General features: G+C 47.2%; 2 protein-coding genes across 5 annotated transcripts in view; one reads left to right on the forward strand and one right to left on the reverse strand.

The window, feature by feature from the left end:
- Positions 1 to 49,457: 49,457 nt before the first annotated feature.
- MUL1 (mitochondrial E3 ubiquitin protein ligase 1) lies at positions 49,458 to 58,392 on the reverse strand. Of its 4 annotated transcripts, none has more exons than XR_008848232.1 (6): positions 56,110 to 56,422; positions 55,148 to 55,269; positions 54,986 to 55,073; positions 54,458 to 54,578; positions 49,766 to 50,693; positions 49,458 to 49,639 (listed from the first exon to the last, which is right to left on the reverse strand). XR_008848232.1 is itself a non-coding variant. In XM_056542307.1 (5 exons), the coding sequence occupies exons 2-5, from the start codon at positions 55,265 to 55,267 to the stop codon at positions 49,970 to 49,972; spliced, it is 1,053 nt and encodes a 350-aa protein (XP_056398282.1). In that variant the 5' UTR covers positions 55,268 to 55,269; positions 56,430 to 58,392; the 3' UTR covers positions 49,458 to 49,969. The 4 variants fall into 4 exon arrangements, 2 of the variants coding, with proteins under 2 accessions (XP_056398282.1, XP_056398281.1); XR_008848231.1 differs by having other exon boundaries at positions 49,750 to 50,693; XM_056542307.1 differs by lacking the exon at positions 56,110 to 56,422 and adding an exon at positions 56,430 to 58,392 and having other exon boundaries at positions 49,458 to 50,693.
- Positions 58,393 to 68,204: 9,812 nt separating this feature from the next.
- FAM43B (family with sequence similarity 43 member B) overlaps positions 68,205 to 72,089 on the forward strand; it is a 5,414-nt gene continuing 1,529 nt past the window's right edge. The window contains exon 1 of the mRNA XM_056542309.1: positions 68,205 to 72,089. This exon is cut by the window's right edge and continues 1,529 nt beyond it. Coding sequence (XP_056398284.1) covers positions 68,298 to 69,200 — 903 coding nt within the window. The 5' untranslated portion in view covers positions 68,205 to 68,297 and the 3' untranslated portion in view covers positions 69,201 to 72,089.

Below are 72,089 nucleotides of genomic sequence, written 5' to 3' on the forward strand. Positions count from 1 at the left end.
ATGCTGGGGTCCACCTACCAAAAATAAGGGGGTGCAGAGGGGGCACTAGTGATACCCGAGGCCATAGCCGGATGTTCAGGGGGCACTGATAGGACTGGATGGGCCCCTGCAGCAGTAGAGGGGGCACCTGTTGAATAAGGTCCTCCGGGTGGTGAGGGGCACTAAGGGGGTCCCTGTAGGGCAAAATGGGGACCCTGCAAAGCTGGATTTATCATTGGAGGGGATGGGAGGACTGGAAAACACATGAGGAAGAAGGGGAGGGACCCCAAAAAAGCAGCAGCCTGTATATAGGGGCCCTGTACTGAAAATAACCCCCCTAACATGGGGGGTAACAGGTGAGATGATCTGCAGGAGGAGCAGACTGAGGTGAAGCATGGAGGGGGTTACAGGTGAGATGATCTGCAGATGGAGCAGACTGAGGTGAAGCATGGAGGGGGTTACAGGTGAGATGATCTGCAGAGGGAGCAGACTGAGGTGAAGCATGGGGGGGTTACAGGTGAGATGATCTGCAGGTGGAGCAGACTAAGGTGAAGCATGGAGGGGGTTACAGGTGAGATGATCTGCAGGTGGAGCAGACTGAGGTGAAGCATGGGGGGGTAACAGGCGAGATGATCTGCAGGAGGAGCAGACTGAGGTGAAGATTGGAGGGGGTTACAGGTGAGATGATCTGCAGGAGGAGCAGATTGAGGTGAAGCATGGAGGGGTAACAGGCGAGATGATCTGCAGGAGGAGCAGACTGAGGTGAAGATTGGAGGGGGTTACAGGTGAGATGATCTGCAGGAGGAGCAGATTGAGGTGAAGCATGGAGGGGTTACAGGTGAGATGATCTGCAGGAGGAGCAGATTGAGGTGAAGCATGGGGCAGGGGGTGTAACAGGTGAGATGATCTGCAGGAGGAGCAGACTGAGGTGAAGCATGGGGGGGTTACAGGTGAGATGATCTGCAGGAGGAGCAGACTGAGGTAAAGCATGGGGCAGGGGGTGTAACAGGTGAGATGATCTGCAGGAGGAGCAGACTGAGGTGAAGCATGGAGGGGTAACAGGTGAGATGATCTGCAGATGGAGCAGACTGAGGTGAAGCATGGGGGGGGGGTAACAGGTGAGATGATCTGCAGGAGGAGCAGACTGAGGTGAAGCATGGAGGGGTAACAGGTGAGATGATCTGCAGGAGGAGCAGACTGAGGTGATTGACAGATGGTTACAGCAGGTGGGGGGGGCAGCTCTGTGACAGGTGCTGGGGGTCTGGGGGGTCTCCCGGGGGTCGCACCGGCTGCAGGTGGAGAAGCGGAGGTGCTGCATGAAGGGGGCAGGAAGGGGGTCACGGGGGAGATATTGGGGGAGAAGGAGAGAGAACCTACCGGAGGGAGAGCGGAGAGGAGACGGCGGATCTACTGCTGGAGGAGGAGGAGGAGGAGGAGGAGGAGGAGGAGAGGAGGAGGAAAGGACCGGGCGCTGCTCTACATATCATCCTCCATCATCATCATCATCACCAGAGAGGGGTCACCTCCACACACTGCACAATACACAATACATAATACATAATACACAATACACAATACACAATACACAATACACAATACACAGCACAATACACAATACAATACACACAGCACAATACATAATACACAATACACAATACACAATACACAATACACAGCACAATACACAATACAATACACACAGCACAATACATAATACACAATACACAATACATAATACACAATACATAATACATAATACACAATACACTGCACAATACATAATACACAATACACTGCACAATACATAATACACAATACACTGCACAATATATAATACATAATACATAATACAATACACACAGCACAATACACTGCACAATACACAATACAATACACACAGCACAATACATAATACAATACACACAGCACAATACATAATACACAATACATAATACAATACACAATACAATACACACAGCACAATACATAATACATAATACAATACACACAGCACAATACATAATACACTACACACTGCACAATACATAATACAATACACACAGCACAATACATAATACACTACACACAGCACAATACATAATACACAATACATAATACAATACACACAGCACAATACATAATACACTACACACAGCACAATACATAATACACAATACATAATACAATACACAATACAATACACACAGCACAATACATAATACATAATACAATACACACAGCACAATACATAATACACTACACACTGCACAATACACAATACATAATACATAATACATAATACACAATACATAATACATAATACACAATACATAATACACAATACACTACACACAGCACAATACACAACATAATACACAATACACTACACACAGCACAATACATAATACATAATACACAATACATAATACATAATACACAACATAATACACAATACACTACACACAGCACAATACATAATACAATACACACAGCACAATACATAATACATAATACACAATACACTGCACAATACACAATACAATACACACAGCACAATACATAATACATAATACACAATACACTGCACAATACATAATACAATACACACAGCACAATACATAATACACAATACATAATACACAATACACTGCACAATACATAATACACAATACATAATACACAATACACTGCACAATACATAATACAATACACACAGCACAATACATAATACACAATACATAATACACAATACACTGCACAATACATAATACACAATACATAATACACAATACACTGCACAATACACAATACAATACACACAGCACAATACATAATACAATGCACAATACACAATACATAATACACAATACATTACACACTGCACAATACATAATACACAATACACTGCACAATACATAATACACAATACACTACACACTACACTGCACAATATTTAATACACAATACACTGCACAATATATAATACATAATACACAATACACTACACACAGCACAATACATAATACACAATACATAATACACAATACATAATACACAATACACTGCACAATACATAATACACAATACATAATACACAATACACTGCACAATACATAATACATAATACACTACACACTACACACTGCACAATATATAATACACAATACATAATACACAATACACAGCACAATACATAATACAATACACACAGCACAATACATAATACACAATACACTGCACAATACATAATACACAATACATAATACACAATACACTGCACAATACATAATACACAATACATAATACACAATACACTGCACAATACATAATACACAATACATAATACACTACACACAGCACAATACACAATACATAATACACTACACACAGCACAATACATAATACACAATACACTGCACAATACATAATACATAATACACTACACACTACACAATATATAATACACAATACACTGCACAATACATAATACATAATACACTACACACTACACACTGCACAATATATAATACACAATACATAATACACAATACATAATACACTACACACAGCACAATACACAATACATAATACACAGCACAATACATAATACACAATACACAATACATAATACACAATACACTGCACAATACATAATACACAATACATAATACACAATACATAATACACAATACACAGCACAATACATAATACACAATACATAATACACTGCACAATACACCATACATAATACACTGCACAATACACAATACATAATACAATACACACAGCACAATACATAATACACAATACATAATACACAATACACTGCACAATACATAATACATAATACACTACACACTGCACAATATATAATACACAATACACTGCACAATATATAATACATAATACACAATACACTGCACAATACATAATACACAATACATAATACATAATACACAATACACTGCACAATACATAATACAATACACTACACAATACATAATACACAATACATAATACACTACACACAGCACAATACATAATACAATACACACAGCACAATACATAATACACTACACACAGCACAATACATAATACACAATACATAATACAATACACTACACAATACATAATACACAATACACAATACACAACACACTGCACAATACATAATACAATACACTACACACAGCACAATACATAATACACTACACACAGCACAATACATAATACACAATACATAATACAATACACTACACAATACATAATACACTACACACAGCACAATACACAATACAATACACTACACAATACATAATACACTACACACAGCACAATACACAATACATAATACACAATACACAATACACTGCACAATACACAATACATAATACACTACACAATACACAACACAATACATAATACACTACACACTGCACAATACATAATACACTACACAATACACAATACACAATACACTGCACAATATAATACACACTGCACAATACACTGCACAATACACAATATAATACACACTGCACAATACACAATATAATACACACTGCAAAATACACTGCACACTGTACAATACACTGCACAATACATAATACACTGCACAATACACTACACAATATACTGCACAATACATAATACACTACACACTGCACAATACATAATACACTGCACAATACACTACACAATATACTGCACAATACATAATACACTACACACTGCACAATACACTACACAATACACAATACATAATACACTGCACAATACATAATACACTGCACAACACACTGCATAATACATAATACACTGCACAATACACTACACAATACACTGCACAATACACTACACAATACACTGCACAATACATAATACACTACACACTGCACAATACACAATACACTACACAATACACTGCACAATACACTACACAATACATAATACACTACACACTGCACAATACATAATACACTGCACAATACATAATACACTGCACAATACACTACACAATACACTACACAATACATAATACACTACACACTGCACAATACATAATACACTGCACAATACACTACACAATACACTACACAATACATAATACACTACACACTGCACAATACATAATACACAACACAATACACTACACACTGCACAATACACTGCACAATACACTGCACAATACACTCCTCACTGCACAATACACCCCTCACTGCACAATACACTGCACAATACACCCCTCACTGCACAATACACCTCTCACTGCACAATACACTGCACAATACACTCCTCACTGCACAATACACTCCTCACTGCACAATACACCCCTCACTGCACAATACACCCCTCACTGCACAATACACTCCTCACTGCACAATACACCCCTCACTGCACAATACACCCCTCACTGCACAATACACCCCTCACTGCACAATACACCCCTCACTGCACAATACACTCCTCACTGCACAATACACTCCTCACTGCACAATACACTCCTCACTGCACAATACACTGCACAATACACCCCTCACTGCACAATACACCCCTCACTGCACAATACACTCCTCACTGCACAATACACTCCTCCCTGCACAATACACTCCTCACTGCACAATACACTCCTCACTGCACAATACACCCTTCACTACACAATACACTCCTCACTGCACAATACACTCCTCACTGCACAATACACTCCTCACTGCACAATACACCCCTCACTGCACAATACACCCCTCACTGCACAATACACTCCTCACTGCACAATACACTGCACAATACACTCCTCACTGCACAATACACCCCTCACTGCACAATACACTCCTCACTGCACAATACACCCCTCACTGCACAATACACCCCTCACTGCACAATACACTCCACACTGCACAATACACCCCTCACTGCACAATACACCCCTCACTGCACAATACACTCCTCACTGGACAATACACCCCTCACTGCACAATACACTGCACAATACACTCCTCACTGCACAATACACCCCTCACTGCACAATACACTCCTCACTGCACAATACACTCCTCACTGCAGAATACACTGCACAATACACTCCTCACTGCACAATACACCCCTCACTGCACAATACACTCCTCACTGCACAATACACCCCTCACTGCACAATACACTGCACAATACACTCCTCACTGCACAATACACCCCTCACTGCACAATACACTCCTCACTGCATAATACACCCCTCATTGCACAATACACCCCTCACTGCACAATACACTCCTCACTGCACAATACACTCCTCACTGCACAAAACACCCCTCACTGCACAATACACTCCTCACTGCACAATACACCCCTCACTGCACAATACACTCCTCACTGCACAATACACTGCACAATACACTCCTCACTGCACAATACACCCCTCACTGCACAATACACTCCTCACTGCACAATACACCCCTCACTGCACAATACACTGCACAATACACTCCTCACTGCACAATACACCCCTCACTGCACAATACACTCCTCACTGCATAATACACCCCTCATTGCACAATACACCCCTCACTGCACAATACACCCCTCACTGCACAATACACTGCACAATACACTCCTCACTGCACAATACACCCCTCACTGCACAATACACCCCTCACTGCACAATACACTCCTCACTGGACAATACACCCCTCACTGCACAATACACTGCACAATACACTCCTCACTGCACAATACACCCCTCACTGCACAATACACTCCTCACTGCACAATACACCCCTCACTGCACAATACACCCCTCAATGCACAATACACTCCTCACTGCACAATACACCCCTCACTGCACAATACACTCCTCACTGCACAATACACCCCTCACTGCACAATACACTGCACAATACACTCCTCACTGCACAATACACCCCTCACTGCACAATACACTCCTCACTGCACAATACACCCCTCACTGCACAATACACTGCACAATACACCCCTCACTGCACAATACACTGCACAATACACCCTTCACTGCACAATACACTCCTCACTGCACAATACACCCCTCACTGCACAATACACCCCTCACTGCACAATACACTCCTCACTGCACAATACACCCCTCACTGCACAATACACTGCACAATACACCCTCACTGCACAATACACCCCTCACTGCACAATACACTCCTCACTGCACAATACACCCCTCACTGCACAATACACTGCACAATACACTCCTCACTGCACAATACACCCCTCACTGCACAATACACTGCACAATACACTCCTCACTGCACAATACACCCCTCACTGCACAATACACTCCTCACTGCATAATACACCCCTCATTGCACAATACACCCCTCACTGCACAATACACTCCTCACTGCACAATACACTCCTCACTGCACAAAACACCCCTCACTGCACAATACACTCCTCACTGCACAATACACCCCTCACTGCACAATACACTCCTCACTGCACAATACACTGCACAATACACTCCTCACTGCACAATACACCCCTCACTGCACAATACACTCCTCACTGCACAATACACCCCTCACTGCACAATACACTGCACAATACACTCCTCACTGCACAATACACCCCTCACTGCACAATACACTCCTCACTGCATAATACACCCCTCATTGCACAATACACCCCTCACTGCACAATACACCCCTCACTGCACAATACACTGCACAATACACTCCTCACTGCACAATACACCCCTCACTGCACAATACACCCCTCACTGCACAATACACTCCTCACTGGACAATACACCCCTCACTGCACAATACACTGCACAATACACTCCTCACTGCACAATACACCCCTCACTGCACAATACACTCCTCACTGCACAATACACCCCTCACTGCACAATACACCCCTCACTGCACAATACACTCCTCACTGCACAATACACCCCTCACTGCACAATACACTGCACAATACACTCCTCACTGCACAATACACCCCTCACTGCACAATACACCCCTCACTGCACAATACACTCCTCACTGGACAATACACCCCTCACTGCACAATACACTGCACAATACACTCCTCACTGCACAATACACCCCTCACTGCACAATACACTCCTCACTGCACAATACACCCCTCACTGCACAATACACCCCTCACTGCACAATACACTCCTCACTGCACAATACACCCCTCACTGCACAATACACTCCTCACTGCACAATACACCCCTCACTGCACAATACACTCCTCACTGCACAATACACTCCTCACTGCACAATACACTCCTCACTGCACAATACACCCCTCACTGCACAATACACCCCTCACTGCACAATACACTGCACAATACACTCCTCACTGCACAATACACCCCTCACTGCACAATACACTCCTCACTGCATAATACACCCCTCATTGCACAATACACCCCTCACTGCACAATACACCCCTCACTGCACAATACACTCCTCACTGCACAATACACCCCTCACTGCACAATACACTCCTCACTGCACAATACACCCCTCACTGCACAATACACTGCACAATACACTCCTCACTGCACAATACACCCCTCACTGCACAATACACCCCTCACTGCACAATACACTCCTCACTGCACAATACACCCCTCACTGCACAATACACTCCTCACTGCACAATACACCCCTCACTGCACAATACACTCCTCACTGCACAATACACTCCTCACTGCAGAATACACTGCACAATACACTCCTCACTGCACAATACACCCCTCACTGCACAATACACTCCTCACTGCACAATACACCCCTCACTGCACAATACACTGCACAATACACTCCTCACTGCACAATACACCCCTCACTGCACAATACACTCCTCACTGCATAATACACCCCTCATTGCACAATACACCCCTCACTGCACAATACACTCCTCACTGCACAATACACCCCTCACTGCACAATACACTCCTCACTGCACAATACACCCCTCACTGCAGAATACACTGCACAATACACTCCTCACTGCACAATACACCCCTCACTGCACAATACACTCCTCACTGCACAATACACCCCTCACTGCACAATACACTGCACAATACACTCCTCACTGCACAATACACCCCTCACTGCACAATACACTCCTCACTGCATAATACACCCCTCATTGCACAATACACTCCTCACTGCACAATACACTCCTCACTGCACAAAACACCCCTCACTGCACAATACACTCCTCACTGCACAATACACCCCTCACTGCACAATACACTCCTCACTGCACAATACACTGCACAATACACCCCTCACTGCACAATACACTCCTCACTGCACAATACACCCCTCACTGCACAATACACTGCACAATACACTCCTCACTGCACAATACACCCCTCACTGCACAATACACTCCTCACTGCATAATACACCCCTCATTGCACAATACACCCCTCACTGCACAATACACCCCTCACTGCACAATACACTGCACAATACACTCCTCACTGCACAATACACCCCTCACTGCACAATACACTCCTCACTGCACAATACACTTCACAATACACCCCTCACTGCACAATACACTCCACACTGCACAATACACTGCACAATACATTCCTCACTGCACAATACACTGCACAATACACTCCTCACTGCACAATACACTCCTCACTGCACAATACACCCCTCACTGCACAATACACCCCTCACTGCACAATACACTCCTCACTGCACAATACACCCCTCACTGCACAATACACTGCACAATACACAATACACCCCTCACTGCACAATACACTGCACAATACACCCTTCACTGCACAATACACTCCTCACTGCACAATACACCCCTCACTGCACAATACACCCCTCACTGCACAATACACTGCACAATACACTCCTCACTGCACAATACACCCCTCACTGCACAATACACCCCTCACTGCACAATACACTCCTCACTGGACAATACACCCCTCACTGCACAATACACTGCACAATACACTCCTCACTGCACAATACACCCCTCACTGCACAATACACTCCTCACTGCACAATACACCCCTCACTGCACAATACACCCCTCACTGCACAATACACTCCTCACTGCACAATACACCCCTCACTGCACAATACACTCCTCACTGCACAATACACCCCTCACTGCACAATACACCCCTCACTGCACAATACACTCCTCACTGGACAATACACCCCTCACTGCACAATACACTGCACAATACACTCCTCACTGCACAATACACCCCTCACTGCACAATACACTCCTCACTGCACAATACACCCCTCACTGCACAATACACCCCTCACTGCACAATACACTCCTCACTGCACAATACACCCCTCACTGCACAATACACTCCTCACTGCACAATACACCCCTCACTGCACAATACACTCCTCACTGCACAATACACTCCTCACTGCACAATACACTCCTCACTGCACAATACACCCCTCACTGCACAATACACTGCACAATACACTCCTCACTGCACAATACACCCCTCACTGCACAATACACTCCTCACTGCATAATACACCCCTCATTGCACAATACACCCCTCACTGCACAATACACCCCTCACTGCACAATACACTCCTCACTGCACAATACACCCCTCACTGCACAATACACTCCTCACTGCACAATACACCCCTCACTGCACAATACACTGCACAATACACTCCTCACTGCACAATACACCCCTCACTGCACAATACACCCCTCACTGCACAATACACTCCTCACTGCACAATACACCCCTCACTGCACAATACACTCCTCACTGCACAATACACCCCTCACTGCACAATACACTCCTCACTGCACAATACACTCCTCACTGCAGAATACACTGCACAATACACTCCTCACTGCACAATACACCCCTCACTGCACAATACACTCCTCACTGCACAATACACCCCTCACTACACAATACACTGCACAATACACTCCTCACTGCACAATACACCCCTCACTGCACAATACACTCCTCACTGCATAATACACCCCTCATTGCACAATACACCCCTCACTGCACAATACACTCCTCACTGCACAATACACTCCTCACTGCACAAAACACCCCTCACTGCACAATACACTCCTCACTGCACAATACACCCCTCACTGCACAATACACTCCTCACTGCACAATACACTGCACAATACACTCCTCACTGCACAATACACCCCTCACTGCACAATACACTCCTCACTGCACAATACACCCCTCACTGCACAATACACTGCACAATACACTCCTCACTGCACAATACACCCCTCACTGCACAATACACTCCTCACTGCATAATACACCCCTCATTGCACAATACACCCCTCACTGCACAATACACCCCTCACTGCACAATACACTGCACAATACACTCCTCACTGCACAATACACCCCTCACTGCACAATACACTCCTCACTGCACAATACACTTCACAATACACCCCTCACTGCACAATACACTCCACCCTGCACAATACACTGCACAATACATTCCTCACTGCACAATACACTGCACAATACACTCCTCACTGCACAATACACTCCTCACTGCACAATACACCCCTCACTGCACAATACACCCCTCACTGCACAATACACTCCTCACTGCACAATACACTGCACAATACACAATACACCCCTCACTGCACAATACACTGCACAATACACCCTTCACTGCACAATACACTCCGCACTACACAATACACCCCTCACTGCACAATACACCCCTCACTGCACAATACACCCCTCACTGCACAATACACTCCTCACTGCACAATACACCCCTCACTGCACAATACACCCCTCACTGCACAATACACCCCTCACTGCACAATACACTCCTCACTGCACAATACACTACACAATACACCCCTCACTGCACAATACACTGCACAATACACCCTTCACTACACAATACACTCCTCACTACACAATACACCCCTCACTGCACAATACACCCCTCACTGCACAATACACCCCTCACTGCACAATACACTCCTCACTGCACAATACACCCCTCACTGCACAATACACTCCTCACTGCACAATACACCCCTCACTGCACAATACACTCCTCACTGCACAATACACCCCTCACTGCACAATACACTCCTCACTGCACAATACACCCCTCACTGCACAATACACTCCTCACTGCAAAATACACTCCTCACTGCACAATACACTGCACAATACACCCCTCACTGCACAATACACTCCTCACTGCACAATACACTGCACAATACACCCCTCACTGCACAATACACCCCTCACTGCACAATGCACTGCACAATACACCCCTCACTGCACAATACACTCCTCACTGCACAATACACTGCACAATACACTCCTCACTGCACAATACACCCCTCACTGCACAATACACTCCTCACTGCACAATACACCCCTCACTGCACAATACACTGCACAATACACAATACACCCCTCACTGCACAATACACTGCACAATACACCCTTCACTGCACAATACACTCCTCACTGCACAATACACCCCTCACTGCACAATACACCCCTCACTGCACAATACACCCCTCACTACACAATACACCCCTCACTGCTCAATACACTCCTCACTGCACAATACACCCCTCACTGCACAATACACCCCTCACTACACAATACACCCCTCACTGCACAATACACCCCTCACTGCACAATACACCCCTCACTACACAATACACCCCTCACTACACCTGCTGCTACGTATCCAGGAGCTACGCGCTGCATCTGCAGTAAACAATAACACAGGGACCTGCAGCTCAGTGCCCGGGTGTACAGTGAGGAGGTGGGCGCCACTGGTTGGTGTGCAACAGGGTGTGAGTGGTCTCCTACAATGTAGGTGGCAGCATCTGTGTACTAGGATGTTTGTGTTGTTGTTTTTTTTTTTTTTACAATTAAAGAGGCCGTGATATATTGTGTGTCCGAGTGTGAGTGTGTACCTGAGTGTGTGAATACCTGAGGGTGAATGTGTGTACCTGAGTGTGTGAATACCTGAGTGTGAATGTGTGTACCTGAGTGTGTGAATACCTGAGGGTGAATGTGTGTACCTGAGTGTGTGAATACCTGAGGGTGAATGTGTGTACTTGATTGTGTGTGTACTTGAGGGTGAATGTGTGTACCTTAGGTTGAATGTGTGTACCTGAGTTTGTGTGTACCTGAGTGTGTGTGTACCTGACTGTGTGTGAGTACCTGAGTTTGTGTGTACCTGAGTGTGTGTGTACCTGACTGTGTGTGTGTACCTGACTGTGTGTGAGTACCTGAGTGTGTGTGTACCTGAGTGTGTGTGTACCTGAGTGTGTGTGTACCTGAGTGTGTGTGAGTACCTGAGTGTGTGTGTACCTGAGTGTGTGTGTACCTGACTGTGTGTGAGTACCTGAGTGTGTGTGTACCTGAGTGTGTGTGTGCCTGAGTGTGTGTGTGTACCTGAGGGTGAATGTGTGTACCTGAGTGTGTGTGTACCTGACTGTGTGTGAGTACCTGAGTGTGTGTGTACCTGAGTGTGTGTGTACCTGAGTGTGTGTGTACCTGACTGTGTGTGTACCTGAGGGTGAATGTGTGTACCTGACTGTGTGTGTACCTGACTGTGTGTGTACCTGAGGGCGAATGCGTGTACCTGAGTGTGTGTGTACCTGAGTGTGTGAGTACCTGAGTGTGTGTGTACCTGAGTGTGTGTGTACCTGAGGGTGAATGTACCTGTGTCAGTGTCTTGTGTGTATCTTTCTGTTACAATGTTGTGTATGATCTTCCTGTATATTTATAGATCTGTTCACACTTCATGTGTATTTGTTACATTGTTTCCATTTCTCCTGTATGACAGGGAACACAACATAAATCCTTGGTTGCTCCATCTTGTGTCATTCTGCTGTTTTATAACCCTGCAAAATCCTTCCCTCCTGACACCGGCCCTGCTGTACAACTCTACACAATGTGCAGGCGCTATACATACAAGATGCTGTGTACCCCCAATAGATGAGGGACCCGAAAGGTCAATGCTCCATGTGACACTTGGGGTACAGGATGATGACACTTGGGGTACAGGATGATGACACTTGGGGTACAGGATGATGACACTTGGGGTACAGGATGATGACACTTGGGGTACAGGATGATAACACTCGGGGTACAGGATGATAACACTCGGGGTACAGGATGATAACACTTGGGGTACAGGATGATAACACTTGGGGTACAGGATGATAACACTTGGGGTACAGAATGATAACACTCGGGGTACAGGATGATGACACTTGGGGTACAGGATGATGACACTTGGGGTACAGGATGATGACACTTGGGGTACAGGATGATAACACTCGGGGTACAGGATGATAACACTTGGGGTACAGGATGATAACACTCGGGGTACAGGATGATGACACTCGGGGTACAGGATGATGACACTCGGGGTACAGGATGATGACACTCGGGGTACAGGATAATAACACTCGGGGTACAGGATGATGACACTTGGGGTACAGGATGATGACACTCGGGGTACAGGATGATAACACTCGGGGTACAGGATGATGACACTCGGGGTACAGGATGATAACACTCGGGGTACAGGATAATAACACTTGGGGTACAGGATGATGACACTTGGGGTACAGGATAATAACACTTGGGGTACAGGATGATAACACTTGGGGTACAGGATGATAACACTTGGGGAACAGGATGATGACACTTGGGGAACAGGATGATGACACTTGGGGTACAGGATAATAACACTTGGGGTACAGGATGATAACACTTGGGGAACAGGATGATGACACTTGGGGTACAGGATAATAACACTTGGGGTACAGGATGATAACACTTGGGGTAAAGGAGGATAACACGCGGGGTACAGAATGATAACACTCGGGGTACAGGATGATGACACTCGGGGTACAGGATGATGACACTCGGGGTACAGAATAATGACACTCGGGGTACAGGATGATGACACTTGGGGTACAGGATGATAACACTCGGGGTACAGGATGATAAGACTTGGGGTACAGGATGATAACACTTGGGGTACAGGATGATAACATTTGGGGTACAGAATGATAACACTCGGGGTACAGGATGATGACACTTGGGGTACAGGATGATAACACTTGGGGTACAGGATGACAACACTTGGCGTACAGGATGATGACACTTGGGGTACAGGATGATAACACTCGGGGTACAGGATGATGACACTCGGGGTACAGGATGATAACACTCGGGGTACAGGATGATAACACTTGGGGTACAGGATGATAACACTTGGGGTACAGGATGATAACAATCGGGGTACAGGATGATAACACTTGGGGTACAGGATGACAACACTTGGGGTACAGGATAATAACACTTGGAGTACAGGATGATAACACTCGGGGTACAGTATGATGACACTCGGGGTACAGGATGATAACACTCGGGGTACAGGATGATAACACTTGGGGTACAGGATGATAACACTTGGGGTACAGGATGATAACAATCGGGGTACAGGATGATAACACTTGGGGTACAGGATGACAACACTTGGGGTACAGGATAATAACACTTGGAGTACAGGATGATAACACTCGGGGTACAGTATGATGACACTCGGGGTACAGGATAATAACACTTGGGGTACAGGATGATAACACTTGGGGTACAGGATGATAACACTCGGGGTACAGGATGATGACACTCGGGGTACAGGATGATGACACTCGGGGTACAGGATAATAACACTCGGGGTACAGGATGATGACACTCGGGGTACAGGATGATGACACTCGGGGTACAGGATGATGACACTTGGGGTACAGGATGATAACACTTGGGGTACAGGATGATGACACTTGGGGTACAGGATGATAACACTCGGGGTACAGGATAATAACACTTGGGGTACAGGATGATGACACTTGGGGTACAGGATAATAACACTTGGGGAACAGGATGATGACACTTGGGGTACAGGATAATAACACTTGGGGTACAGGATGATAACACTTGGGGAACAGGATGATGACACTTGGGGTACAGGATGATAACACTTGGGGTACAGGATGATAACACTCGGGGTACAGGATGATAACACTTGGGGAACAGGATGATGACACTTGGGGTACAGGATAATAACACTTGGGGTACAGGATAATAACACTTGGGGTACAGGATGATGAGACTTGGGGGTACAGGATGATAACACTTGGGGTACAGGATGATGACACTTGGGGTACAGGATGATAACACTTGGGGTACAGGATGATAACACTTGGGGAACAGGATGATAACACTTGGGGAACAGGATAATAACACTTGGGGTACAGGATAATAACACTTGGGGTACAGGATGATAACACTTGGGGTAAAGGAGTATAACACTTGGGGTACAGGATGATAACACTCGGGGTACAGGATGATAACACTCGGGGTACAGGATGATAACACTCGGGGTACAGGATGATGACACTCGGGGTACAGGATGATGACACTCGGGGTACAGAATGATGACACTCGGGGTACAGAATGATGACACTTGGGGTACAGGATGATGACACTCGGGGTACAGGATGATGACACTCGGGGTACAGGATGATGACACTCGGGGTACAGGATGATGACACTCGGGGTACAGGATGATGACACTTGGGGTACAGGATGATAACACTTGGGGTACAGGATGATAAAACTTGGAGTACAGGATAATAACACTTGGGGTACAGGATGATAACACTTGGGGTACAGGATAATAACACTTGGGGTACCTTGGGAGACCTCACTACATTCTCCTCTCTGCTGTACTGTAGACCTCACTACACTCTCCTCTCTGCTGTACTGTAGACCTCACTACACTCTCCTCTCTGCTGTACTGTAGACCTCACTACATTCTCCTCTCTGCTGTACTGTAGACCTCACTACATTCTCCTCTCTGCTGTACTGTAGATCTCACTACATTCTCCTCTCTGCTGTACTGTAGACCTCACTACATTCTCCTCTCTGCTGTACTGTAGACCTCACTACATTCTCCTCTCTGCTGTACTGTAGACCTCACTACATTCTCCTCTCTGCTGTACTGTAGACCTCACTACACTCTCCTCTCTGCTGTACTGTAGACCTCACTACATTCTCCTCTCTGCTGTACTGTAGACCTCACTACACTCTCCTCTCTGCTGTACTGTAGACCTCACTACATTCTCCTCTCTGCTGTACTGTAGACCTCACTACATTCTCCTCTCTGCTGTACTGTAGATCTCACTACATTCTCCTCTCTGCTGTACTGTAGACCTCACTACACTCTCCTCTCTGCTGTACTGTAGACCTCACTACATTCTCCTCTCTGCTGTGCTGTAGACCTCACTACATTCTCCTCTCTGCTGTACTGTAGACCTCACTACATTCTCCTCTCTGCTGTACTGTAGACCTCACTACACTCTCCTCTCTGCTGTACTGTAGACCTCACTACACTCTCCTCTCTGCTGTACTGTAGACCTCACTACACTCTCCTCTCTGCTGTACTGTAGACCTCACTACACTCTCCTCTCTGCTGTACTGTAGACCTCACTACACTCTCCTCTCTGCTGTGCTGTAGACCTCACTACACTCTCCTCTCTGCTGTACTGTAGACCTCACTACATTCTCCTCTCTGCTGTACTGGAGACCTCACTACATTCTCCTCTCTGCTGTGCTATAGACCTCACTACATTCTCCTCTCTGCTGTACTGTAGACCTCACTACATTCTCCTCTCTGCTGTACTGTAGACCTCACTACATTCTCCTCTCTGCTGTACTGTAGACCTCACTACATTCTCCTCTCTGCTGTACTGGAGACCTCACTACATTCTCCTCTCTGCTGTACTGGAGACCTCACTACATTCTCCTCTCTGCTGTACTGTAGACCTCACTACACTCTCCTCTCTGCTGTACTGTAGACCTCACTACATTCTCCTCTCTGCTGTACTGTAGACCTCACTACACTCTCCTCTCTGCTGTACTGTAGACCTCACTACATTCTCCTCTCTGCTGTACTGTAGACCTCACTACATTCTCCTCTCTGCTGTACTGTAGATCTCACTACATTCTCCTCTCTGCTGTACTGTAGACCTCACTACACTCTCCTCTCTGCTGTACTGTAGACCTCACTACATTCTCCTCTCTGCTGTGCTGTAGACCTCACTACATTCTCCTCTCTGCTGTACTGTAGACCTCACTACATTCTCCTCTCTGCTGTACTGTAGACCTCACTACACTCTCCTCTCTGCTGTACTGTAGACCTCACTACACTCTCCTCTCTGCTGTACTGTAGACCTCACTACACTCTCCTCTCTGCTGTACTGTAGACCTCACTACACTCTCCTCTCTGCTGTACTGTAGACCTCACTACACTCTCCTCTCTGCTGTGCTGTAGACCTCACTACACTCTCCTCTCTGCTGTACTGTAGACCTCACTACATTCTCCTCTCTGCTGTACTGGAGACCTCACTACATTCTCCTCTCTGCTGTGCTATAGACCTCACTACATTCTCCTCTCTGCTGTACTGTAGACCTCAATACATTCTCCTCTCTGCTGTACTGTAGACCTCACTACATTCTCCTCTCTGCTGTACTGTAGACCTCACTACATTCTCCTCTCTGCTGTACTGTAGACCTCACTACATTCTCCTCTCTGCTGTACTGTAGACCTCACTACATTCTCCTCTCTGCTGTACTGTAGACCTCACTACATTCTCCTCTCTGCTGTACTGTAGACCTCACTACATTCTCCTCTCTGCTGTGCTATAGACCTCAATACATTCTCCTCTCTGCTGTACTGTAGACCTCAATACATTCTCCTCTCTGCTGTACTGTAGACCTCACTACATTCTCCTCTCTGCTGTACTGTAGACCTCACTACATTCTCCTCTCTGCTGTACTGTAGACCTCACTACACTCTCCTCTCTGCTGTACTGTAGACCTCACTACATTCTCCTCTCTGCTGTACTGGAGACCTCACTACATTCTCCTCTCTGCTGTACTGTAGACCTCATTACATTCTCCTCTCTGCTGTACTGTAGACCTCACTACATTCTCCTCTCTGCAGTACTGTAGACCTCACTACATTCTCCTCTCTGCTGTACTGTAGACCTCACTACATTCTCCTCTCTGCTGTACTGGAGACCTCACTACATTCTCCTCTCTGCTGTACTGTAGACCTCACTACATTCTCCTCTCTGCTGTACTGGAGACCTCACTACATTCTCCTCTCTACTGTACTGTAGACCTCACTACTTTCTCCTCTCTGCTGTACTGTAGACCTCACTACATTCTCCTCTCTGCTGTACTGGAGACCTCACTACATTCTCCTCTCTGCTGTACTGGAGACCTCACTACATTCTCCTCTCTGCTGTACTGTAGACCTCACTACATTCTCCTCTCTGCTGTACTGGAGACCTCACTACATTCTCCTCTCTGCTGTACTGGAGACCTCACTACATTCTCCTCTCTGCTGTACTGTAGACCTCAATACATTCTCCTCTCTGCTGTACTGTAGACCTCACTACATTCTCCTCTCTGCTGTACTGTAGACCTCACTACATTCTCCTCTCTGCTGTACTGTAGACCTCACTACATTCTCCTCTCTGCTGTACTGTAGATCTCACTACATTCTCCTCTCTGCTGTACTGGAGACCTCACTACATTCTCCTCTCTGCTGTGCTATAGACCTCACTACATTCTCCTCTCTGCTGTACTGTAGACCTCAATACATTCTCCTCTCTGCTGTACTGTAGACCTCACTACATTCTCCTCTCTGCTGTACTGTAGACCTCACTACATTCTCCTCTCTGCTGTACTGTAGACCTCACTACATTCTCCTCTCTGCTGTACTGTAGACCTCACTACATTCTCCTCTCTGCTGTACTGTAGACCTCACTACATTCTCCTCTCTGCTGTACTGTAGACCTCACTACATTCTCCTCTCTGCTGTACTGTAGACCTCACTACATTCTCCTCTCTGCTGTGCTATAGACCTCAATACATTCTCCTCTCTGCTGTACTGTAGACCTCAATACATTCTCCTCTCTGCTGTACTGTAGACCTCACTACATTCTCCTCTCTGCTGTACTGTAGACCTCACTACATTCTCCTCTCTGCTGTACTGTAGACCTCACTACATTCTCCTCTCTGCTGTACTGTAGACCTCACTACATTCTCCTCTCTTCTGTACTGGAGACCTCACTACATTCTCCTCTCTGCTGTACTGTAGACCTCACTACATTCTCCTCTCTGCTGTACTGTAGACCTCACTACATTCTCCTCTCTGCTGTACTGGAGACCTCACTACATTCTCCTCTCTGCTGTACTGTAGACCTCACTACATTCTCCTCTCTGCTGTACTGTAGACCTCACTACATTCTCCTCTCTGCAGTACTGTAGACCTCACTACATTCTCCTCTCTGCTGTACTGGAGACCTCACTACATTCTCCTCTCTGCTGTACTGGAGACCTCACTACATTCTCCTCTCTGCTGTACTGTAGACCTCACTACATTCTCCTCTCTGCTGTACTGTAGACCTCACTACATTCTCCTCTCTGCTGTGCTGTAGACCTCACTACATTCTCCTCTCTGCTGTACTGTAGACCTCACTACATTCTCCTCTCTGCTGTACTGGAGACCTCACTACATTCTCCTCTCTGCTGTACTGTAGACCTCACTACTTTCTCCTCTCTGCTGTGCTGTAGACCTCACTACATTCTCCTCTCTGCTGTACTGGAGACCTCACTACATTCTCCTCTCTGCTGTACTGGAGACCTCACTACATTCTCCTCTCTGCTGTACTGTAGACCTCACTACATTCTCCTCTCTGCTGTACTGGAGACCTCACTACATTCTCCTCTCTGCTGTACTGGAGACCTCACTACATTCTCCTCTCTGCTGTACTGTAGACCTCAATACATTCTCCTCTCTGCTGTACTGTAGACCTCACTACATTCTCCTCTCTGCTGTACTGTAGACCTCACTACATTCTCCTCTCTGCTGTACTGTAGATCTCACTACATTCTCCTCTCTGCTGTACTGTAGACCTCACTACATTCTCCTCTCTGCTGTACTGTAGACCTCACTACATTCTCCTCTCTGCTGTACTGTAGACCTCACTACACTCTCCTCTCTGCTGTACTGTAGACCTCACTACATTCTCCTCTCTGCTGCACTGTAGACCTCACTACATTCTCCTCTCTGCGGTCATCTCTTATATGTCTCCCCATCAGGAGAAGAGCAGCGCAGACAACTGGACGCGGCCAACACGATTATATCACTGGATAAAGCCGGGTAATTCTCTCCCTAATCCCCCGTCCTGTTATTCCTGCACTTGGTGGGGGGGGGGGACAGGAGTCCCAGAGTCAGCAGTATCACAAACCGGAAGAGATCGGAGTGTATGTATAGTCATAATACACAACCTAAAATATTGTACAAGACTATATACAGGAATATAACTACTATAATACTGCTCCCATATACAAGAATATAACTACTATAATACTGCTCCTATATACAAGAATATAACTACTATAATACTGCCCCTATATACAAGAATATAACTACTATAATACTGCCCCTATATACAAGAATATAACTACTATAATACTGCTCCTATATACAAGAATATAACTACTATAATACTGCCCCCTATATACAAGAATATAACTACTATAATACTGCCCCTATATACAAGAATATAACTACTATAATACTGCCCCTATATACAGGAATATAACTACTATAATACTGCTCCCATATACAAGAAAATAACTACTATAATACTGCTCCTGTATACAAGAATATAACTACTATAATACTGCTCCTATATACAAGAATATAACTACTATAATACTGCTCCTATATACAAGAATATAACTACTATAATACTGCCCCCTATATACAAGAATATAACTACTATAATACTGCCCCTATATACAAGAATATAACTACTATAATACTGCCCCCTATATATAAGAATATAACTACTATAATACTGCTCCTATATACAAGAATATAACTACTATAATACTGCCCCCTATATACAAGAATATAACTACTATAATACTGCTCCTATATACAAGAATATAACTACTATAATACTGCTCCTATATACAGGAATATAACTACTATAATACTGCTCCTATATACAAGAATATAACTACTATAATACTGCCCCCTATATAAAAGAATATGACTACTATAATACTGCTCCTATATACAAGAATATAACTACTATAATACTGCCCCCTATATACAAGAATATAACTACTATAATACTGCTCCTATATACAAGAATATAACTACTATAATACTGCTCCTATATACAGGAATATAACTACTATACTACTGCTCCTATATACAAGAATATAACTACTATAATACTGCTCCTATATACAAGAATATAACTACTATAATACTGCCCCTATATACAGGAATATTACTACTATAATACTGCTCCCTATATACAAGAATATATATACTATAATACTGCTCCTATATACAAGAATATAACTACTATAATACTGCTCCTATATACAAGAATATAACTACTATAATACTGCCTCCTATATACAAGAATATAACTACTATAATACTGCCTCCTATATACAAGAATATAACTACTATAATACTGCCTCCTATATACAAGAATATAACTGCTATAATACTGCTCCTAGATACAAGAATATAACTACTATAATACTGCTCCTATATACAAGAATATAACTACTATAATACTGCTCCTATATACAAGAATATAACTACTATAATACTGCTCCTATATACAAGAATATAACTACTATAATACTGCTCCTATATACAAGAATATAACTACTATAATACTGCTCCCTATATACAAGAATATAACTACTATAATACTGCTCCTAGATACAAGAATATAACTACTATAATACTGCTCCTATATACAAGAATATAACTACTATAATACTGTCTCCTATATACAAGAATATAACTACTATAATACTGCTCCTATATACAGGAATATAACTACTATAATACTGCCTCCTATATACAAGAATATAACTACTATAATACTGCTCCTATATACAAGAATATAACTACTATAATACTGCTCCTATATACAAGAATATAACTACTATAATACTGCTCCTATATACAAGAATATAACTACTATAATACTGCTCCTATACACAAGAATATAACTACTATAATACTGCTCCTATATACAAGAATATAACTACTATAATACTGCTCCTATACACAAGAATATAACTACTATAATACTGCCTCCTAGCTGAGAGGTTGTGTCTGTGTTGCTCTCCTGATGTCTGGAGAAAGCCCGGGGCGGGGCCACCCTGGGTGGGGAAGCTCCCCAAGCAAGGCCCAGGCTTCTCGGCCTATTCTGGGAATTAATCCCCAGACACCACAAACCATGGATGAAAATCCTAAAGTTTCTATGGATGTGAGAAATGTTCAGAATGTTGTCAGTTCTGGTGCAGCAAGAAGCACAGATGAGAAGAAAGCTGTGGAACTAAAGAAGGAATCATCAAGTCAGGTAATGGCTGCAGGTACAATCCACCCCTCCTGCAGTCAGACAGAGGAGAACATCCCTGGAGAAGCAGACCATGCAGGAGAATCTGCAGCAGCCTGTCCTGATACGTTCTGACCGCACACGATACGGGAGCGGGAGCAGCGCAAAAGTTACAAGCACGCCAGATGAGACCAGAGGGAATACACCAGGAAGGCTTCAGGGGGCCACAAGTGCGGTCACTGGGAAGAACCAGGGGCCCAGTCCCCAGTCTGGAGATTGTGACCCTGCAGCAGTGACCACAGCACCGAGACAGATCCCACCTCAGAAGCAGAGTCCTGTGAGTACCCCACCAGCGCGGCCCCCCAATACTCAGCGGGCGCCTGAACTATGTCTGGCCGAGCAGATCCCAGCTCTGGTAAAGAGACTTGAGACTTTAAAAAAGACTAAGTTACAGCTGCAGAAACAGATAGACTGTATATACAAGCTAAAGGCAGCAAACCCCAATAACCAGGCTGTACATGATAAGAAGCTGAGCTCCCTCGCTGTGCAGCTCGCTGACACTGTGCAGGACATGGAGGACGTATTGGAGCGGATGGGACCAGTCGCTGAGACCTTCAGAAATCAGCAGCGATTTGAGGGATATAAGGAAAGACCAGCGCCAAAGTCATCTACTGCTGCACCTAAGTCTTCAGCCTCACCAGGGGACACCCAGCAGTCCTGTACAAGACAAGAGGACATCCAGCAGTCCTGTGCAAGACCACTCCTCAGACCAGCCAGCTTCCCTTTTGAAAAAGGAAATTTGTACAGACAAGCAGAAGCAAGCGTCCAGCAACATCAGAGACCTGCAGAGACTCCTCCAGAGGTACCACAAGTCCCAGCAGTCAGCACGGTGAAGCAGGACTATGGACTCCTACCAGAAGGTAACTCTGTAACCGTTGTGCAGTCACCACAAGCCCCTGGGGGCAGTAGAGAGCAGCAGGACTGTGGACTCTTACCTGAAGGCAGCAGTGCAGCAGAGAGTTCACAGGACATGGCTCTGCAGGGCTTGCTGGGCTCTGTAGTGCAGGATCATACTGCCAGTGACTGCACTGATATGACTGTATGTGATATTACTGATAATGTGTCTGCAGAGGGGGGCGCTTCACAGTCTGTGTGGGATCTGGGGTCATCTCTGGGGTCAGGTCCACCATTAGTTCAGCCTCCAGAGGCTTGTGACCCCCAGAGTATAGAGGTTGATGGTGGGGAGGGGGCTGTACAGTCTGATGCACAACACTTCCCCCCTTTAGTCACACAAGTGTCAGACCCCCCTAGTACGGCTGGTCAGCAGCCATCACAGCGCCCCCAAGTACAGCAGGAGGGTAGAAGTAGTGGCGCCTCCTCTGGTAATGCCTGGAGTCGTGGATCACCATTCATGTCCAATGTAAACTACACGGGTCAGGCTTTCAAGAGGAGGAACGTGGTCAGGTTCAGACATAGAGGGGCCAAGGAGGAGCTGCCTGACAGGAGGTTTGTGGTCCGTGAACTTCTGTGCCACCAAATGGGCTTCCTGCCATCTAACATCCTGGCAGTGATAAACCTTCCTGACAGGCAGGGCTATGACGTCAGCTTCAAACTCATGTCTGACCTGGACCGCTTCTGGGCCCATGTCACCCGGGTGAGAGATGCTGATGGCTGGAATAAGTTCAGCTTTGTCCCCATCTCCAGACCGGACACAGCGAATGTCACCATTATATTCTGGAACGAGTCTGTCCCCCCCCAGGATATTGTTGTATGGTTAAAAAGACACTGTGACCTAATGTCAGACCTGACTAAGACCAGGGATGAGGACGGCATATGGACGGGAGGGTGGAAGGTCCTGGTGAAGTTACGGCAGATAAACAACATAACCCAACATCTGCCCAATTCTTTCTTCATTGGTCGGGAGAAAGGGGTTTGCTTCTATGCAGGTCAGCCCAGAAAATGCTTCAAGTGTGGGAAGACCGGTCATATCGCGAGTGTCTGCACCCTGGTAAAATGTAATTTATGTGGGGAGATCGGCCATGTCAGCGCCACCTGCCAGAACATCCGCTGCAACCTCTGTGGTAAGACCGGTCACTCCCACAGGGACTGTCCTGACGCCTGGCATAACATCTGTAAGGACTTCCCTGATGAGGACCTGCTGGAGGGGGCAGAGGACCTGGAGGAGGAGACGTTGGTGTCAGGGTCAGCAGTGACACAACCTGAGCCTCAGCATAACATGGGTGACACTAGAGGTGACGATATGGGTGACAATATTGGTGACACTAGCGGTGACAATATGGGTGACAATATTGGTGACATAGTGCCCGACCAGTCCCAGCCAGGAGCCACTGAGGGGAACAGGGAGGTCACTGAGCAGGTTGTGGCCATGTCTTCTTCTGCCCCGGCATCAATAAATCCGCAGAAGAGACGGAAGAAAGACAAAACCAGCCGTAAGCCTGAGGAGGGATGGACCACTGTCCAAAAACCTTCCAAAAAGAAAGTAGACCCCGAGTCAGGTGTCATGTCCATCACAAATAGGTACAGTGTCCTATCAGAGTCAGACGTTGAGGAAGAGATGGAGAGGGAGCTAAAGAGAGTGATAGATGAATTTAATGAAGACCAAGAGGGTGATCCCCCCACAAAAAAGAGACCCCCACGAGCAAAACGTCTGTCCGAATCGGACATGGAAACAGGTGGTCAGCAGGAGGGCTCGGACTCAGATCTGTGATGATGGGGGTGACATCTCTGCACTTTCTTCTTTCCTTTGTTATGATGGCCGACTTTACCCTTAAAGTGTTCTCCAGTAATGTGAACAGTGTCAGAGTGAGGAGGACCGGACACGTCGTATATGACCATCTAAAGTCTATTGATGCTGACATCTTCTTCTTACAGGAGACACGTTTAAATACTCAAGGACTGTTACGTGAGGCAGAGCGGGAATGGCGGTCTGGTCCATCCTTTTGGTCACTGGGTGTGGAACCAAGTGCCGGGGTCTCTATCCTGTTTACCACCAATGATGTAACTGTACATAGGCTGACAGAGGTATTGATGGGAAGGTGCCTAATGCTAGAAGTTACTATTCGGGGTAGAAGGCTCCGACTCATTAATATCTATGGTTCACAGACAGTGACTGAAAGGGTTAACCTTTATAATGAAGTGAAGCCATATCTCTTCACGTCTGTCCCCGTCATCTTGGCTGGAGATTTTAATGCCTCCAGAACATCTAGTGACAGATCCTCTAATAGACCTCTAACACGAGACTCCAAGGTCTTAAACAACATCATTCTACAGGCCGGGTTGTCAGATGTGTTTGTGCAGGGTGGTCGGAAACCAAAATTTACCTATTTCTGTGGTGGAAGAAGTAGTCGTATAGATTTAGCTCTGGTTAGTCCCACAGAGACCATTGGTGAGAAGGATGAGAAGATCGTCCCTTATTCTGACCATCTGGCCTTATATTTTTGTCTGGGTGTCACACAGGGTCCTGAGACAGGTAGAGGGTTGTGGAGACTGAATTCCAGTCTATTAGAGGATCCTTCTGTGCAGAGACAGGTTCACTCTCTTATACAGGGTCAACTAGAGAGGGTGGACTTCTATGATGATATGGCCGCCTGGTGGGAGGATGTCAAGGATGAGATCAGAACCCTCTTAAAGAGACTGTCAGTTATAAAGGGGAAGAGTAAGTATGGCCAGTATCTCAAGCTGCGGAAAGAATTGGAGTCACTGTATTCGGCGGGTGGGGACCAACAAAGGATAGACCGGCTGAAATCTGAGATAAGGCAGTATCAGTACAGCAGGTATACCTCCCTGGTTCTTGAAAGGGATTATGGGTCCTTAGGGTCTCCTGATCCCTTTGAGAATTGCCGGGAGCGGGTGGCAAATAAATCTGTCACCGGTCTCACTGACTCCCAGGGTGTTTTGCAGGAATCTCGGGAGGGTATCCTGGGGGTGGTGAGATCGTACTATGCTGACTTGTTTCAGAGGAAGGTTTTGGATAGAGACAAGATGACCCAATTCTTGGAGACAACTCCGCTCCCTGATACTAATGATTTGGACTTTTCTCCTTTGACAGCAGAATTGACGGTGGCAGAGGTCAAAGAGGCCATTGATGAGTTACATGTGAAGAAGGCACCAGGTCCAGATGGGATAACAGCAGAATTCTATAAGACATTCAGAGACCTCTTGGCCCCAATCCTCGTGGATGTTTATACAAATTGTCTAGAAAGTCACCTGATGCCTCCATCCATGAGAGTGTCCTCGCTGATTCTGCTGTCTAAAGGTAAAGAGCCGAGTGACATCAAGAACTGGAGGCCAATTGCCCTCTTGAATGTCGACAGGAAGATTCTGGCAAAAATCCTGTTTTCTAGGTTAGTTTGTCTGTCCCCGGCACTGTTGGCAGGCTGTCAGTATGGCACAGTAAAAGGGCGGAACATCTCTGGGGCAGTGATCTCCATAAGGGAGATGTTTGAGAGATGTAAAGCCCTGAGGTGTGGGAGATATGTTGTCAGTCTTGACCAGGCTAAAGCCTTTGACAGAGTAGATCATGAGTATCTATGGGCCACTTTGTCAAAGTACGGTATTCCGGGACAATTCATCGATTGGCTGAAGACTTTGTATTGTGAGGCCGAGAGCTTTCCTCTGATCAATGGTTGGCAGGGTGACACGTTCAGGGTTGAGGCGGGGGTGAGACAAGGTTGCCCACTGAGTCCGCTGCTGTATGTATTTGCATTAGACCCGTTTCTGAGGTCACTGCAGGAGTGTGGTTTTCAGGGGGTGCCGGTCCCCCACTGCCTACCCCTGAGTGTTGTTGCCTACGCGGATGATGTGACTGTAGTGATATCTGAGCCTCGTGAGGTGGAGATGTTGTCTGCGGCCATCAGAAGTTACTCGGAGGCCTCAGGGTCTCTGGTCAACCTTGAGAAGAGTCAAGCTCTCTGGGTATCAGATACTGATCCAGATTTTGATCTGACCCAATTTGTGAGAGCCTCCTCCTATATTAAAATCCTAGGGGTCAAATTCGGGAGGGACGATAACGCCAAACTAAATTGGGAAGAGAAGTTGGAAGCCGGAAATGCAAAGGTTCAGCGATGGAAGAACTGGAGGCTGACCTATAGAGAAAGGGTTAAAATGTTGAAGACTTACCTGGTCCCCGTCTTTTTGTATGTCTCTGTTGTTTTTCCTTTGCCAGAATCTTTCTCTGCTCGGCTCTTAAGCCTGTTCTTCCAAATGTTCTGGGGGAACAGGTTGAACCTGATAAAAAGAGGGGTCACCTACCTACAGAGGAGAGAGGGTGGGTTGGATATGCTGAATCCAAGGGTGTTCTTTGACTCCATGTTTCTAAAAGTTAATTTTGGTTGCCTGGACTCAAACAACAGCTCCCTGTGGGCGAATAGTATCAGGGACTGGATATTGCCTTTTGCAGAGTCTTGGGTGCGAGGCGGCAGTCTCAAGAGGGGGAGATGGACGCGTGACTACCTCCCCCCGTACCTGGAATACGGGCTCAGATGTCTGAAGAGATGGCGCATTGAGAAGTCCTATATAGAGAGTAAGCCAAGGAAGGATCTATACGTAAGGGTTTGTAGGGCTTTCTTCTGCTCTCCGCTTGCCTTGAGGGATTGTGTGACCAGCACTTTACAGGAAAGTCTAAAGTTCCTCAATGGGAAACGACTCCCCGCAAAATTCTTTGACATAGCTTGGCTGTCGCTCCATGGGAGGCTTTTTGTCAGGGGTAACCTGAAATATCTAAGTGTCTCAGATAGGAACTGTCCTCTGGGTTGTCAGCAGGAGGAGACGATGGAGCATTTCATATCTGACTGCAGGGCCGGGAGGAGGATATGGGAAGAAGTGTCCAGTAAGCTGAACATCCCATTACTGCAGAACCTGACGTATCCTGACATCATATATGCTGTACCATCCAGTAACAGGACTGTAGACAGAGAGACAATGTACATAATTATAACAATCATTAAATATTACCATTGGCACATGAGAACCCGAGTGTCCATACACAATGAGCCATTCCACCACATCACAGCAGTAAGACAGATCATGTCCGAGCTCCAGTGGGTAAAGTCATTAGAGATACGGAGAAACCAAAATAATGGGAAATTATGGAGGAATGTCTCTTTGGTTTAACACGGATGATGTCATGTTATTTTATTAAATTTTTTTGTGTCTTTCCTTTTCCAGCAAATGTGGACTTTCTAAGTTTAATATTACTCTGTACATACTCTAGTTGAGTAGTCATTGTGTGTACAATGCTTGTTATTTTTGTTTTGCATTGTAAGAATTTCTGTTAATTGTAATTTTGTTTGTTTTCACAATAAAAATTGCCTCCTAGATTCAAGAATATGACTACTATAATACTTCTCCTATATACAAGAATATAACTACTATAATACTGCTCCTATATACAAGAATATAACTACTATAATACTGCCTCCTATATACAAGAATATAACTACTATAATACTGCCTCCTATATACAAGAATATAACTGCTATAATACTGCTCCTATATACAAGAATATAACTACTATAATACTGCTCCTATATACAAGAATATAACTACTATAATACTGCTCCTATATACAAGAATATAACTACTATAATACTGCTCCTATATATAAGAATATAACTACTATAATACTGCTCCTATATACAAGAATATAACTACTATAATACTGCTCCTAGATACAAGAATATAACTACTATAATACTGCCTCCTAGATTCAAGAATATGACTACTATAATACTTCTCCTATATACAAGAATATAACTACTATAATACTGCTCCTATATACAAGAATATAACTACTATAATACTGCTCCTAGATACAAGAATATGACTACTATAATACTTCTCCTATATACAAGAATATAACTACTATAATACTGCCCCTATATACAAAAATATAACTACTATAATACTGCTCCTAGATACAAGAATATAACTACTATAATACTGCCCCTATATACAAGAATATAACTACTATAATACTGCTCCTATATACAAGAATATAACTACTATAATACTGCTCCTAGATACAAGAATATAACTACTATAATACTTCTCCTATATACAAGAATATAACTACTATAATACTGCTCCTAGATACAAGAATATAACTACTATAATACTGTTCCTATATACAAGAATATAACTACTATAATACTGCTCCTATATACAAGAATATAACTACTATAATACTGCTCCTATATACAAGAATATAACTACTATAATACTGCTCCTATATACAAGAATATAACTACTATAATACTGCTCCTATATACATGAATATAACTACTATAATACTGCTCCTATATACAAGAATATAACTACTATAATACTGCTCCTATATACAAGAATATAACTACTATAATACTGCCCCTATATACAAGAATATAACTACTATAATACTGCCCCCTATATACAAGAATATAACTACTATAATACTGCTCCTATATACAAGAATATAACTACTATAATACTGCTCCTATATACAAGAATATAACTATTATAATACTGCTCCTATATACAAGAATATAACTACTATAATACTGCTCCTATATACAGAAATATAACTACTATAATACTGCTCCTATATACAAGAATATAACTACTATAATACTGCTCCTATATACAAGAATATAACTACTATAATACTGCCCCCTATATACAAGAATATAACTACTATAATACTGCTCCTATATACAAGAATATAACTACTATAATACTGTTCCCTATATACAAGAATATAACCACTATAATACTGCTCCTATATACAAGAATATAACTACTATAATACTGCCCCCTATATACAAGAATATAACTACTATAATACTGCTCCTATATACAAGAATATAACTACTATAATACTGCTCCTATATACAGGAATATAACTACTATACTACTGCTCCTATATACAAGAATATAACTACTATAATACTGCTCCTATATACAAGAATATAACTACTATAATACTGCCCCTATATACAAGAATATAACTACTATAATACTGCCCCCTATATACAAGAATATATATATACTATAATACTGCTCCTATATACAAGAATATAACTACTATAATACTGCCTCCTATATACAAGAATATAACTACTATAATACTGCTCCTATATACAAGAATATAACTACTATAATACTGCCCCCTATATACAAGAATATATCTACTATAATACTGCTCCTATATACAAGAATATAACTACTATAATACTGCTCCTATATACAAGAATATAACTACTATAATACTGCTCCTATATACAAGAATATAACTACTATAATACTGCTCCTATATACAAGAATATAACTACTATAATACTGCCTCCTATATACAAGAATATAACTACTATAATACTGCTCCTATATACAAGAATATAACTACTATAATACTGCTCCTAGATACAAGAATATAACTACTATAATACTGCCCCCTATATACAAGAATATAACTACTATAATACTGCTCCTATATATAGGAATATAACTACTATAATACTGCTCCTATATACAAGAATATAACTACTATAATACTGCTCCTATATACAAGAATATATCTACTATAATACTGCTCCTATATACAAGAATATAACTACTATAATACTGCTCCTATATACAAGAATATAACTGCTATAATACTGCTCCTATATACAAGAATATAACTACTATAATACTGCTCCTATATACAAGAATATAACTATTATAATACTGCTCCTATATACAAGAATATAACTACTATAATACTGCCTCCTATATACAAGAATATAACTGCTATAATACTGCTCCTATATACAAGAATATAACTATTATAATACTCCTCCTATATACAAGAATATAACTACTATAATACTGCTCCTATATACAAGAATATAACTACTATAATACTGCTCCTATATACAAGAATATAACTACTATAATACTGCTCCTATATACAAGAATATAACTACTATAATACTGCCTCCTACATAGAAGAATATAACTACTATAATACTGCCTCCTATATACAAGAATATAACTACTATAATACTGCTCCTAGATACAAGAATATAACAACTATAATACTGCCCCCTATATACAAGAATATAACTACTATAATACTGCTCCTATATGCAAGAATATAACTACTATAATACTGCTCCTATATACAAGAATATAACTACTATAATACTGCTCCTATATACAAGAATATAACTACTATAATACTGCCCCTATATACAAGAATATAACTACAATTATACTGCTCCTATATACAAGTATATAACTACTATAATACTGCTCCTATATACAAGAATATAACTACTATAATACTGCCCCTATATACAAGAATATAACTACAATTATACTGCTCCTATATACAAGTATATAACTTCTATAATACTGCCCCTATATACAAGAATATAACTACTATAATACTGCTCCTATATACAAGAATATAACTACTATAATACTGCCCCTATATACAAGAATATAACTACAATTATACTGCTCCTATATACAAGAATATATCTACTATAATGCTGCTCCTATATACAAGAATATAACTACTATAATACTGCTCCTATATACAAGAATATAACTACTATAATACTGCTCCTATATACAAGAATATAACTACTATAATACTGCTCCTATATACAAGAATATAACTACTATAATACTGCCTCCTATATACAAGAATATAACTACTATAATACTGCTCCTATATACAAGAATATAACTACTATAATACTGCTCCTATATACAAGAATATAACTACTATAATACTGCTCCTATATACAAGAATATAACTACTATAATACTGCTCCTATATACAAGAATATAACTACTATAATACTGCCTCCTATATACAAGAATATAACTACTATAATACTGCCCCCTATATACAAGAATATAACTACTATAATACTGCTCCTATATACAAGTATATAACTTTTATAATACTGCTCCTATATACAAGAATATAACTATTATAATACTCCTCCTATATACAAGAATATAACTACTATAATACTGCTCCTATATACAAGAATATAACTACTATAATACTGCTCCTATATACAAGAATATAACTACTATAATACTGCTCCTAGATACAAGAATATAACTACTATAATACTGCCCCCTATATACAAGAATATAACTACTATAATACTGCTCCTATATATAGGAATATAACTACAATAATACTGCTCCTATATACAAGAATATAACTACTATAATACTGCTCCTATATACAAGAATATATCTACTATAATACTGCTCCTATATACAAGAATATAACTACTATAATACTGCTCCTATATACAAGAATATAACTACTATAATACTGCTCCTATATACAAGAATATAACTATTATAATACTGCTCCTATATACAAGAATATAACTACTATAATACTGCCTCCTATATACAAGAATATAACTGCTATAATACTGCTCCTATATACAAGAATATAACTACTATAATACTGCTCCTATATACAAGAATATAACTACTATAATACTGCTCCTATATACAAGAATATAACTACTATAATACTGCTCCTATATACAAGAATATAACTACTATAATACTGCTCCTATATACAAGAATATAACTACTATAATACTGCTCCTATATACAAGAATATAACTACTATAATACTGCCTCCTATATACAAGAATATAACTACTATAATACTGCCCCCTATATACAAGAATATAACTACTATAATACTGCTCCTATATATAGGAATATAACTACTATAATACTGCTCCTATATACAAGAATATAACTACTATAATACTGCTCCTAGATACAAGAATATAACTACTATAATACTGCCCCCTATATACAAGAATATAACTACTATAATACTGCTCCTATATATAGGAATATAACTACTATAATACTGCTCCTATATACAAGAATATAACTACTATAATACTGCTCCTATATACAAGAATATATCTACTATAATACTGCTCCTATATACAAGAATATAACTACTATAATACTGCTCCTATATACAAGAATATAACTGCTATAATACTGCTCCTATATACAAGAATATATCTACTATAATACTGCTCCTATATACAAGAATATAACTATTATAATACTGCTCCTATATACAAGAATATAACTACTATAATACTGCCTCCTATATACAAGAATATAACTGCTATAATACTGCTCCTATATACAAGAATATAACTACTATAATACTGCTCCTATATACAAGAATATAACTATTATAATACTGCTCCTATATACAAGAATATAACTACTATAATACTGCCTCCTATATACAAGAATATAACTGCTATAATACTGCTCCTATATACAAGAATATAACTATTATAATACTCCTCCTATATACAAGAATATAACTACTATAATACTGCTCCTATATACAAGAATATAATTACTATAATACTGCTCCTACATACAAGAATATAACTACTATAATACTGCTCCTATATACAAGAATATAACTACTATAATACTGCTCCTATATACAAGAATATGACTACTATAATACTGCTCCTATATACAAGAATATAACTACTATAATACTGCTCCTATATACAAGAATATAACTATTATAATACTGCTCCTATATACAAGAATATAACTACTATAATACTGCCTCCTATATACAAGAATATAACTGCTATAATACTGCTCCTATATACAAGAATATAACTATTATAATACTCCTCCTATATACAAGAATATAACTACTATAATACTGCTCCTATATACAAGAATATAATTACTATAATACTGCTCCTACATACAAGAATATAACTACTATAATACTGCTCCTATATACAAGAATATAACTACTATAATACTGCTCCTATATACAAGAATATAACTACTATAATACTGCCTCCTATATACAAGAATATAACTACTATAATACTGCTCCTATATACAAGAATATAACTACTATAATACTGCTCCTATATACAAGAATATAACTACTATAATACTGCTCCTATATACAAGAATATAACTACTATAATACTGCCCCTATATACAAGAATATAACTACAATTATACTGCTCCTATATACAAGTATATAACTACTATAATACTGCTCCTATATACAAGAATATAACTACTATAATACTGCCCCTATATACAAGAATATAACTACAATTATACTGCTCCTATATACAAGTATATAACTTCTATAATACTGCCCCTATATACAAGAATATAACTACTATAATACTGCTCCTATATACAAGAATATAACTACTATAATACTGCCCCTATATACAAGAATATAACTACAATTATACTGCTCCTATATACAAGTATATAACTACTATAATACTGCTCCTATATACAAGAATATAACTACTATAATACTGCCCCTATATACAAGAATATAACTACAATTATACTGCTCCTATATACAAGTATATAACTTCTATAATACTGCCCCTATATACAAGAATATAACTACTATAATACTGCCCCTATATACAAGAATATAACTACTATAATACTGCTCCCTATATACAAGAATATAACTACTATAATACTGCCCCTATATACAAGAATATAACTACAATTATACTGCTCCTATATACAAGTATATAACTTCTATAATACTGCTCCTATATACAAGAATATATCTACTATAATACTGCTCCTATATACAAGAATATAACTTCTATAATACTGCTCCTATATACAAGTATATAACTTCTATAATACTGCTCCTATAGGCATAACACTGTAGAATATAATACAATACATGATTTGCTCTCTGTTGGGCCTTATGGTATATTATCATACAATTATTCAGTGTGGCGCCCCCTGGTGTGGGGATTTGCCCTTACGTATGTCGGTTTCCTCAGCTGTCATGTAGGAGATGTGTTCAGTTCCTCAGCCCTGGCCCCGCCCACACCAGCTCCTCAGCCATGGCCCCGCCCACATCAGCTCCTCAGCCCTGGCCCCGCCCACATCAGCTCCTCAGCCATGGCCCCGCCCGCATCAGCTCCTCAGCCATGGCCCCGCCCGCATCAGCTCCTCAGCCATGGCCCCGCCCACATCAGCTCCTCAGCCCTGGCCCCACACACACCAGCTCCTCAGCCCTGGCACCACCCACACCAGCTCCTCAGCCCTGGCCCCACCCACACCAGCTCCTCAGCCCTTGCCCCACCCGTACCATCTCCTCAGCCCTGGCCCCATCCACACCAGCTCCTCAGAACTGGCCCCGCCCATATCAGCTCCTCAGCCCTGGCCCCGCCCACACCAGCTCCTCAGCCCTGGCCCCACCCACACCAGCTCCTCAGCCCTTGCCCCACCCGTACCATCTCCTCAGCCCTGGCCCCATCCACACCAGCTCCTCAGAACTGGCCCCGCCCACATCAGCTCCTCAGCCCTGGCCCCGCCCACACCAGCTCCTCAGCCCTGGCCCCGCCCAAACCAGCTCCTCAGAACTAGCCCCGCCCACACCAGCTCCTCAGCACTGGCCCAGCCCACACCAGCTCCTCAGCCCTGGCCCCACCCACACCAGCTCCTCAGCCCTGGCCCCACCCACACCAGCTCCTCAGCCCTGGCCCCACCCACACCAGCTCCTCAGCCCTGGCTCCGCCCATACCAGCTCCTCAGCACTGGCCCCACCCACACCAGCTCCTCAGCACTGGCCCCGCCCACACCAGCTCCTCCCCCTCATATATACAGAGGTATCTTCTCACTGGTATTTCGGCCCCTCCATGCTCTCGGTCTCCTCCTGTCTTCCCTTCCTCCTCTATTGTTCTCTGTTATCAGCCGCTGCTGCTCACCTTCCCCTGGGGTTAGTTCCTCTTTGTCCCTGTGTGTGGAGGAGGAGTCTCTGGCTGCAACCGATCCTCGCTCTCCATCTATCACGGATGATCGCCCGCCAAGAAAGGTGACATTGTTACAAGTGGGTCAGATGGAAGTAACATTCTGATTTATGGGTGGGAGGGGAAGAGGTCAGCTGACACTGCGCACACCTATACACCGCCCACACACATACTCCGCGCACACACCTACACTGCGCACACCTATACACCGCCCACACACATACTCCGCGCACACACCTACACCGCGCACACCTATACACCGCCCACACACATACTCCGCGCACACACCTACACCGCGCACACCTATACACCGCCCACACACATACTCCGCGCACACACCTACACCGCACACACCTATACACCGCCCACACACATACTCCGCGCACACACCTACACCGCGCACACCTATACACCGCCCACACACATACTCCGCCCACACACCTACACTGCGCACACCTATACACCGCCCACACACATACTCCGCCCACACACCTACACCGCGCACACCTATACACCGCCCACACATACTCCGCGCACACACCTACACCGCGCACACCTATACACCGCCCACACACATACTCCGCCCACACACCTACACTGCGCACACCTATACACCGCCCACACACATACTCCGCGCACACACCTACACCGCGCACACCTATACACCGCCCACACACATACTCCGTGCACACACCTACACTGCGCACACCTATACACCGCCCACACACATACTCTGCGCACACACCTACACCGCGCACACCTATACACCGCCCACACACATACTCCGCGCACACCACCGCACACACACATACACCGCGCACACCACTGCACGCACACACACCTACACCGCGCAAAAACATACTCCGCGCACACCTATACACCGCCCACACACATACTCCGCGCACACACCTACACCGCGCACACCTATACACCGCCCACACACATACTCCGCGCACACCACTGCACACACACATACACCGCGCACACCACTGCACGCACACACACCTACACCGCGCACACCTATACACCGCCCACACACATACTTCGCGCACACCACCGCACACACCAACACCGCGCACACATACACTGCAAACACCTACACACCGCACACCACTGCACACACACACACACACACCGCCATCGCACACAGATGGCACACACTGTCACCACTGCACACAGACCGCTGCCGCCTCACACACACTGGGGGAGATATATCCCTGTCCAGAGGAAAAGTTGCTGAGTTGCCCATAGCAACCAATCAGATCACTACTTTCATTTTTAACAAGACCTCTGCAAAATGAAAGCAGCAATCTGATTGGTTGCTATGGGCAACTTTTCCTCTTGACAGGTTTTGATAAATCTCCCCCACTGTGCATGCACACACACACACACACACACACCGCTACCTCACACACACACTACCACCTTGCACACACACACACTGCCACCTCACACACACACTGCCACCTCACACACACACACTACCACCTCACACACACACACACTGCCACCTCACACACACACAGCCACCTCACACACACTGCCACCTCACACACACTGCCACCTCACACACACACTACCACCTCACACACACACACACACTGCCACCTCACACACACACACACACTACCACCTCACACACACACAGCCACCTCACACACACACACTACCACCTCACACACACACACTACCACCTCACACACACACACACACACTGCCACCTCACACACACACACACACACTGCCACCTCACACACACACTGCCACCTCACACACACACACTACCACCTCACACACACACACACTGCCACCTCACACACACACAGCCACCTCACACACACTGCCACCTCACACACACTGCCACCTCACACACACACTACCACCTCACACACACACACACACTGCCACCTCACACACACACACACACTACCACCTCACACACACACAGCCACCTCACACACACACACTACCACCTCACACACACACTACCACCTCACACACACTACCACCTCACACACACTACCACCTCACACACACACTACCACCTCACACACACACTACCACCTCACACACACACTACCACCTCACACACACACTACCACCTCACACACACACTGCCACCTCACACACACACAGCCACCTCACACACACTGCCACCTCACACACACACTACCACCTCACACACACACACACTGCCACCTCACACACACACACACACTACCACCTCACACACACACAGCCACCTCACACACACACACTACCACCTCACACACACACTACCACCTCACACACACTACCACCTCACACACACACTACCACCTCACACACACACACACTGCCACCTCACACACACACTGCCACCTCACACACACACACTACCACCTCACACACACACAGCCACCTCACACACACACACTACCACCTCACACACACACTACCACCTCACACACACTACCACCTCACACACACTACCACCTCACACACACACTACCACCTCACACACACACACACACACACACACTACCACCTCACACACACACACTGCCACCTCACACACACTTCCACCTCACACACACACACTGCCACCTCACACACACTGCCACCTCACACACCGCCGCCTCACACACACACTGCCACCTCACACACACCACTGTGCGCACACACACACACTGCCACCTCACACACACACACCGCCGCCTCACACACACACACAGCCTCCTCACACACACACACACAGCCGCCTCACACACACACACAGCCGCCTCACACACACACCCCGCCGCCTCACACACACACTGCCACCTCACACACACACACTACCACCTCACACACACACACCGCCGCCTCACACACACACTGCCACCTCACACACACCACTGTGCGCACACACTCACTGCCACCTCACACACACACACTACCACCTCAAACACACACACACTGCCACCTCACACAAACCACTGTGCGCACACACACACTACCACCTCAAACACACACACTACCACCTCACACACACACACTGCCACCTCACACACACCACTGTGCACACACACTGCCACCTCACACACTACCACCTCACACACACCGCCACCTCATACACACTGCCACCTCACACACACACTGTGCACACACACACACCGCCACCTCACACACACACACTACCACCTCACACACACCGCCGCCTCATACACACTACCACCTCACACACACACACTGCCACCTCACACACACCACTGTGCACACACACACACCGCCACCTCACACACACACACTACCACCTCACACACCACTGTGCACACACACACACACCGCCACCTCACACACACACACTACCACCTCACACACCACTGTGCACACACACACACTACCACCTCATACACACACACACCGCCGCCTCACACACACACACCCCGCCGCCTCACACACACACTGCCACCTCACACACACCACTGTGCGCACACACACACTGCCACCTCACACACACACACTACCACCTCAAACACACACACACACACACTACCACCTCACACACACACACACTGCCACCTCACACACACACTGCCACCTCACACACACACACTACCACCTCAAACACACACACTGCCACCTCACACACACACACTACCACCTCAAACACACACACACTACCACCTCACACACACACACACACACACACTGCCACCTCACACACACCACTGTGTGCACACACACTACCACCTCACACACAGACTGCCACCTCACACACACCACTGTGCGCACACACACACCGCCGCCGCCGCCTCACACACACACACACTACCACCTCACACACACACTGCCACCTCACACACACCACTGTGCACACACACTGCCACCTCACACACACCGCCGCCTCATACACACTACCACCTCACACACACTGCCACCTCACACACACCACCACCTCACACACACACACTACCACCTCACACACCACTGTGCACACACACACACACACTACTACCTCACACACACACACACCGCCGCCTCACACACACTGGGGGAGATATATCCCTGTCCAGAGGAAAAGTTGCTGAGTTGCCCATAGCAACCAATCAGATCACTACTTTTTAACAAGACCTCTGCAAAATGAAAGCAGCGATCTGTTTGGTTGCTATAGGCAACTGGACAACTTTTCCTCTTGACAGGTTTTGATAAATCTCCCCCACTGTACACACACATACACTGCCGCCTCACACACACACACCGCCACCTCACACACACACTATCACCTCACACACACACTGCCACCTCACTCACACACACCGCCACCTCACACACACTACCACCTCACACACACACACCGCCACCTCACACACACTACCACCTCACACACACCGCTACCTCACACACACTACCACCTCACACACACTACCACCTCACACACACACACACAACCACCTCACACACACACACAACCACCTCACACACACACACCGCCACCTCACACACACTACCACCTCACACACACACACCGCCACCTCACACACACACACTGCCACCTCACACACACACACTACCACCTCACACACACACCGCCGCCTCACACACACACACCGCCACCTCACACACACACACAACCACCTCACACACACACACAACCACCTCACACACACACACCGCCACCTCACACACACTACCACCTCACACACACACACCGCCACCTCACACACACACACTGCCACCTCACACACACACACTACCACCTCACACACACACCGCCGCCTCACACACACACACCGCCACCTCACACACACACACAACCACCTCACACACACACACAACCACCTCACACACACACACCGCCACCTCACACACACTACCACCTCACACACACACACCGCCACCTCACACACACACACTGCCACCTCACACACACACACTACCACCTCACACACACACCGCCGCCTCACACACACACACCGCCACCTCACACACACCGCTACCTCACACACATTACCACCTCACACACACACACCGCCACCTCACACACACACACCGCCACCTCACACACACCGCTACCTCACACACACTACCACCTCACACACACACAACCACCTCACACACACACACCGCCACCTCACACACACTACCACCTCACACACACACACCGCCACCTCACACACACACACTGCCACCTCACACACACACACTGCCACCTCACACACAACCACCTCACACACACACAACCACCTCACACACACCACCACCTAACACACACAACCACCTCACACACACACACACCGCCGCCTCACACATACACTGCCGCCTCACACACACACACCGCCGCCTCACACACACACACACAGCCGCCTCACACACACACAGCCGCCTCACACACACCACCGCCGCACACACACACACACACCGCCGCACACACACACCGCCGCCTCACACACACACACACCTCACACACACAGCCACCTCACACACACAACCACCTCACACACACACCGCCGCCTCACACACACACAGCCACCTCACACACACACACAGCCACCTCACACACACCGCTACCTCACACACACACACCGCCGCCTCACACACACACACCGCCACCTCACACACCGCCGCCTCACACACACACCGCCACCTCACACACACACCGCCACCTCACACACACACACAGCCACCTCACACACACAGCCACCTCACACACACCGCCGCCTCACACACACACTATCACCTCACACACACACACACACACCGCCGCCTCACACACACACACACACACACCGCCGCCTCACACACACACACCGCCACCTCACACACACACTGCCGCCTCACACACACAGTCACCTCACACACACACCACCACCTCACACACACACACACACAGCCACCTCACACACACACAGCCACCTCACACACACACCGCCACCTCACACACACAACGCCGCCTCACACACACAACGCCGCCTCACACACACACACTACCGCCTCACACACACACACTACCGCCTCACACACACAGCCACCTCACACACACAGCCACCTCACACACACACCGCCGCCTCACACACCGCCAACTAATACAGACACCGCCGCCTCATACACACACCGCCGCCTCACACACACACCGCCGCCTCACACCCACTGCCACCTCACACCCACCGCCGCCTCACACACACTACCACCTCACACCCACCACTGTGTACACACACTACCACCTCACACACACAGCCACCTCACACACACACAGCCACCTCACACACACCGCTACCTCACACACACACAGCCACCTCACACACACACTGCCACCTCACACACACTACCACCTCACACACACACTACCACCTCACACACACACTACCACCTCACACACACACTACCACCTCACACACACACACACTGCCACCTCACACACACACACTACCACCTCACACACACACTGCCACCTCACACACACACAACCACCTCACACACACACACACAACCACCTCACACACATACCGCCACCTAACACACACAACCACCTCACACACACACACCGCCGCCTCACACATACACTGCCGCCTCACACACACACACACAGCTGCCTCACACACACACACAGCCGCCTCACACACACACAGCCGCCTCACACACACACAGCCGCCTCACACACACCACCGCCGCACACACACAACCACCTCACACACACAATCACCTCACACACACACCGCCACCTCACACACACACACACCGCCGCCTCACACACACACAGCCACCTCACACACAACGCCGCCTCACACACACACTACCGCCTCACACACACACCGCCACCTCACACACACACACCGCCGCCTCACACATACACAGCCACCTCACACACACACCGCCACCTCACACACACACACACCGCCGCCTCACACACACACAGCCACCTCACACACAACGCCGCCTCACACACACACTACCGCCTCACACACACACCGCCACCTCACACACACACACCGCCGCCTCACACATACACAGCCACCTCACACACACACACCGCCACCTCACACACCGCCGCCTCACACACACACCGCCACCTCACACACACACACAGCCACCTCACACACACCGCCACCTCACACACACACACCGCCACCTCACACACACACACACCGCCGCCTCACACACAGTCACCTCACACACACACAGCCACCTCACACACACCGCCGCCTCACACACACACACACACACAGCCGCCTCACACACACACACACCTCACACACACACAGCCACCTCACACACACACCGCCACCTAACACACACAACGCCGCCTCACACACACACAACGCCGCCTCACACACACACACTACCGCCTCACACACACACACACTACCGCCTCACACACACACACTACCGCCTCACACACACACACTACCGCCTTACACACACACACTACCGCCTCACACACACAGCCACCTCACACACACACCGCCGCCTCACACACCGCCAACTAACACACACACCGCCGCCTCATACACACACCGCCGCCTCACACGCACACCGCCGCCTCACACCCACACTGCCACCTCACACCCACCGCCGCCTCACACCCACACTACCACCTCACACCCACCACTGTGTACACACACTACCACCTCACACACACCGCTACCTCACACACACACACAGCCACCTCTCACACACCGCTACCTCACACACACACTACCACCTTGCACACACACACACTGCCACCTCACACACACACAGCCACCTCACACACACTGCCACCTCACACACACTGCCACCTCACACACACACTACCACCTCACACACACACACACTGCCACCTCCCACACACACTGCCACCTCACACACACACTGCCACCTCACACACACACTACCACCTCACACACACACACACTGCCACCTCACACACACACAGCCACCTCACACACACTGCCACCTCACACACACACTACCACCTCACACACACACACACACTGCCACCTCCCACACACACTGCCACCTTACACACACACTACCACCTCACACACACACACTGCCACCTCACACACACCGCTACCTCACACACACTGCCACCTCACACACACACACACAACCACCTCACACACATACCGCCACCTAACACACACAACCACCTCACACACACACACCGCCGCCTCACACATACACTGCCGCCTCACACACACACACACAGCTGCCTCACACACACACACAGCCGCCTCACACACACACAGCCGCCTCACACACACCACCGCCGCACACACACAACCACCTCACACACACAATCACCTCACACACACACCGCCACCTCACACACACACACACCGCCGCCTCACACACACACAGCCACCTCACACACAACGCCACCTCACACACACACACACCGCCGCCTCACACACAGTCACCTCACACACACACAGCCACCTCACACACACCGCCGCCTCACACACACACACACAGCCGCCTCACACACACACACACCTCACACACACACAGCCACCTCACACACACACCGCCACCTAACACACACGCCGCCTCACACACACACAACGCCGCCTCACACACACACACTACCGCCTCACACACACACACACTACCGCCTCACACACACACTACCGCCTCACACACACACACTACCGCCTCACACACACACAGCCACCTCACACACACACCGCCGCCTCACACACCGCCAACTAACACACACACCGCCGCCTCATACACACACCGCCGCCTCACACGCACACCGCCGCCTCACACCCACACTGCCACCTCACACCCACCGCCGCCTCACACCCACACTACCACCTCACACACACCGCTACCTCACACACACACAGCCACCTCTCACACACCGCTACCTCACACACACACACTACCACCTTGCACACACACACACTGCCACCTCACACACACACTGCCACCTCACACACACACACTACCACCTCACACACACACAGCCACCTCACACACACTGCCACCTCACACACACTGCCACCTCACACACACACTACCACCTCACACACACACACACTGCCACCTCACACACACAGCCCCCTCACACACACTGCCACCTCACACACACACTACCACCTCACACACACACACACACACTGCCACCTCCCACACACACTGCCACCTTACACACACACTACCACCTCACACACACACACACTGCCACCTCACACACACACTGCCACCTCACACACACACACTGCCACCTCACACACACCGCTACCTCACACACACCGCTACCTCACACACACACAGCCACCTCACACACACACTCACTACCACCTCACACACACACTGCCACCTCACACACACTACCACCTCACACACACACTGCCACCTCACACACAGTCCTCCTTCAGGGCATGCTGAAAGTTGTGGTGCTGGATCACTGTTGTATGAGAATGTGTAAGTGTTACGTCTCCCTCTAGTGTCCAGTCCCTGGTATAACACCCAGTCAGCAATGACGATCAATACGAAGCGCGGGCTCCCCCAATATGACCACTAGGTGTCTGGAGAGGAGCAGCATCTGGAGGTCCACAGATTGGAGACCACTGGCCTATAATAGATCAGCAGCAGTTTGTGCTCCAGAGCTGGTAATGGGAGAGGAGGGGTTGTGATCAGTCACCATACACACACGTCCATCTATATCATGTCATTTACTCCCATAAGGGGCGGTCATTGTGGTCAGAATGTGCGGGGCCACATGTATCCTGAGAGTTAGCAAAGCTCCAGACTCCTCCTCCAGACTCCTCTGTCCTCCTCCTCCTCCAGACCCCTCTGTCCTCCTCCTCCAGACCCCTCTGTCCTCCTCCCTCCAGACCCCTCTGTCCTCCTCCCTCCAGACTCCTGTCTCCTCCACCAGACCCCTCTGTCCTTCTCCTCCAAACCCCTCTGTCCTCCTCCAGACTCCTCTGTCCTCCTCCTCAACCCTCGACTCCTCTGTCCTCCTCCTCCACCCTCGACTCCTCTGTCCTCCTCCTCCACCCTCCTCTGTCCTCCTCCTCCAGACCCCTCTCTCCTCCTCCTCCAGACCCCTCTGTCCTCCTCCTCCTCCAGACCCCTCTGTCCTCCTCCCTCCAGACCCCTCTGTCCTCCTCCCTCCAGACACCTCTGTCCTCCTCCCTCCAGACCCCTCTGTCCTCCTCCTCCAGACTCCTCTGTCCTCCTGCTCCTCAAGACTCCTCTGTCTCCTCCTCCAAACCCCTCTGTCCTCCTCCTCCAGACTCCTCTGTCTCCTCCTCCAAACCCCTCTGTCCTCCTCCTCCAGACCCCTCTGTCCTTCTCCTCCAAACCCCTCTGTCCTCCTCCAGACTCCTCTGTCCTCCTCCTCAACCCTCGACTCTTCTGTCCTCCTCCTCCACCCTCGACTCCTCTGTCCTCCTCCTCCACCCTCCTCTGTCCTCCTCCTCCAGACCCCTCTCTCCTCCTCCTCCAGACTCCTCTGTCTCCTCCCTCCAGACTCCCTTGTCTCCTCCCTCCAGACCCCCGTCTCCTCCCTCCAGACTCCCCGTCTCCTCCCTCCAGACTCCCCGTCTCCTCCCTCCAGACTCCTCTGTCTCCTCCCGCCAGACTGCTCCGTCCCCTTTTCCTCCAGACTGTAGGGGGGACTGGGTGTGTGAGGCTGAAGCAAGGCAGGGGGTGAAGTGCCGTGGCCTGCAGAGAACCACACCACCACCCTATGATTGGCCACTTTAGACACCCCCTTCATATTGTATCCCTTGGTCTCCAGCCTCCTCCTCCTCCAGACTCCTCTGTCCTCCTCCTCCAGACTCCTCTGCCCTCCTCCTCCTCCAAACCCTTCTCTCCTCCTCCTCCAGACTCCTCTCTCCTCCTCCAGACTCCTCTGTCCTCCTCCTCCAGATCCCTCTGTCCTCCTCCCTCCAGACCCCTGTCCTCCTCCCTCCAGACCCCTGTCCTCCTCCCTCCAGACCCCTCTGTCCTCCTCCCTCCAGACCCCTCTGTCCTCCTCCCTCCAGACTCCTCTGTCCTCCTCCCTCCAGACTCCTCTGTCCTCCTCCCTCCAGACTCCTCTGTCCTCCTCCTCCTCCAGACTCCTGTCTCCTCCTCCAAACCCCTTTGTCCTCCTCCTCCAGACCCTTCTGTCCTCCTCCTCCTCCAGACTCCTGTCTCCTCCTCCAAACCCCTTTGTCCTCTTCCTCCAGACCCTTCTGTCCTCCTCCTCCAGACCCCTCTATCCTCCTCCTCCAGACCCCTCTGTCCTCCTCCTCCAGACTCCTCTGTCTTCTCCTCCAAACCCCTCTGTCCTCCTCCTAGACTCCTCTGTCCTTCTCCTCCAAACCCCTCTGTCCTCCTCCAGACTCCTCTGTCCTCCACCCTCCTGTCCTCCTCATCCACCCTCCTCTGTCCTCCTCCTCCACCCTCGACTCCTCTGTCCTCCTCCTCCTCCACCCTCCTCTGTCCTCCACCCTCCTCTGTCCTCCTCCGCCAGGCTCCTCTGTCCTCCTCCTCTGTCCTCCTCCTCCAGACCCCTCTCTCCTCCTCCCTCCAGATTCCCCGTCTCCTCCCTCCAGACTCCCCGACTCCTTCCTCCAGACTCCTCCCTCCAGACTCCCCGTCTCCTCCCTCCAGACTCCTCTGTCCCCTTCCTCTAGACTCCTTTGTCTCCTCCCTCCAGACTCCTCTGTCTCCTCCCTCCAGACTCCTCCGTCCTCTTTTCCTCCAGACTGTAGGGGGGACTGGGTGTGTGAGGCTGAAGCTAGGCAGGGGGTGAAGTACTGTGGCATGCAGAGAACCACACCACCACCCTATGATTGGCCACTTTAGACACCCCCTTCATATTGTATCCCTTGGTCTCCAGCCTCAGTACAGAACCCCTCAAAGAGAAGTAGAGAGTCAAAACATTTCATACCACAAAGTGTGACCCGCAACCACCAAGCTTACTGTGCCACTGCTGTGAGGGGAATATCTGTGATCAGAGGAACCCGCCAAGCATCCCTTACTGCCATACAAGGGAAAGGCATGGTTGTCCTGCTCCACATGACAGCCCACCTTACAGCCGACCCATAATCTCTCTACGCCAGAGCGCCTCAGTGACTGACGCCAACGCTTCTCTATCCCACCCAACGTCACCACAGGCCACACCTCTCACGTCATACGTATTTATTTAATGATATCCTGAAAATGGCGCAAAATCTTTGGAAAAGCTGCAACAAAAGAAAAAAAAATTTATTTTAATTGTCACAAAAATAGAATTTTTTAAAAAGATTTTCAAGCACGAAAAAAAATGTCTCTGAATCCTTTAAATCAGCGGTCTCCAAAATGTGGACCTCCAGCTGTTGCAAAACTACAACTCTCAGCATGGCCGGACAGCCAACGGCTGTCCGGGCATGCTGGGAGTTGTACTTTTGCAACATCCGGAGGTTCACAATTTGGAGACCACTGCTCTACTGGACGTGTAGTTTTGTGACATGGAAGCCGCTCTGCACTAGGCCGGGCCCGAAGCCCCAAAAGAGCTGATGTGTATCCGGTCTGTCCCGGAATTCCCAGTGAAGTGGCTCAATCATTTAGCTGTAAATCTTTCTGGGTAACAACAACGCGGCCACCATGAAAGTCCAGCAGTGCTCTCCTGAGTTCACACGGCGCGTTGCGATCCGGCTCTAGCTGTTATATAAGGGCACCATCCTGGAGATCCCGTTCCTGCATATGGGGCACTTCTTGGGCTCGGGCAGGGCCTGGTAGCAGCGGTAGCAGGAGCAGACGTGGCCGCACTCCAGGAAGACGCAGGACTTCTGGTTGGTGAGACAGATGCTGCAGGCGTTGCGAGCCTCCTCGTCCTCCTCGTCTCCTGAACGGCCTCTGGCCTCCTCGAACTCCCGTTGCAGCTGCCTGAGGCGCAGCTTCTCCTTGCGGTGCCGGTACTGTCGCCGCAGGATGAAGAAGAGGGAGAGACAGGTGGCCACCCCGCAGATCACCGTCAGGATCTTCCACAGCCGGACCTGGCGCTCCTGGCGCTGAACCAGGGACGGGAAGTCCAGGCTGCTGAGGTAGTAGAGCATCCCGGCTTTGGGAGGCTGCAGCTTCACCAGTTTGTTGTCCAGGACCAGCTCGCCCACGCCCGTCACCGTGGCGCCAATCTTCAGCATCTCCTCCGTCTCCTGGATGCCCTTCGGCCTCTCCCCAGTGATGAAGTGCCCCAGGACATTGGTGAAGGACTGTACGGCCGGGTGGAACTTCTCGTAGACCGTCTCCAGGTCCAGCTCGGCCGCGTCCAGGGGTTTGATGACGCGGACGGACGGGCGGACGGTGTCCTCGGAGTCGTCAGGCGTCAGCTCGAAGGGGACGCTGTTGGTTCTCTGGTGGATGACTTTCTCTTGGTCGTTCCTACAGGAGACACGGACAACATGAAAGTTACATCCGACAGATCGCACCCAGCTTTACCAGACCCCAGAACGGCTCTATTGACCAAACACTGGGTGACAACTACTATAAGGAGTACGTTCAGACGAGCGGATTTTCGCAGTGTACGTCGCTGCGGATCCGCCGCTGAAGGACCTTTACAATAAGCCGCTACGAGCAGACACACTGCAATGTGCGAGTTGCCGCGGGCATGCGCAGTATACTCACACATCGCGGCAGCTCATTGAGCAGGTGGAACGGCCGCGATGTGTGCGAGTACACCGTGCATGCGCGGCGACTTGCACATCGTTTCAGTGTATCTGCACGTAGCGGAGTATTGCAGGCACATGTACCGCCAGCATATAGAGGTCCTTCAGCGGCGCATCTGCCGCGCAAAATACACTGCGAATCCGCTCGTCTGAACGTACCCTTAAAACTGAGTGTCAATTTTGTTATAACCCAGCTTTACCGCACTTCTGAAAAACCGCATGCGTAGGCTCTTCTGAAGCCTGGTAAAGCTGGATAAGCAGGTATAACCTGGAGTAAAATAAAACAATCACCGCAATATATAAAACGTACTAATATAATGTCATCACAGCTTGTACCGGCCTCAGCATGTGTGATTCCCCTAGGCAGGAAGTTGTGTAGTCCTCTCATTGTCAGTGTGGCGTTGTCTTAGCAGCTCCCCAGTATTTTTTTTTGCGCCATGATCCGTAGATTTTATTGCTACGGGTTTTGCGTCTATCTGACTTTTTGATCACTTTTTAATTTCATTTTTCAGGGATGTGGCCAAAAAGCAGGAATACAGGCCTTTTTTTTACGTTTACGCCGTTCACCGTACGGGATCTTCAACATTATATTTTGATAGTTCGGACATTTACGTACATGCTGATACCGGATATGTTTATTAATTAATTTTTTTACGCTTTTTGGGATAAAATGGGAAAAGGGGCCTTTTCAGTTTACAGTTTTATTTTTTTATTTATTTTTTCCCCACTTTTCATGTCCCTATAGGCGACCATTTATAGCCATCATTAGGTTGCATATACTGATCAGTGTTATACATAGGACATAGCACTGATCAGTATTATCTGCCATCTTCTTCTCTGGTCTGCTCGGTGTCAGATCAGAGGAGAGGACCCTGCGATGACGGTTGCAGCAGGTAAGGGGACCTCCGGCCGCCATCTTGGATGATCAGATCCCTGCCGCAGATGCCATGATCTGTATTGATCACAGCATCTGAGGGGTTAATGGCAGACACCAGATTACTGGCGGGTCCCTGGCTGCTGATAGCTCTGGTGCTCGCGTCATGTACAGAATGTAAACGTACGTCCTGGTATGTAAAGTCCCACCGCATCAGGATGTACATTTACGTCCATTTTCCTTAAAGGGGTTCTCCGCTTCTAGACATCGCATCCCATATCCAAAGGATAGGGGATAAGATGTCTGATCACGGGGGTCCCGCTGCTGGGGACCCCCGCTCTCCCTGCTGCATTTGGCGTTCATTTAGACCGTTGGGTGCAGTGCCGGAGGGTGCTGACGTTACCCTCGTGATGTCACGCCCCCCTCCCATAGACTTGCATTGAGGGGGCGTGGCCATGAAGTCACGAGCCTCCACCCCGCGTCGTCAGTCATCCGGCACGGAGTGAAGTTCGCTCCTCGCACCGGATGTCTGTGGTGCCGCAGCCGAGATCGGGAGGGTCCCCAGTGTCGGGACCCCCGCGATCAGACATCTTATCCCCTATACTTTGGATTGCAGATAAGATATCTAGGGGCGGAGTAGCCCTTTAAGGGGTAAATCTTGTAGCTTTCTTACACCCCTGTTTCCTCATCACATAACTAGGCACATTTACCATTTAGGACTCTAGAAAAGTTGAGTAACAAACCCTAAAGAAACAACAAGAGAGGTATTATTGTTGTCATCCATCTTTTCCAAAACTCCTGAAAGGCTATCATGCTCAGTTAGGCAGTGACACATCCTCTGCTCCCGTACTGCTGCATAACAGGAAAGCTGGACACATTCCCGGTGGAAGCTAAAATGGTGGTTATATTAGTTATCACACAGCTTTCCAGATTCCTGAATGTCCACTCTTGTACTTTATAAACCTGTCCGCTAACCTACTGCTGCATAACTACATCGTACGGAGGAGGGGAATAATATCTGCCGTAACCTGTGTGGAGGCGATATTGGTTGTCACCCAGCTTTATCAGGATCCTGAACGTCTGGTTAGATACAGACTCTGGAAGAGCTGGTGAATGAAGGTGGTGATGATGCCTTTCCCGGCTTTATCACACATTCATTACTGTTTGCTCAGGGTTTGACGTGCGGAGCTCGTGTCTGGTGACTGCGCAGGAATCGCGTGCCGCCGTATCCTAGCAGATTTATCGCCGGCGACGATCTTATCTGTGCGCAAACGTCCTCTCCATCCGGGCGACGCGGCTGCCGCTTCCTGCACACGAGCGGGGGATTATTCTACGCTTCACATAAGAAAACCAGCAGGGAAAGAGGTGCAAATATTTGCGCTGGTCTGTGCAGCTGTTTTAGTGTTTTACTTGAAAATTGGGGAATTTTTTACACTCATTTCTGAGGTAATAAATTGATAAATTACCCCCAAATTGTCAACAAACAAAAACTGGCGCACAAAGTGTTAAAGGGGTATTCCAGGGGAAAAAAACTTTTTTTTTTTTTTTTTTTTAAATCAACTGGCTCCAGAAAGTTAAACAGATTTGTAAACTACTTCTATTAAAAAATCTTAATCCTTCCAATAATTATCAGCTGCTGAAGTTGAGTTGTTCTGATGACACCTGTCTCGGGAGCAGTCCAGCGTAGAAGGAAATTCCCATAGCAAACCTATTCTGCTCTGTGCAATTCCTATGGGGATTTGCTTCTACTCTGGACAGTTCCCGAGACACGTGTCATGAGAGAGCACTTAGACAGAAAAGAACAACTCAACTTCAGCAGCTCATAAGTACTGAAAGGATTAAGATTTTTTAATAAAAGTCATTTACAAATCTGTTTAACTTTCTGGAGCCAGTTGATATATAGGAAAAAGTTTTTTCCTGGAATTACCCCTTTAACCTGATGGGGGAATCACTGGAGGGTAACATGAGGGTGCGCCAACAAAATATTCTCATTCACTGACAGCAAGCAGACATCTTGACTTCTCACCCATCTCTGCTTGCAGTCAGTGAATGAGAATATTTTGCTCATATTCAGTGGCTTAAAGGGGTCCTCCTCCCCTAGACATCTTATACAAAGGATAGGGGATAAGATGTCTGATCGCGGTGGTCCCAGCGCTGGGGACCCCCGCGATCTCTGTGCAGCACCCGGCGTTCGTTTAGAACTCTGGGTGGGGCGGCGAGGGTTCTGTCGTCACGACAACGCCCCTTGTGACGTCACATCACACCCCCTCAATGCAAGTCTATGGGAGGGGGCGTGACTGTGACATCACGAGGGGACGTGACTGTGACCTGACGATCCTCGCCGCCGGCTCCAAGCGTTCGGAACAAAATATTCCGAAAGCTGGGGCAGCGGAGTACCCCTTTAAAACCTGTACAAACCTAACACTTCTGAGGGTTTGTTACAGTGTAGCCAGTCTAGACGATCCTCTCTCCTGACAGATCAGTGCTGAAGTGTTTAGCTCACAGAGCATTGTCTAGACTGGATGCGATTGTAACAAACCCTCAGCTGTGAGATGCATCAGATGTAAAGGTTCCATTCACTGACATGGCGGCCTGGGCTGACTCACCAGAGGTGGGTGGTCCGGTTCCAGACCATCTTGTGCTCCTTCAGGGACAATCTGTGGATGACGCCCCTGCAGTTCTCTACAAACTGACTGTTCAGGGAATCCTTCACCGAGCGCACCACGCCTGGAGGACAAGAGAACGTTCCGTCACATAACACTGCAGACAAACGTTCTGTCCCATATCACTGCAGACAAACGTTCCGTCCCATATCACAGGACGTTCCGTCACATATCACTGCAGACAACACAAACGTTCCGTCACATATCACAAGACGTTCCGTCACATATAACAGGACGTTCCGTCACATATCACAGGACGTTCCGTCACATATCATTGCAGACAACGCAAAGCCAAATACTTACAGGGCATGCTGGGAGGTGTAGTTTTTAAACGACTGGAGTGCCACAGGAGATCACTGCCCTATACCAGTGTATCCCAGAGCATACTGGGAATTGTAGTTTTGCAACAGCTGGAGGCACCCTGGTCGGAGGGAGGGGTCCGGGACCTTAACCACAAGAGCTGACACTCACCTTCGATAACCGCATACGGGACGCACTTCCCAGGCAGATCCATCAGGACGTCGGGTAAATCATCATCTAAGGAGATCTTCCTGGCGCCCTATAAATCACAAGGAGGATTAATAGTGGGTGTGGCCCTTTAAGAGGCGGATGGCGGGGGTGGGGACCTCTCACCTTCAGAGTCTCCGCGGTGCGATATTTCTGGCGATAAATGGAGTAGAAGATGGCGGTGACGGCAGAGCTGGAGGCAAGAAGGAAGATCTGTCCGAGGGACGGCCGCCCGTTACTGTCCATCGCTGCGGAACATGAGAGCCACGCTTAATAATGCTGCGTACTGATGGCGAGAGCCACGCTTAATAATGCTGCGTACTGATGGCGAGAGCAACGCTTAATAATGCTGCGTACTGATGGCGAGAGCAACGCTTAATAATGCTGCGTACTGATGGCGAGAGCCACGCTTAATAATGCTGCGTACTGATGGCGAGAGCCACGCTTAATAATGCTGCGTACTGATGGCGAGAGCCACGCTTAATAATGCTGCGTACTGATGGCGAGAGCCACGCTTAATATTGCTGCGTACTGATGGTGACCGGGCGACTCACCTTGTCATGTGACACGAGAGCCACGCTTAATAATGCTGCGTACTGATGGCGAGAGCAACGCTTAATAATGCTGCGTACTGATGGTGACAGGGCGACTCACCTTGTCATGTGACACGAGAGCCACGCTTAATAATGCTGCGTACTGATGGCGAGAGCAACGCTTAATAATGCTGCGTACTGATGGTGACCGGGCGACTCACCTTGTCATGTGACACGAGTGCCACGCTTAATAGTCATCATGACCTGCTGCCTCCTGATTGGTGACAGAGGACTCACCAGGTCATGTGACATGAGAGCCCTGCATAATTACAATCTACTTCCTCCTGATTGGTGACAACTCACCCGGTCATGTGACATGAGAGCCCTGCATAATTACTATCTACTTCCTCCTGATTGGTGACTCACCCGGTCATGTGACATGAGAGCCCTGCATAATTACTATCTACTTCCTCCTGATTGGTGACAACTCACCCGGTCATGTGACATGAGAGCCCTGCATAATTACTATCTACTTCCTCCTGATTGGTGACTCACCTGGTCATGTGACACGCCGCAGGCGTGGGAATAACGGTGTCAGGCTGATGATCGAGGGGTCGCTCCAATAGGAAACGTCACAGGAAAAGTTTTTAAAAGTTTCCACACACCCAAAATATCAGGGATGGGGTGCTATACTTCTTCCTGTTCCTTAAAGGGGCTACACACACATAAAGCTATGGCCGGAAATAACCTCCTAAAAGAGGAGGAGCCTGATACGGCACTAGGACCCCCTATGACAGGTTATAATGGGGACCCCAACCTCTCACAGGCGGCAGAGACCTCCGGTCCGGCACATAAGGGGTTATCCCATCACTCACCACGTACTTCCTGCTCATGCGCCGCCGGGAAATGATGACGTCACGGGTAGGCGGTGCGTAGCTCGGACACCAGGTCACAGGGAGGGCGGGGCTTGGCACAGTGAGTCATGTGACTTTGATCGCTCGTTCTAAGCGTAGTAACCTTAGTAACTACAACTCCCAGCATGAGGGGCGCAGGGTGAAGCGGGGCTAAGATGTGTGCGTGTGTTGCAGTAGGCTGCTGGGAGTTGTAGTCCTGCAATAGTTGTGTTGCACCTCTAAATGTCTTCCAAAACTACAACTCCCAGCATGCCCTGTCAGCATCTCATTCTCTAGAGCAGTAACCTCCCACCAGGGGGCCTCCAGCTGTTGCAAAACTACAACTCCCAGCATGCCCTGTCAGAATCTCGCATTCTCTAGAGTAGTAACCTCCCACCAGGGGGCCTCCAGCTGTTGCAAAACAACAACTCCCAGCATGCCCTGTCAGCATTGCTCATTCTCTAGAGTAGTAACCTTCAACGAGGGTGCCTCCAGCTGTTGCAAAACTACAGCTCCCAGCATGTCCGGACAGCATCTTATTCGCTAGAGCAGTAACCTCCCACCAGGGGGCCTCCAGCTGTTGCAAAACTACAACTCCCAGCATGCCCTGTCAGCATTGCTCATTCTCTAGAGTAGTAACCTTCAACTAGGGTGCCTCCAGCTGTTGCAAATCTACAACTCCCAGCATGCCCTGTCAGCATCTCTCATTCTCTAGAGTAGTAACCTTCAACGAGGGTGCCTGCAGCTGTTGCAAAACTACAACTCCCAGCATGCCCGGACAGCCAACGGCAGTTTTGCAACAGCTGGAGGGACACAATTTGGAGAATGATCCTTCTCTTTGCCTCTAGGATCCTTATCTTCGTTTGAGTCATGTGATTCTTCCGCCAGAAAACGCCAGAAAAACCCGTAATATCCGTGCGCACGTGGTTTTATTTATTTTCCACCTCTAGAATGAGTTCATACGGCGATAATTCCGCCACCATTCACGTCCATGGGACTATTGGCAAATCTGCCGCCATTGTGGATTTTCCGCTGACCCATTGAAAGGTGAATGGTATCGCAACTCGCAGCGTATATCCCGGAGTAATCGACTTGTGAACGGATTATGTTGTCGGGCGCCGGCAAAACAAGACGCTGGGAAATGCGCCGTCTCCATATATAGAAACGCGTTTCCGAGCGCAATACGGTGGAGTCTGGAATTTCCGCAGTGGAACGTCTGCTGTGTAAATTCCATAGTGTGAACGGTGCCGTAGAATCATTAGGAGGCCGCTGCACCGTACATTCCTGGGGGCCAAACATTCCTGGGGGCCAAACATTCCTGGGGGCCAAACATTCCTGGGGGCCAAACATTCCTGGGGGCCAAACATTCCTGGGGGCCAAACATTCCTGGGGGCCATACATTCCTGGGGGCCAAACATTCCTGGGGGCCAAACATTCCTGGGGGCCAAACATTCCTGGGGGCCCCTGATGCCTACGCAGTAACAACTCCGCTACAACCGCGAATCCGACGAACCGAGACCCTGAAAATATCCAATATTCATTTTTGTCTCCCTAGTTTCCATGGCGACGCGGCGAAGTTGGTTACTTGACATCATTTTCAGAACTTCAGTCGCCTTAGAGACGGAACGCAGCCGATAAATATAGAAAGTTCCCTGACACGGCGGCCTCATCTGCATTCATCTGCCGGGGGATTAGCGAATATCGCGCACGGATTTCATTCATGTCAAGAACCGGATGTCAGGTTAGAGGATAACGCGGTGAGGTCACATGATCCCGGCGCAGTCATTGAAGGAGAATTCAACCCATTGTAGTCGGGATTGTCCATTACTGCGAGATCGGGGAAACGAATCACGGCACGAATACAGGGGATATAGTACGATGCTGGCCGCCATATTGTATATACTGTATACTGCTCCTATAATATACTGACCCCAAGTATATACAGGGCACAGCCTGACAGAAATACAGGGGATATAGTACGATGCCGGCCGCCATATTGTATATACTGTATACTGCTCCTATAATATACTGACCCCGAGTATATACAGAGCACAGCCTGACAGGAATACAGAGGATATAGTACGATGCTGGCCGCCATATTGTATATACTGTATACTGCCTCTATAATATACTGACCCCGAGTATATACAGGACACAGCCTGACAGGAATACAGAGGATATAGTACGATGCCGGCCGCCATATTGTATATACTGTATACTGCTCCTATAATATACTGACCCCGAGTATATACAGGACACAGCCTGACAGGAATACAGAGGATATAGTACGATGCCGGCCGCCATATTGTATATACTGTATACTGCTCCTATAATATACTGACCCCGAGTATATACAGGACACAGCCTGACAGGAATACAGGGGATATAGTACGATGCTGGCCGCCATATTGTATATACTGTATACTGCTCCTATAATATACTGACCCCGAGTATATACAGGACACAGCCTGACAGGAATACAGAGGATATAGTACGATGCCAGCCGCCATATTGTATATACTGTATACTGCCCCTATAATATACTGACCCCGAGTATATACAGGACACAGCCTGACAGGAATACAGAGGATATAGTACGATGCCGGCCGCCATATTGTATATACTGTATACTGCCCCTATAATATACTGATCCCGAGTATATACAGGACACAGCCTGACAGGAATACAGGGGATATAGTACGATGCCGCCCGCCATATTGTATATACTGTATACTGCCTCTATAATATACTGACCCCGAGTATATACAGGACACAGCCTGACAGGAATACAGGGGATATAGTACGATGCTGGCCGCCATATTGTATATACTGTATACTGCCTCTATAATATACTGACCCCGAGTATATACAGGACACAGCCTGACAGGAATACAGGGGATATAGTACGATGCCGGCCGCCATATTGTATATACTGTATACTGCTCCTATAATATACTGACCCCGAGTATATACAGAGCACAGCCTGACAGGAATACAGAGGATATAGTACGATGCCGTCCGCCATATTGTATATACTGTATACTGCTCCTATAATATACTGACCCCGAGTATATACAGGACACAGCCTGACAGGAATACAGGGGATATAGTACGATGCCGTCCGCCATATTGTATATACTGTATACTGCCTCTATAATATACTGACCCCGAGTATATACAGGACACAGCCTGACAGGAATACAGAGGATATAGTACGATGCCGGCCGCCATATTGTATATACTGTATACTGCTCCTATAATATACTGACCCCGAGTATATACAGGACACAGCCTGACAGGAATACAGGGGATATAGTACGATGCCGGCCGCCATATTGTATATACTGTATACTGCCTCAATAATATACTGACCCCGAGTATATACAGAGCACAGCCTGACAGGAATACAGAGGATATAGTACCATGCCGGCCGCCATATTGTATATACTGTATACTGCCTCTATAATATACTGACCCCGAGTATATACAGAGCACCGCCTGACAGGAATACAGGGGATATAGTACGATGCCGGCCGCCATATTGTATATACTGTATACTGCTCCTATAATATACTGACCCCGAGTATATACAGAGCACAGCCTGACAGGAATACAGAGGATATAGTACCATGCCGGCCGCCATATTGTATATACTGTATACTGCCTCTATAATATACTGACCCCGAGTATATACAGAGCACAGCCTGACAGGAATACAGAGGATATAGTACGATGCCGCCCGCCATATTGTATATACTGTATACTGCCCCTATAATATACTGATCCCGAGTATATACAGGACACAGCCTGACAGGAATACAGGGGATATAGTACGATGCTGGCCGCCATATTGTATATACTGTATACTGCCTCTATAATATACTGACCCCGAGTATATACAGGACACAGCCTGACAGGAATACAGGGGATATAGTACGATGCCGGCCGCCATATTGTATATACTGTATACTGCTCCTATAATATACTGACCCCGAGTATATACAGGACACAGCCTGACAGGAATACAGGGGATATAGTACGATGCCGTCCGCCATATTGTATATACTGTATACTGCTCCTATAATATACTGACCCCGAGTATATACAGAGCACAGCCTGACAGGAATACAGGGGATATAGTACGAGGCCGGCCGCCATATTGTATATACTGTATACTGCCCCTATAATATACTGACCCCGAGTATATACAGGACACAGCCTGACAGGAATACAGAGGATATAGTACCATGCCGGCCGCCATATTGTATATACTGTATACTGCCCCTATAATATACTGACCCCGAGTATATACAGGACACAGCCTGACAGGAATACAGGGGATATAGTACGATGCTGGCCGCCATATTGTATATACTGTATACTGCTCCTATAATATACTGACCCCGAGTATATACAGAGCACAGCCTGACAGGAATACAGGGGATATAGTACGATGCCGGCCGCCATATTGTATATACTGTATACTGCCTCAATAATATACTGACCCCGAGTATATACAGAGCACAGCCTGACAGGAATACAGAGGATATAGTACCATGCCGGCCGCCATATTGTATATACTGTATACTGCCCCTATAATATACTGACCCCGAGTATATACAGAGCACAGCCTGACAGGAATACAGGGGATATAGTACGATGCCGTCCGCCATATTGTATATACTGTATACTGCCTCAATAATATACTGACCCCGAGTATATACAGAGCACAGCCTGACAGGAATACAGAGGATATAGTACCATGCCGGCCGCCATATTGTATATACTGTATACTGCCCCTATAATATACTGACCCCGAGTATATACAGAGCACAGCCTGACAGGAATACAGGGGATATAGTACGATGCCGGCCGCCATATTGTATATACTGTATACTGCCCCTATAATATACTGACCCCGAGTATATACAGGACACAGCCTGACAGGAATACAGGGGATATAGTACGATGCCGGCCGCCATATTGTATATACTGTATACTGCCTCTATAATATACTGACCCCGAGTATATACAGAGCACAGCCTGACAGGAATACAGGGGATATAGTACGAGGCCGGCCGCCATATTGTATATACTGTATACTGCCCCTATAATATACTGACCCCGAGTATATACAGAGCACAGCCTGACAGGAATACAGGGGATATAGTACGATGCCGCCCGCCATATTGTATATACTGTTTACTGCCCCTATAATATACTGACCCCGAGTATATACAGGACACAGCCTGACAGGAATACAGGGGATATAGTACGATGCTGGCCACCATATTGTATATACTGTATACTGCTCCTATAATATACTGACCCTGAGTATATACAGGACACAGCCTGACAGGAATACAGGGGATATAGTACGATGCCGCCCGCCATATTGTATATACTGTATACTGCCCCTATAATATACTGACCCCGAGTATATACAGAACACAGCCTGACAGGAATACAGAGGATATAGTACGATGCTGGCCGCCATATTGTATATACTGTATACTGCCCCTATAATATACTGACCCAGAGTATATACAGGAGACAGCCTGACAGGAATACAGAGGATATAGTACGATGCCGGCCGCCATATTGTATATACTGTATACTGCTCCTATAATATACTGACCCCGAGTATATACAGGACACAGCCTGACAGGAATACAGGGGATATAGTACGATGCCGGCCGCCATATTGTATATACTGTATACTGCCCCTATAATATACTGACCCCAAGTATATACAGAACCCAGCCTGACAGGAATACAGAGGATATAGTACGATGCCGGCCGCCATATTGTATATACTGTATACTGCCTCTATAATATACTGACCCCGAGTATATACAGAGCACAGCCTGACAAGAATACAGGGGATATAGTACGATGCCGGCCACCATATTGTATATACTGTATACTGCTCCTATAATATACTGACCCCGAGTATATACAGGACACAGCCTGACAGGAATACAGGGGATATAGTACGATGCCGGCCGCCATATTGTATATACTGTATACTGCTCCTATAATATACTGACCCCGAGTATATACAGAGCACAGCCTGACAGGAATACAGGGGATATAGTACGATGCCAGCCACCATATTGTATATACTGTATACTGCTCCTATAATATACTGACCCCGAGTATATACAGGACACAGCCTGACAGGAATACAGAGGATATAGTACCATGCCGGCCGCCATATTGTATATACTGTATACTGCTCCTATAATATACTGACCCCGAGTATATACAGAGCACCGCCTGACAGGAATACAGGGGATATAGTACGATGCCGGCCGCCATATTGTATATACTGTATACTGCTCCTATAATATACTGACCCCGAGTATATACAGGACACAGCCTGACAGGAATACAGGGGATATAGTACGATGCCGGCCGCCATATTGTATATACTGTATACTGCTCCTATAATATACTGACCCCGAGTATATACAGGACACAGCCTGACAGGAATACAGGGGATATAGTACGATGCCGGCCGCCATATTGTATATACTGTATACTGCCTCTATAATATACTGACCCCGAGTATATACAGAGCACAGCCTGACAGGAATACAGGGGATATAGTACGATGCCGGCCGCCATATTCTATATACTGTATACTGCTCCTATAATATACTGACCCCGAGTATATACAGGACACAGCCTGACAGGAATACAGAGGATATAGTACCATGCCGGCCGCCATATTGTATATACTGTATACTGCCTCTATAATATACTGACCCCGAGTATATACAGAGCACAGCCTGACAGGAATACAGGGGATATAGTACGATGCCGGCCGCCATATTGTATATACTGTATACTGGCCCTAAATACTGCGGGGGTGGCGTCACTCCTGCTTGGTTTTGCCATTATATTTGCACTTTGCTGATGTTATTGCACGTTATGGAAGCTGTTACAAGCCCCTATTATGCACATTATCTATTGTTATGAATTGATGCACACGCAGGTAGTGTCGCCCCTTTTTGTCTATCCTCCCCCAGTGGTTGTAATTTCTCTCCCCCCTTTTCCATGTTTTATGAATTGTATGTTTTTAATATGTATCAATAAAATCATGTATATTTTATATTTCAATTAAATGACTCCTTTGCGCTTTTTTGATTATCTTGTCTTGTGGAGATCATATATGAAGCCATCGTCACCTTAGTATCTCTGATAACTTTCAGACATCCATGATGTCCTAATGATATAATACAGTCACTATTGTGCATTTGCTGCTGGTCACGTTTATACTGGCCCTAAATACTGCAGCCTGTACCTACTGTGGGGGAACTCTGCTGCCTGCCACCTACACCTACTGTGGGGGAACTCTGCTGCCTGCCACCTACACCTACTGTGGGGGAACTCTGCTGCCTACCGCCTGTATCTACTGTGAGGGAACTCTGCTGCCTGACACCTACACCTACTGTGGGGGAACTCTGCTGCCTGCCACCTACACCTATTGTGGGGGAACTCTGCTGCCTACCGCCTGTATCTACTGTGGGGGAACTCTGCTGCCTGACACCTACACCTACTGTGCGGGAACTCTGCTGCCTGCCACCTACACCTATTGTGGGGGAACTCTGCTGCCTACCGCCTGTATCTACTGTGGGGGAACTCTGCTGCCTGACACCTACACCTACTGTGGGGGAACTCTTCTGCCTGCCACCTACACCTACTGTGGGGGAACTCTGCTGCCTACCGCCTGTATCTACTGTGGGGGAACTCTGCTGCCTGATACCTACACCTACTGTGCGGGAACTCTGCTGCCTGCCACCTACACCTACTGTGGGGGAACTCTGCTGCCTACCGCCTATATCTACTGTGGGGGAACTCTGCTGCCTGACACCTACACCTACTGTGCGGGAACTCTGCTGCCTACCGCCTGTACCTACTGTGGGGGAACTCTGCTGCCTACCGCCTGTATCTACTGTGGGGGAACTCTGCTGCCTACCGCCTGTACCTACTGTGGGGGAACTCTGCTGCCTACCGCCTGTATCTACTGTGGGGGAACTCTGCTGCCTACCGCCTGTATCTACTGTGGGGGAACTCTGCTGCCTACCGAATGTGGGGAACTATCCACTATGTTCCTGCTTAGCTAATATGGGTGCAAACTACCAAACTAATAGGGGGGCTACCTACTAACTACATAGGGGGTTTTCATACAGGGGGTAGCTATCTGGGGGATTTACCTACAGGGGGCATGACTACCTACCTGAGGGCATGACGTACTAGGGGCTACTACCTCCTGGGGACACTACCTACCTGTAACTTCCATAAGAAACACCTTATTTTCTGTCTGCTAACACAAAATACTCTGACAGTGCCCCTCCTGAGACTAGACTCTGGATCCGCCACTGGGTGGAGGGGAGGTGCTGGCTACCTACTTGATATACCTGTATGGTTAACTACTTACCTACATACCTGGCTACTTATGTACATACCTGGCCTTCATACATGTCTGCCTAACTACCTAGCTAGCCACCTACCTACATGCCTGGCTACCTACCTACCTGGTCACCTACCTACATATTTGGCTACCTGATCTACCTACCTACCTGGCTACCTACCTACTTGTCCATTTACTGTGCAGGACACCAAGGGGGGCATTATTACAGTTTTTGGGCCTGTACATGGAAAGATTGTGTAGAGGAGGAGGGCACTGGAAAAATGCAGAGTCTGACATGTTTTTCCTGCAGATGTTAAGAGATCCACATGGTGGTCTGATCCAGAAGGAGAAGAAAATGAAAGAGGACGCCGCTGATCAGAAAATACGTAATTGTGAGTCCCTAGATAAAACTGTTTTCACTTATATGGTATACACATCCTGTGTACATCTGATATCTACTGCCATATGGTCCTGTAAATAACTTATATTGTATACAGATCCTGTGTACAGCTAATATCTACTGCCATATTTTCCTGTATATAACTTATATGGTATATAGATCCTGTGTACAGCTGATATCTACTGCCATATGGTCCTGTATATAATCACATATGGTATATACATCCTGAGGACAGCTGATATCTACCTTTATATGGTCCTGTATATAACTTATATGGTATTCAGATCCTGTGTACAGCTGATATCTACTGCCATATAATCCTGTATATAATCACTTATATGGTATACAGATCCTGTGTACAGCTGGCATATAGCTTTATATTGGCACTGTGTATAAACATTTTTTATGTGTGTGGGATTTGGGTGGAAGTGTGACCAGGGGCGGAGCCTCGCAGGGGGCCCTAACCTCATTTTAGTCCAGTGTGATCTGACTGGTCTGTGGGGCCCCTCACACATCTGTGATGTCCTGTGTGACCTGACTCCAGATTATACGTGTTGTTCACCAGAGGTCGTATTGTTCTGGCCGGTGGCTGTATATACTGTGTGTGTATATAGTGTAGTGTTTGCTGGTGGCTGTATATACACACAGTATATCTGGTGGCTGTATATACTCTGTGTGTATATATTTCGTAGTGTTTTCTGGTGGCTGTATATACTCTGTGTGTGTGTATATATATTTATATATATATATATATATATATATATATATACTGTATGTAGTGTTTTGTGGTTGAACGCTCTGCGCTGAGTCTTTGTTGCTAGCGGTAACCGTGGCCGTCGCTATTGATCGTTCTCCATCAATGTCAGCCTCCCGTCTCGTTCTTCTCGCTGATGAGATGTTTTCCTGGAAACTCAGAAGCATTAAATTACATATCTGCACAAGCAGCCTTCACCCAACTTTCCCAGATTTCTGATTAGCTGGATTTATCAGCATAACTAGCCTTTACAGCCATGGTCTCCAAATTTACAGCCATGGTCTCCATCTGTCACCCAGATTTTTCAGGCTCCTGATTAGCTGACCAGCTTGCATATATTACAGCATAACTAGCCTTTCCAGCAATGGCTGTCACCCAGCTTTCCCAGGCTCCTGATTATCTTGCATATATTACAGCATAACTAACCTTTACAGCAATGGCTGTCACCCAGCTTTCCCAGGCTCCTGATTATCTTGCATATATTACAGCATAACTAACCTTTACAGCAATGGCTGTCACCCAGCTTTCCCAGCCTCCTGATTATCTTGAATATATTACAGCATAACTAACCTTTACAGCAATAGCTGCCACCAAGCGTTTCCTGTTCAGCTGGTAGATATCTTTCCTAGACTCCTGAAGGGCTGATTAGCCTAGCTCTGCCTATCTATAGGGTTCCACTGTATCAGGGGTCTGGGATAGCTGAGTGACAACCACTGGGGATACCTTCACAGCTCCCTCTGTTATCCAGCTTTCCCAGAATCTTTCAGAGATCCAAGTGCTATGCCTGTATTAAAGGATCTGGAAATGCTTTTCCTTTTACTGGACTTCTAAAAGGCAAATCTATTTAGACATGCACTTCAGGAGACTATGTATTAGTAAGACCCTCAGAGCACCGGAAAGCTGGGTCACAACCAAGGATGCAGTCACAACTCATAGAAGGAATGTCACCCAGCTTTCCCTTAACTCCTAAAAGACCACCAATACTAAAAGGCAAATCACCAAGCTTTTCCAGACTCCTCATCAGCTGGGAGATATCTTTCCTAGACTCCTGAAGGGCTGATTGGGCTAGCTCTGCCTATCTATACAGAGGTCACTAGTGTATATAGCAGTCCCCTATGGCAGTGTTTCCCAACCAGGTTGCCTCCAGCTGTTGCAAACCTACAACTCCCAGAATGCCCGGACAGCCGTTGCAGCAATGCATTTCATTACTGTAACTGGGTCATGTGATCAGTCTGATCCAAAGAAAAGAATATTGCAGTGCGTAATGTAGTGTTTTCCAACCAGGGTGCCTCCAGCTGTTGCAAAACTACAACTCTCAGCATGTCCGGACAGCCGTTGCAGCAATGCTTTTCATTACTGTAAGTGGGTCATGTGATCACAGTCTGATCCAAAGAAAATCACATTGCTGAATGTAATGTTTCCCAATCAGGGTGCCTCCAGCTGTTGCAAAACTACAACTTCTAGCACGCCCGGACAGCTGTTGCAGCAATGCATTTCATTACTGTAACTGGGTCATGTGATCAGTCTGATCCAAAGAAAAGAATATTGCAGTGCGTAATGTAGTGTTTCCCAACCAGGGTGCCTCCAGCTGTTGCAAAACTACAATTCTCAGCATGTCCCGACAGCGGTGGCAGGAATGCATTTCATTACTGTAAGTGGGTCATGTGATCACAGTCAGATCCAAAGAGAATCACATTGCCTAATGTAATGTTTCCCAACCAGGGTGCCTCCAGCTGTTGCAAAACTACAACTCCCAGCACGCCCGGACAGCCGTTGCAACAATGCATTTCATTACTGTAACTGGGTCATGTGATCACAGTCTGATCCAAAGAGAATCATATTGCCTAATGTAACGTTTCCCAACCAAGGTGCCTCCAGCTGTTGCAAAACGACAACTCCCAGCAAGCCCGGGCAGCCGTTGCAGCAATGCATTTCATTACTGTAAGTGGGTCATGTGATCACAGTCTGATCCAAAGAGAATCATATTGCCTAATGTAACGTTTCCCAACCAAGGTGCCTCCAGCTGTTGCAAAACTAGAACTCCCAGCATGCCCGGACAGCGCTGGGAGTTGTAGTTTTGCAACAGCTGTAGGCGCCCTGGTTGGGAAGCACTGCCCTATGGTATGATGAGCTCCTGTGGCACTACACCCCCCAGCATGCCCTTGTATAATAACCTGCGGCTGTACAGAGGTGTGGCCGGGGAGGAGGCGCCGGCTCCAGCTCTTCATCCTCCACCTTCCCCGACACACTGCTCCGGAGCTGCAGCCGTGGGACATCATGCTGCCCTGGAGGAGACACAAGTTGGTTGTGGAGGAGTCAGGGAAGAGTCCGGGCTCCGCGGCCCTGCTGTCCTGTGTCCTCCGCTCCTGCCCGGACCTGCTGCCCCTACACAAGGTGTTCAGCAGCCGGAGACAGAAGGTGGAGCTGAACCCGCAGGAGCCCGTCTACACCGTGCGGTATCTGGGCAATGCCGTCACCCTCCAGGCCAAGGGAGAGGGCTGCACTGTGGACCTGGTCACCCGGATCTGGCAGAAGAGCGAGTCCGCGGGCCGCGGAACCACCATGAAGCTGTCCTTGGGCTCCTACGGCATCAGGATGAGGGGCTCCGGGGGGGCGGTCCATACCTACCTGCTGCACCGGGTCACCTACTGCGCGGGGGGCGCCGGACACCCCCGGGTCTTCTCCTGGGTCTACCGGCACCAGATCAAGAACAAGGCGGTGGTGCTGCGGTGCCATGCGGTGCTGGTGTCCCAGGCGGAGAAGGCGAGGGCCATGGAGGGCACCCTGTGCCAGGTCTCCACCAATGCCTTCAGCCACTTCAAGAGACTCCAGAGGCAGAGCGACTCCAGGAGGCAACAGAAGGAACTGTGGGGGCAGGCTGCCGTGCCCGAGATCCCGCGGAGGAGGGTCCTGAATGACGTCTGCGCCTACCACCTCCCCGCGGAGCGCAGCAGGACCGTGCGCAGGCTCAGCGCCATCCTGGAGGAGGAGGAAGGTGAGGACTGGAAGGAGACCCCGAGGATAACCCTGCAGCACCACCTGTGTGACCGGGACACCATCCTGGAGCTGGTCCAGGACCTCAGGAGACTCAGCATCCAGAGGGCCCTCACCCAAAAACTGCTTTACCCCTCAAGGACCCGGCTGTCAGACTGGAAGCACCCCATGAGGACTATCAGCTGAGAGTGCCCCTGCCAGACACCCCTCAGGACCCCCAGACTGGCCTGCAGATGAAGAGACTCCCTTAGGGCCCATCCTCAGGTTGTCCCCATAAGGCAGTGGTCTCCAAACAATGGACCTCCAGATGTTGCAAAACTTAAACTCCCAGCATGCGGCTGCCCGGGCATGCTGGGAGTTGTGGTTTTGTAACAGCTGGAGGTCCAAACTTTGAAGACCTTTTCCATAGGGGGGTTACCCAACTTGTGACTCTCCAGCTGTTGTCTGGGTATGATGGGACTTGTAGTTCTACAACAGCTGGAGAGCCGCAGGTTGGGTAACCAGAAGCCAATGTTTCGTATTCCCAAGAGGTTCGGCAGCAGCTTGGGCTCGTTAACACCATTGCCGTGTTGCATTAAGCAGTTACTGATTTCCAGGAGGTGTTGACTGAGCGCACTGTAAAATTCCAATAACTCGTGCGTGGGGGCCCCCGAGCTGCCTTCTCTCCGTGTGAGGGGCCCGTGCGTGTGATTCAGTCTGTTGTTCCCTGTTATCAGCCATTTCTGGTTGGATCCATGTATAGACCCCCCTCCCCCATATATGTGACTGATACTCGTGTCACACTCCAGCTTCCAGGGTTACTGGCCCTTTAAATGCTTGCTGTGGCCACCCAGGGGTTAATCTGGTGAGACACGGCGTGGCGTTTCACTAATCTTTGGCAAAGAGATGGCAGCTAATACAATCTGTTTATTGCAAATGATGAATGGTTGTTTTATCTGCACCTAGGAAAGTTGGGTGACAAGCAGTATGGCCACCGTCCGGGTCCGACACCTACAGGTAAGGCCGCGTTCACATCATGATTTTTGCATCCATCCAGTTTATCAGGTATAGAATCGTATATCTAGACCAGCGTTTTCCTACCAGGATGGTTCCAACTGTTGCAAAACTACAACTCCCAGCATGCCCGGACAGCCATTTTAGTTTTGCAACAGCTGGAGGTGCACTGGTTGGAAAACACTGATCTAAACATATCCATAAAATTCATTATGTGACTGTGGCCTAACTAGTGCTGGGTTTCCATAAGGGATTGTCACCCATCTTTCCCTGGCTTTAACAATATTTGCCTTTCAGGAGTCAAGGAAAGCTGGGTGATGTCCCTGCTGGGAGTTGTGATAGTAGCCATGTTGGATGTCACCCAGATTTCCCAGACACTCATCAGATTCACCTAGCTGTCTGTGGGGGAAGGGTCTAACTGATGGCAGCACCCTTTGTTGTTGTCACCCAGCTTTCCCAGATTCAGTAATGCAGCTATAGTCACATGCATCAGATTCTGGAAAAGTTGGATTATGAAGGGAGCTGAAGTTTTTGTCACCCAGCTTTGTCACCCAGCTTTCCCGTGCTCTGAGCGTCACACTTATACATAGTTTCTTATTTAAGTGCATAACTACATAGATTTGCCTTTTAGAAGTCTATATAAAGCTGGGTGATGTCCCTGCTATGTGATTGCACCTATTGGTTGTCATCCAGCTTTCCCAGATACAGGCATAGCACATGAATGACTGATAGAGTCTAGAAAAGTTAGATTAAAGAGGGAGCTGTAGAGAATGCTCAATGGTTGTCACCCAGCTTTTCCAGACCCCTGATCAGCAGATCTATCAGCTTTGCTCTCCTGCCATCTTCATAGATCTTATTACTAGGCAACAACCCCAGGGGGAGCAGTGAAGGCGGACATTTTACTGTCACTCAGCTTTTCCAGGCTCAGAGGTTCCTCGTAGTATTGGTCTTTTAGATGTTAAGGAAAAGCTGGGTGACTGCATCCTTGGTTGTCACCCAGCTTTCCCGTGCTCTGAAGGGCTTACTAATATATAGTCCCCTGTTTCAGTGCATGTCTACATAGATTTGCCTTTTAGGAGTCCAGGAAAAGCTGGGTGACATTCCTGCTATGTGATTGAATCCTAGTTTGTTGTCACCCAGCTTTTCCAGATCCTTTAATAGCGCTTGGATCCCTGAAGGATCCCTGAAGGAAAATCATGATAAGAGGGAGCTGTGAAGGTGTCCACAGTGATTGTCACCCAGCTTTCCAAGACCTGATCCCAGGGGAAGCAGTCATGGTGGCCATATTGGTTGGCACACAGCTTTGCCAGGCTCAGAGGTTTCCAGTAATATTCAACTTTTAGGAATCTAGGAAAAGCTGGGTGACATCTCTGCTGGGAGTTGTGATTGCATCCTCGTTGGTTGTCATCCAGCTTTTCCAGATCCATTAATCCGGCCATTGCTCATAGATCCCTGAAGGATTCTGTGAAATCTGGATTACAGAGGGAGCTGTGAAGGATCCCCAGTGGTTGTCATCCAGCTTTCCCAGACCCCTGATCAGCAGATCTACCAGTACACAGCACTGCTCCCCATCACCCCCCATACATTACTATGGAGCAGTGAAGGCGGCCATATTGGTTGTCACCCAGTGTCTTTCCAGGGGGCACCTTGGGGCAACCAATCAGATTCCAGCTTCCATTCTGCAGAGACCATTCTAAACATGAACGCTGGGATGTGATTGGCCGCTCTGGGCTCCTCCCCCTGATTCGCTGTAGTTGTCGCTTTGTGTTCTGCGTCCACGTGACGTGCACGATCATCCGGCGAGGTCGTGTTTGTTGATCAAACACTGATGTTATCATATACACAGGGCGGCCATTATTAACCCCGCGCTGCCCTCCCTCCGCCCGAAAATTGAGAGCAGACCAGACACTATATTTCATGATCACCGTTTGCTGTCAGTGAATGGAACAATGCCCAGAGACTCACATTTTATTTGTTTAGTTTTGCTGCAAAATTTTGCCTGCATGGCTATTCAGTAGGTGACGCGCCAAAATTTGCGCCACTTTTCATCCATCCGGTTATTATGGGCTGAAAGCACAACTG

The sequence above is a fragment of the Hyla sarda genome, chromosome 10 (genome assembly GCF_029499605.1).
Source record: "Hyla sarda isolate aHylSar1 chromosome 10, aHylSar1.hap1, whole genome shotgun sequence".
Taxonomy (NCBI): Eukaryota; Metazoa; Chordata; class Amphibia; order Anura; family Hylidae; genus Hyla; species Hyla sarda.

Excerpts from the sequence above, each read along its gene's own strand:
- MUL1 (XM_056542307.1), bottom strand. The coding sequence starts at position 55,267 with ATGGACAGTAACGGGCGGCCGTCCCTCGGACAGATCTTCCTTCTTGCC. Across the intron at positions 55,074-55,147 it reads GCACCGCGGAGACTCTGAAG|GGCGCCAGGAAGATCTCCTT; the intron begins GTGAGAGGTCCC and ends TGTGATTTATAG. Across the intron at positions 50,694-54,457 it reads AACCGGACCACCCACCTCTG|GAACGACCAAGAGAAAGTCA; the intron begins GTGAGTCAGCCC and ends TGTCTCCTGTAG.